Raw genomic sequence first — 72,089 nt, 5'->3', positions numbered from 1 at the left:
TCCAGTGAGCGGACAGACCAGTCCACCATCCAGCCTACGACCTAGTCCTCCACCTATACAGCTGATCGTTCTCTTCCCTTCTCCAAACTCCCCAACACCAACTGATTCAGTGTCTCCCCCTCTTACTAATGCTTAGGAGAGTTGCAGGCCAGAACCTACTTTCCTCCCCCTACACATCCAGACATGGTGCTCTGCATTGTTTGGTAAATTACATATGTTTTATTATTTCTATTTCTCTTTCTTTTCTTCTAATGTAGTGCCACTAATCTTTTTTTCTTCTCCATACTGCACGTTTGGATTAACATATGAAATAGCAAGGTGTTGCAGTTAAGATATTTACCAATCGCAACAGCGATACTGGTTGTGTTTTTACCTTGTGAGTCTGTGTGTGTGTGTGTGTGTGTGTGTGTGTGTGTGTGTGTGTGTGTGTGTGTGTGTGTGTGTGTGTGTGTGTGTGTGTGTGTGTGTGTGTGTGTGTGTGTGTGTGTGTGCATGTGTGTGTGCATGTGTGTGAGTGTCATCATGATATATCTGCTGGAGGAACTAGCGTCACAACCATGAAAGTTGTAGCTTTACAGATGAGTAATTGAGATCAAAATGAAGGTTGAGTTCAAAGATGGGTGTGGTCCGAAGTAGTGGGAGCCTGAAATAGTGTAGTGTCGAATTGGCGTTGCTGCTGGAGTGATCGCATCGCAAGATGGTCTCATTCGATAAAATATTGCAAACATAAACTGAAAAAAAGATGACTTGGAAAAATATCTATTTACATATGACTAGAATATTTGAAGCACTGATTTAGCTTGATGTGATCATTTTACTTGGAAATTACAAAATTGCTCATAAAATAATGATGTTGTCCAACTTCACAATTCAAAGGCTATCCCCTTCAGAGACAATATGTATTCCATGGCTGATATATGCATATTGTCAATTGTTAGTTGCATAATTCTTATTACTTCAAGCACCCTTATTCAATGGAAAAGCTAAAGTCACTCCCAGCTATCAGCATCAGTGTAACAGTAGACATGTTCATATTTTTGTACAATAAAATACACATGGTATTTGCATTATTTAAGCCACTTCCTCTAACTGCATATTGATTCAGAATCAAATAAAGAAAAAAGAGAAATTGTTTCTGTCTCTTTTCTGCTGTTTGAAAAAAAAAAATCAGTGTGCTAGTGAGGCCACTGAATTGGCATAATTACATGGGTTTAAATGCAAATTTACAATGTGCTTATTAATTCTATTCTGCGCATTTCAAATGACTGACTGCACTTAATTAAATCAGATTGATTAGACCTTTTCTAGACTTTCCCTTTACAACCACATAATTATGACAAATAGAGCCACTTGACACCAAATCTATAGCAGAGGACTGAGCTTTCTTTTTCTCTGCCATTCGGGGTCTTTCAAGTCCTGCATGGGGATCAGGCGGGTCACAATAGTGTCCAAATGGACCGCCACATTATCATAAAGGAATACTATTTATTTCTAGAGGGCTTTAAGCCCTGACCTGTTGTTCATATTTACCTAACCATACATGAAAACATTACATCAGCCATCTCCTCCACCCACACACACACACACACACACAGTATTTTCACTCAAAGAACCCCATTCCAGTCTGAATCCTCTGGACAGATTGTGCTTGTTCCATTTCATGATGTTCCTCATCTGCAAACCCACATGTTCTTGAGAAATGGCTGAGCACACAGGTTAATGGGTTTCAGTTACATGATGCTGAGCCTTGCTGAGCTCCTAAATTGCAGCCAAGATGTGTAAAATAAAATAGATGTTGGCTCATTTTAGGAAAGTAAGCAGTTTCTCTGAAGGTGCAAGATCAGATAGTTTGAGCATTTTCATTGACTCAACGGCTCTTAACGTGTCAACAGCGAGTCTGCGGCCTAAAGCTAGCGGTGTTAACGGTGCCAACAGCGTTAACAATGCAAACTACAGCTAAAGTGCTGACAGAGTTAACTATGTTAACCTGATGAGGAACTGCAGGTTGGGTGCTATGCTCTTGTTCGGGATGGTGTTATCAGCTGTAACCACCATATGAGAGCAGTGCAGAGCGGTGGCCATGAGCTAACCTACCTTAATCCAATAAACACATGCTCGGGCGGCCGGATATTCAAAGCAAGGAGAAGCTCGGATAACAACACGCACAGAGGGAGAATGACTTAATTCTCTGCTCAGGTCGACGTTACTCCACTATATCTTTCCATTGACAATAATCGTTTGCTGCTAAATAATGCTCAGAATGTTGAAAACAGCTCCTTTAATTGGATATGATTTCTTGCTGTTGAATGCCACACTGGTAGCTCCTTTAAAGTGTGTCTTTAATGCCACTGGTTGTCTATGCTGTTTATATTTGGTCCTATTAGTATTTCCTACAGACTTAAGAGCATACATCATTTGTTGCTGTCTACAGTGTGAGACAGTAACCAGATTTGCCTAATACAGAAGCGAGGTCATGTATGTATATCAGTACAAAGGGATTGAAGAAAAACAGAGTGATTAAACTTTTTAATATTCTTTTGTCAATGCGGTTACTTAGCTTGAATATTAATAAACCCCAAACAGTGCTAATGGTGAGTTGAAGACAAAGAGAAATAGGAAAAATAATTAGGAGGGAAAAAAAACAATATGCAGAAAACACATTCAAAGAAATGTAATGTTTAAAAAGCAGCACCCCAGGACCTGGCGAGTTAATGGCTGAAAGGGCTCCTGCTTTTCAAGTGTTTTTCTGAGCTTTGATTGCAATTTGGAGAAGGAATTATCTCATCGGGGTGCGTGGGTGGAGGGAGGTCGGCTCTGACTGTGAAGTGCTTGTCATTACCAAGATCTCTCTCCTTCTATTTCCCCTTGTTTCCTTTGTCTTACTCTTTCCCCCTCTCCCTTTGTCTGACTCCTCTAGTTGGGGTTGTTCTGTGACTACAGTTTGACAGTGTCAAAATATTAGTGAGTGCCACACACATTAAAGTATACTGCCTTTTGTGTTTTACATCAAGTGATATGTTCAATTTCTTATTTATTTCTAACTCAACTTCTGATGCATCTATGCAGTGTCTAATTATTGGATTATAAATTGTAGGGAAAATACAGTAAGAACACAAATACCCACATTCCTGCAGTCCATTTACTGTCATGTTCACACACATACACGTGTGTACACGTGTGTTAAATATGTCTCTTCCATCTCAATGCACCCCATCAAGACAGGTTCATTTTCTACATTCCTTCCCTCTCCCTGTCCTCCATTGAATTGACAACCACTGTGTAATCTCGGACTTAAATTACTTTTTTTTTTTTTTTTTTTTTTTAAAGCCGTGGGCACTAGGGTCATGATATTTCCCCTTAATTACTGTGCCACATTATCACCATAAAGCACTTTCCACCTCTCTCGCACTTCTAATTACATTGTTCCAGATTGCTGTGACACATCCTTTCATTCGCTGATGCACTTTGCAAGCAAATGTGTGTGTGAGCAGGAAACGAGAGAAGGACCATAAGAGAGAAAGAGTGGAGAAGGCAGCACCATAATGCAGGCAACATGTCTTCATTAAAGAAATGCTCTAAATCATGTCCACACTCAGTGAACGCTTGTGGTTTGTAAAGCCCTCACAGTCGCAACAAAGTAGAGGATATTTATTTGAATCATCTGAGCTGGACACAGCAGAGGACTGTGTGTGCTGTAGGGTGGTTCTGTTACAATACATTTTGGTGTCAGGTACCAAAAACTAGTTAATCATTCAGCCATTTATCCATTACTTTTAGCTATCCATTTTGACTTCACTTGCTAACTATTTTTCCCTCACTCTCAATCCCAGCATGTGGTGTTTAGGTGTTACAGCTGACTTGGTGGGAGGCAGGTCCTGTGCAACGAACTTATCATAGTTGGTAATAAAGTGATCATTGTGATGACAGATGTACTAAAAAGCATTTTCACACTAATTTGTAAGCCTATTTGTTTGTTTATTTATCTCCTAACCACAAATATGTGGATTTTTTAAAGAAAAGTATTGCTATTGTTTTTTCTTCAAATTAGCAGAGCTAATTCACAATCTTTCCTGGCACCCCTGCTAACTGTAGAGGTACAGCCCCCTCGGGTTGCATGTACCCCATGGTGAGTCACTGATTTAAACTGTATCCACCATGTGCAAGGCATTTCTCTTAATTTATGTCATAAGTTGCTGAACAATAAAAATCATGTTTTAGTTACTAGGATCAAATATTGTAGAAATAAGCTAATTAAAAGCTTTATCAAATTAAATTAATTGTATTTAAATAGCTACTATTCATTGTCTAGAAAGAAGCTTCCGGGTTTGCCTCTTGATAACATTACTACACTCTGCCTAGCTGAAGGTGAGATGTACAAATTCATGAAATGAAACAGAACTTTACATACAATAGAAATAACAACATGGATTCTATGTTGGGCTACAGGCTTTCCCATTTTAAACACCACCACCCCACATTACTTGTCACAGCGTTCACAAACCATTATGAGGTCTTTCAACTGGTTTCAGTGATGGATAGGGCTCAGGGTCTGCAGTTCAACCAGGTGGCCTCTAATGTTAAATGGCCATTTCTCACTTAATGTGGCCATTAATGGCAGTGAAGTGTTGAAAAACCTCTTCCAGTGTGAACACTGTATGCGTTTCCATTGGTGGTCTACATATCTTTTACGCTCTGTAGCCATGTTTCAATTTCATATTATTATGCACATTTTGAAGTACTGCATTAGAAAAGCTGGATGGAAATGGCAAAATTGCGACTTCTGAGAAAGCTGAGTTGATTTTATTTCCAATTTGCAACCTCAACTTCTTCGACTGTTTATTTGCCAACCTCTGACCAAACTATGTTAAAACCAAGTTTATTTCCTACAAACCAGTTGATGGAAACACGCCTTAATTCCTTTTTTGCAACATTTCAAAAATTCACTTAAAATTCTCTTGAAAATTGAATTGAATAACACCTTCAGACTGTCTGTCAGCCCCCCTCTTAAACCAAAGCGATTACACACTGGCAGTGAGAGTCATGTTATGTGGTACATAACTCTACAATTTTCCCCTGTGTGTCTGAAGTGCCATTACAGGGCAAAAGGTGTTTGGTTTATGTAGATGGGGGCAGAGGAGATGGAGACATTAAAGATCTAGATCATTTATCTTATAATGTAAAGTATACTACATACAGTTGTACATATATATCCGTTAATATCTGTATGTTTAAGAAAGAGGACCAGGGACATTTTTTTTGGAATGGGTGTTTGAGTGTTTTGTATTGACCTAGAAATCAGGAGTAGCAGAAAATCATTTGTGTCAGTGTATCAGTATTTTGTGTGCGCAAAGTCGAAGGCCAGTGGCTCACAACATTTAGAGTCCCCATTTAATATGTAAGCTTAATGCTTAATAATGCACCTCAACTTAAAGTAATACACGGTTGCATGAAACAAAACATGTCCCTCTATATGCCTTCATCTATTTAAATAACTTAATGATCAAAATAAAAGCCTGTTATGCTTAATGTCCCCTTAATGAGAGATGGTATAGGTAATCAACTTTGTTATATAAAGTATGTACAGATGACAGTTTAGGATTGTATTAAAAACATTAAATGTCTTTATATCTTACTAACATCTTTAAAAGAAATCATCCCCTTCACAGAAATAACCCTGTCAATTGTACATTGTATGCTCATCTTTAGGACTGGTATTGGCCTGTAACATCCGTCCATGACACATTCAAGTAAAATTAGACAGTCATCTGTTTTGGTTGATAATTAACTTAAATGTGAAGTCAGTCGTGCAGAATATGGTCAATCATTCTTGACCGCAAGATAAACAAATTAAAAACTTCAGAAGTAGTTAATTATCTCTACTTTTACAAGCATTAAACAGTTTAATTAGATTAATTAAAAATAAAGTATCAACATCTTGCAACATTTAAAAAAATCCAACTTCTCCCGTATTGGGTGTCAGGCGGTAAAGACATGCATTTAGATAAACAACAGATAACCTTTAGTCATAAATCTAAATGCAGTGTATCCCTCATCGTCAGCAGTTGGATCAGCATTCATGCATTCCCATTACTGACATGCTTTTGCCACATGCTTTTGTTCTACTTTGAAATACAAAATAAAGGTATATGGCTCTTCCACATGTTACTATAGCTACCATATTGGTGTATGCATAACATATATCAGTATGCCATAGGTGCTGTCCAAGGTCACGTATATGCACAATACGTTCCTAATATAATACAAGCCTTCACTTATCATGATGACTTTTGAATGCCTGCAACGGTGTGGAGGGAGATGGATTGCCTGAAAGAGATGAGATATGAATGAGTGTGGGGTGAGGTGTCAGGGTGTGTCCATTTGTCACTGTGTGATTGCATCAGTATGTGTGAATACGGCACATTGGAAGCAGCAAAAAAAAAAGGCGAAAATGAACAGAGGTGTGTGTGCGCGTTGTGTGTGTTTCTCCACCCACCTATGAATGTGACTTGGTTGTGCGTCGCTCTCAGCCTTTGATGACCTTTTGCGTGTTGCTGCTGTGAGCAGAGTGACCCGGCTGTACTCATTAAAACCAATGGAACGGATCATTCCCCGCTAATTGTTTTCCACTGACAAATGGTCCCTCTGACTCCCTCTGACTGCTGCAGGGGCCCTGCCTGCCTAGAGCACACCGACTTCACTAATGAGAACTGCTAGTCTGTGAGTCTGTGAGTCTGTGAGTCTGTGTGTCTGAGAGTGACACGCAGTGTAAATGCGTGTGTGTCTGTGAATGTGCAAGAGTGTGTATTTGTGTATTTGTGCTGCCAGCCTCCCTCGCTGTGCACCGGCATGTGTAAGTCGGAAACACTCCCACATTAGGCTCAACATAAGTCATTAAAGCATTTTCATCTTGTCAATCACACTAACACCGAGATATTGTTAACACTTAAAGTATTGTATCTAACTGCTTAAAGAAGACATTATTTACAGCCGAGCACATTTCATTCGATGTGGCGACGGCAATCATTTTAGTAGGCTGAATGTAATTTTTGCCCTCATTAAGGTAGGTATAATATGACTGCGCCAGCCGTAACGTGGTTGTCATCATTGAAAGGGAGATGTGAAAAATCTGTGACAGCATTTTCTCCTTAAGCACCCGTCTTCTCTGTCCTCCCATTGTGTCTGCTTTCACATCGTTTTGTTTCAGTCATGCAAACATATACAGGGTCATCTTCTGTCCAACACATCCTCCAGGGATTATATATATAAGCATCTCCCTGTCTGACGCCCCTATTGGCAGGACTACATCATTTTTAAGAGCCCTCCAAAAACAGTCACTGTTGCAAAAATAAAACCATTTTCTATCCTGACAGCATTGCAGTTGAAGTTTGGTAAAGTTAAGGCACAAAAACATCTTGGTTAAGGCTAAAGAACAATGGTTTTCATGGTTAGAAGAAAAACATGTCAAAGTGATGTTAAAACACTACGGTCAAGGTTTTGTTAGAATTTGGCACAAATGTCATTGTTCTTGAGAGGACGGTTTCCTTCTGTCTTGTTTGTTCCTTTCTTTCTACAGCTTTCGGTGTATTTCAATGTTTTTCCCACCATTTTCTCAGCTTCACATTGCTGCAGCCTCTCTGATTCACACTCTTTGTACTGCATCCTATCACACAAACCTCTCTTTATCCCTGATGTCCCTCTCTCTCCTTCCACCTGTTCCATGGTCCACTGGATGACTGTGAATCCTATTAGGGGGACACCCCTCAGTACCGCCACCCCCTCCCCAGCCACACTACCTGGCACCAATCCATCAGAGGGGCAGTCAGGCTGTGCACCACCCCGCCATCACCCAATCCCCAATACCCGCCAGTGCCCAGTGCTGCAGCAGAGGCCCCAGCTGGGGGACCGCCAACGCCTGGTCGTTATCAGATGACGGATAGCTTCATATCAGGTGTATAAAGCGGGCGAGCATTGGCGAGGGCCATCTGGCCGATGATTTGGGGGAAGTTGGGAAGTCAGGTCTGCAAGCGAGGTGTAGCAAGGTGGGTGATGATGATGGATGGGGCCAGGAGCAGTGCTGCCAATCACAGCAAACCTTCGGCAGCTATTATGCATACATGTGTGGAAGAACTGTTTCACATAAGTATGCAGGCATGGTTAGACACTAGCGGCTCACACAATCTCTGTAACTTCACCTTTCTCTCAATCTGTCATCTCTCTCTTTTCTCTTCAATGATCCTTGCTGTTTCTACACTATATCTTTCCGATTGCATCACCCTCCTTGTCCTGTCTGCACAGTTCCCAAATCTCTTTCTAACATGCAGTAATGTCAGTGTAAATTCAATACCTTTGGCGTGAGTATTCCCTCTGTACCTTTACCTGAAGAATTTGATTAGACAGTGCGATGAAAGCAACATTCAGGACACTGCCTTTTTATCTATTAGCTGATAGAGAAAACTCAAATTCCTCAACAAAGTCAGAGACTGTCATTTTAAGTTGACCATCAAATCAATACATTCAAACTTTTGGCCTGTGGTAGTTTCTCAATCTGCTATAATCTTTTGTAGAATAATTTAATGCCGTTATCATTGTATCACCAAACACAAATAGGTTAAATTAATCCAGCATAAAATAAAACATGTTGGCAACATTAGTACAACAAATTGTGAAATGATAATGAATGCAACGTTTTCCTTCATAATGCTCTTTCATCTAAATGTGTCCTTGTGTGACGAGAATAAACAGTGGAAGTGTGTTCTCGAGTCTGTGAAAACAGTGAGCACACACTTCTGTTTCCCAAGACAAAGGAGTAATGTAAGGTGGTTCATTTCTGACAAGTAGATTCATCAATTGAATTCCATTGAACATTTGTTTCACAATATCAAGAGGCTAAGAAGATGATTCATCCACGGAGTGACATTATAACAAAGGGGTTACCACAGCTATTGAACGGAAGCTTTGAGGGTAGGAATTACAAAGGGCAAAACCGTCACAGTAAAGGAAATGCCTATATTGCATTTTCATAATGCAATACTTCTTATTTCGTAAAAACTGGGTATTGTGGGAGCTCCTGTTAAGTTTTTGTCTATGAGCCGTTGATATAAGATGCCTGTGTGAGTTTGAGTTAAAGAGTGTTTAAAATCCCCAGGATACGTAAAGTATACCGGGCTTCCTAATTTTCCCGTGATTTGTTTTAAAGGTCTCCATGATTAAGTATACTTCCAGTTGTTTAAACATGGTCCTGTCTTGGCAAATGAATTCACTCCATCATCCCCCGTGTGAAACTTTCAGAGACTCTTCTCACTTTGAGTAAAAAAAAATATGAAAATCAACATTTCTTGCATTTTGTCGGGCAGGTTTTTTTCTTTTCACAACCAGAGGGAACATGGGAGTGACGATGGCAAACAGGCATGGAGCTTCTCACTTGTTTCCATCAAATGGAATTCTACAGCACCTCAAAGCATTGTGGGACACCCTCCAAGAACCCAGAGAAAGGCAAAGACAGACGCAGGCCTATATATCTGCCATTTTGGGATTTGATGAACGCAAAGACAATACAGTGGGGATATCCCTGTTTTGTCTTTATTCTCTCCGGAAACATCCCCTACATCACATTTAAATGTCATATATTCATTAAGATGACTACTTATCTGTTTGCTCATTAGACATGGATTTAGTCCTGTAATATACTATGAAATAAAAAGACATCGTTGTCAATGGTGTGATTAAAAAGTTATTGTCTTACATGTTTGCATGCTGTCAAGACATTTAGCCAGTCTTCTCTAAAAGTTGGAAAGATCATTTACATTCTCATGGAAGACAGCAAGGTTGTCAGTTTTTCGCCCACTTAGTTCTTCTCCTTTGCTACGAGCCAGACGGTGGGTTGAATTCCATAATACCCTAGTGTGTGAGTAAGATCCCTCTCCAGACACTTTACCTGCATAAGATGCTGCACTGCAGCTGCTATCCCATCATGCAGCTCTGTCTCTATTCCTCCCTCCCACAATCCCTTTCCATCTCTATCAAAGGAGGGTTACAGATTTTGTTTTAGTTGTTAAATTTATTTCATTGCTTTTCATACTTTCTCCATGAGTTGTAGAATATTCTCTGTCGCATGTTATATTTAAATATTTAGTAATTTTGTGACAGGAAAAAAATGTTTGATGTTTGATTCAGGTCAGTATTGCATGTGTGTGTTGAAATGGCATGTTTACAATGTTAGGATTAGGGGGCATGTGGCAGAAATACCTCCAGTTAAACCAAAATAACAATTGTGAGCCAGTTAACAAGGAATTCATGACTCCCTTCTAGTGTATGCACCTTCTATTCAATTAACCTTGGAAGGGAATTCAATAAAAGGACCTTGACAGGCTGTCTCTGTCAATGCTACTTTCCTTCTTTTTTTTTTCACAGAAGATTCATCAGTTATTCAACCTTTGCTGAATCACTTGAGGACAACTTCAAGTTACTGTTACCTTGGACAAGCTTCTTTAAAGGCCCCCGTGATTTTACAATTCTAGATTTTATCAAAGGATTATCATTACTTGTACATTAATTTGTAAGTAGCATTTTACTTATGTAATTGGTCAAAATTGGGTCTTATTTCAACTATTTTGTATACATTTGGTTTGTTCCCTTTGTTCTTACAGTAATAGTCAAATATATACTCTTACAAGAACATCACTGCCAATTTTGGAGACCAAAGCACTAGAGATACTTTAAAACAAAAGAGATCAATACACTGATGACCCAAAAGTAGAGCTATAACGACTAAGTATTAGGACACAAAAGCACAACTCCAAGAAACAGGCAGGTAGACATGATCATATATGATATATACTGCAACATAGAAATACAATAGCAGTAGATGGGACATTTCCAGTCAAATCGATGTAGCAGGAGGGTCAGAGGGGCAGCCATTTATAAATATGTACTTTTACCGTTATGAACGTTGTGACGCGCTAACTTCCATATCATCCAAACTAACTTATAGCAAGTCACAAATTCCCTGAGCTTTTGCAGTTACAATTAAATTGAACAGTGGAGTAGGAACGTTACAAAGGGAATGAGCCAGAGTAGATCAGTAAAGTTTAACAAATGCGTCAAAGTAACAGCTTAGGAAAGCACATTGCTATAGCCAGATAGCTTATTCCGCCATACTTTAATGGTTTTAAAGTGCCCCACTTTACAGCCTCACTGACCTGTTGTCACCATAAAAACTAACAACAGTCGCCATTTTCTTTAGTACTAGTCGAATGACCACCGAGACCTTTTAAAGTCCGTCCCTATTCTATATCCTGTGTGCAAAGCGTGTAGAAGAACTACGGTGGTCGACAAGAAAACGTGAAAACGCGAATGGCCTCATGTAGAGCTAGTGTTTGGTTTGTCAGTTCAGGGCCACTCTAGAAATATGGCGGATGTCTTGGTAAAGAAGACCCTCTCAGTATGTAGATATAGAGGGCTCTTTCTGAGGTAACGAAAAGACAATGATTTCTATTTACAGCCAATAGAACCCCCTGAAATGCTACACACTGTTCCTGTAATGAAAATCCAGCCCTAAGTAAGCTTCTTTACATCAGTTGTCTCTCTGCTTATCCTGTTGCTGGTGATGCTGATGAAGTTGATGTTAGGCTGCTTGGCCTCAGGCTATGTTGACCCGATGCCGGATAATAACGGGGGTTCCAATGGCACTTGTTTACTGTCAACTCCTAACTTGTATTTTTCTGTTCTGGCTTTGTCTCCACGAATGCCGTGTGTGTGAGTGTGTGTGCGTGTGTCCGTTTGAGTGTTACAGGTGGCCGCCCAGTAGGTGGGAAAATGCAGGAAGTCTGCTTGTCTGTGTCCACATGTATCAGACACAGCATGTTTTTCCCCTTCAGAGGCGAGGTATCCTGTGTGTGCATAGGTGTGTGCGTCCTCACATGTGCGTGTGTGTGTGTGTGCATGTCGCCGATCACACTGGGCGGCTGACTTCCAGGAACCCCTGCAGCAAAAACAGGCTCTATGTGTTTCCTGCTCTCACGCACCGTTATCACAGGACACACACACACACACACAGATCATTGCCCTATTCTCTTTTCCCTTGCAGGTTTCCTCAACGCCTATCCTTGTGCCTCCGGCCGTCAAGATGTTTCGCTGTGATTGCCATGAGAGAACTTGCTCTCCGGGAACAAACCAGAAGACAGAAATAGGCGAGGAGTGACGGCATCCTCACAGCCCCGCTGTTTTTTTTCTGACCCCGTTAGGTTGCTCAGTTTGAGTGGGCACATTACCTCTGCACCTTGCTCATGCCTGATTCAGAGGCCACTTCTTTTCTCAGACATGTACTCACCACAAGCTTCCCTCTATCCTTTGTTTCATTATGAACCACGTCTCGCTTTCTTTTCCTCTCTTCTTATCGTTCAATATTCCCTCGCTCCCTTTCCATCCCTCATCTTCTCCCCCTACATCTATTCACACATCCTGCGTAGCCCACTGCCATTGTCAGAAATTGACAAAAGGACCCAGACAGGAAAATGGAAGCAGAGCACAGAGTCCTTGCTCTGTGCTTCTGAGAGTGCCAGAGACTGTATCTATCTATATTCCCTTTGAGAACACAATGAAACTCATCGCAGAAGCAGTGAGACAAGGGAGAGATGAGAGAGGGAGAAAGATGAAGTGAAAAAAAGAGAAATGCACAATGGCACTGTTGCAAACAATTGCCATTAATGGCATCATCTTTTCCCCACAGAGATTGCGTTGAGGGAACATAAACTCCAAGTCGATGGTTTGCTAGTAATCCACTGAATGTTTTACATACAGTATATTATAAAAGAGGAAGACGATACTTTTGTGATAATGATGCTCTATACACTGGACGAAATGCATGATAGTAAAAAAATATGTTGTTAGTAAATACACTAAGAATGAATGTTTTTTTAAGTGTATCCTTTGTATTTCCCAAGAACTAAAACCTTGTAACTAGAAAAAGTCATCTGACAACAAACCAGAGAGAAATTTATATTTATTTAAAACGTCTCACAATTAAGTCAACTTTAGTCATTGCTGCTAACCTTAATGTTTATTTGTTTCAGTCAAAATGCCTACAAGCAATAAGCATTGCAAAATAGAATACAGTAGAATCTTTTAATTTATGAGATGTTATGAACGGGCTTTGGTGCATGACTTGTTCAACCATGCAGTTCAAGTGGACCAGTTGTTATCACCGAGTTGTAAACGTAGCTTCTGCTCTGTGCTTTCACTGGCTCTACGGGCGAGATGACTTCCAGATGGTCTGGGGAAAGTGTTTGCCTTAGGTTACTACAGGCCAGCCTGCCTGTGTCTTTTTCAGCTGAGGGGAAGATACAGATACAACGTGTGTGTGAGTGCAGACATGCATCACGCAGACCTCATTTTCTTTGCACACACAACAACAACCAACCTTCTCTAGCATTAAGCTGGCTGGTTCTTGTCCATCACACCCCACTGCTGGCTATGCAAGTGGTCCTCAAAGCGGGGTCCAAGGATCGCTAGGGGTCCCCGAGGACACTCCGGGGGTGGTCCCGAACAAAACTAAATAAATAACCTAGTTCCTTCTATGTAGATAAACAGTTAGGCAATATGTGTTTTGATCTAATAACGAATTACTCCACACCTAAAACAAACAGATATTTAAAAGATAGGTTCCCTTTGATTTATGAGTGCATTGAAAGAGTTATTGGTCGCTGTATTTGTGGCTCATGTCCATAGAACTCCTAAAAAGTGATTTTAGTGTAATTGTTTAGGGACAGATATTACATTTCTGTGCTAAAAGGTCCCATATTGTGCTCAGGAATGAGGCGCTAATACAACTTCATAAAGAGAATCTAAAGTCTTATTCTGTGCAAAATTGCATTTGTTTATCTAAATCGAATATGAAGCTTAATTTGTCAGAGTTAGATTACTTCATGGATATCTTCCAAAGTTGCAGTCCTTTTTCTACAAAATACCCTAGACAGTAGCCAAGTACACAAGCCAAATTTTGTTATTTCAACTAGATTTCCAGGACATTTCCCAAAAACTCTCATCCATGCCGTTCCCATCCACTGCATGCACTGTCTGATCTGGCTAGGCTGAGATTTGTTTGGAGATGACATTCTGATGCTGCCATAAATAACTGTTTTTTTCTCTACATTCATTTCTTTCCTTAAAAAGGTCTCAATACTTTGGGGATGAACCAATGTCAGGCTAATGTTTCGCATTTTGGTTTTTCAGTCAAATGTGTATATTGCGTATATTAGTTTTTTGAACAGAAAGTTCAAAAGTTCGAAAGTTCATATTCCATATGAATTGTGTCCAACAACTATTCATATGGAATTGCATTAGGAAATCATTTTATTTCATCACTGCCAGTGTGGACGGCCAGTGGTGGCTGTGGCGTAGTGGAGAGCAAGGTAGTTCTCCAATCAGAGGGTCGGTGGTTCGATACCCGGCCTCGGCAGTCGATGTGTCCTTGGGCAAGACACTTAACCCCAAGTTGCTCCTGAAGGCTTGCCATCGGTGTGGACTGGATGTTGCATGAATGTTAGTTAGAGTCTGATGGTGGCACCTTGCATGGTAGCCTGTCATCAGTGTGTGAATGGGTGAATGATATGTAATATCAGGGGCGCCGAAAAGGGGGGGTAAAGGAGACGGATTCTAGGGGCCCATGATGGAGGGGGGCCCAGAGAGGCCCCTAATGATGATGAAATTATAATACAGAAAAAATAATGACACTAAGTTATTAACTAACATATAATCACACATGTTTTTTCACTGTCATGCTGTTCTTCTTTCACAAATATGGTAATGATAGTCAAAAATACCATTAAAATGCATAATTGTATGTAAAATAGCATCAAAAAATGTTGCCGCTGTGTTGGGGGCCCTGTAAAGATTCTTTTCATGGGGCCCAAAATCCCTAGCGGCGCCCCTGTGTAATATACTACTGATTGTAAGTCGCTTTGGATAAAAGCGTCTGCTAAATGACTGTAATGTAATGTAATGGACAGAGGAGAAAGTTGGCATGGTGTAGATAGATATGAAGATATGAAAAAAAATGTGAACCTATCCTTTAATTCTTGACTAACAACCTTGGGGGTGATCTCCCTGTGAGCTCCTTGACGTAGAGAAGCTTCAGTACAGTAGAAAACACTTCGACTTGACCTGACCCCTCTTTTTCCAACCTGTTTTAGGACACACAGATGCTGCTGCCCGGCCTCCTCCTCCTCCTCCTCCTCCCCCCCTCCCCCTCCCCCTCCTCCTCAGCCCCGCCCACCGCCACCTGGCTCTGCTGCGCACCGCCGACTGGAGGCAGAGCGCCGCTACTCCTCTTCCCCACGCCGACGGAGAAGCAGAAAACAAGAAGCCCTTTGACCGAGGGGTGTGTGCATGCATTTTTTCTCATATGTAAAAAAAAAAAAAAAAAAAAAAAAAAAAAAAAAATTCTACTATCTAGACCGACTCGACGTTTAGAGGATTTTTTTAGAGGAAAGTACGCAGGACGGATAGGAAAGCAGACGGGTGCCCTGCGCACTACCGCATCCTCCCTCTCCATCTCTGGTTCGTCTCTCCTCCTTCTCTGCATCTTTTTTTTTACAAGACTCCCGGCTTCTTCCATCCAGAGAGTATACCCCAGTGACTGATCACTTACTGCCCTTCTTCCTTTGTCGGAGTTTGAACTACATCCTGGGCTGCTGGAAGTCTACCGCCTGAGCCCCTTAAAGCTGGCCGGACTCTGTAGCTTTCGTCCTCCCGATACAAGCGGATCATCGAGGGGACTGGAAATTATTTAGCCCTCTAACATCAACGTACCGCATGGTGGGAATTTCTGCCTCTTTTCAGTGTAAGTGGCCTCTATCTTGCTATTGTGATTTTTTTTTTATTATTATATTATATTACGCCTTGGCTGAGAATTTAGACATCATAAAAAAAAAACATGAAATAGCTGCTGACCCACTGTAGAATTAGAAAATTGACATTTATGATTTATGATTTGTTTCATTTGTTTTAATGTTAAGTAGGCACATGCTGGTGTGCTCCAGAGTGATAAACGTGAACTGATTTGTATAAAAACACAAACACATGTAGGCCTATAAATCCAGCAATTACATTAAAGCCTATTGTATTTTTTTTTTTATTTTATGTTAATTGTCTGAGATGAACTGCTTTGACAAATATATTGCAGCAGCGAACAAAGCATGTCTGTGTTGTGGGAGAAATAGGCTGAGCAGTGAAGTTGAAGATTGCTTTATTCTAACATTACACAATGACCGTTTATTTAAATATTCACTTTAGTAAACCAGTTTATTTTTCTGTGATCAGAAAAACAATTAGCTTTCCCTTTACCTGAATTACTGGTTCAGTTTGTTCAAATAGTGACTCCAACTCACAGCGGTGCCTGCATGTCTCCATGAAAATCAGACATCAATTCATGAGCTTGGACCTGTGGGGAGTTGTTCTCGGGCAACAGGCAACTTTCCATTTACGGATCACGTTTGGTGACTCCCTTTCTAGAAGTGAACATCAGCTGACAATCCCCAGAAAGCATGGGCACTAAGGCGTATGTGTTATAGACAATGTGCCACTGAGTGCTGGGAGCATGCAGGTTTTTAAATGAAAAAAATAAATAAAAATATAGAATATTATATTATTATATAAAATAGAATATTTCCAAATTGGATGACATAAGACGAATAGTCATTAATGTCATGTTTCTGTTTAAAAAAAAAAGATTGTGGTTGTTTGCAGTTTTGAATGCATCTGCTCTCATGGAGAGACTTTGCATTTGAAAACATCCTCCGGAGCTTCGTCACGACTGTCAAACGCATCTTTTTTTCAAATCCATGTGAAGTTTCCATCTCCACCCGTTGCGACTTTGTCATCACCACCATAACCCGAAAAATAAAGGTTCTCTTCGTTTTGATGGTGGTGGCGTAGGGTTGAAATGAAAGGGTTTTTTTTGGGGACTATATTTTGACTCCGGTGGGAATGTGTTCCCCGGGAGAGAGCAGACATGCGGGTTGAGGAAGGAGACGGCTGGTTCTCACGGCTCGGATTATAGAGGAGAGGGAGGAAAATATCTCCTGGAAAGCCACGGGGCTTTGGACATTTTTTACGCATGCCGAACAGTCCCATGCAAAGCTTTGGAGGATTGTTAACTCCTCCTAAAAGCCTGACCCACTGCAGATGTAGCCTTTGCCCAGTTACATGTGGAGCAAAAAGGAGAAGTGTTTATGAGCAGTTGCATTGAGGTCTTCTGTGAATCCAACACACCAGTATTTCATTGGGCTGTCATGATGATGTAGCCTCAGTGTTGCTATTCTGTACACATGACATCTATTGCATTCTGTCCATCCTGGGAGAAGGATCCCTCCTCTGTCGTTCTCCCAGAGGTTTCTTCCTTTTTTCTCCCTGTTAAAGGGGTTTTTTTAGGGGAGTTTTTCCTGTGCCGATGTGAGGGAAGGACAGAGGATGTCGCATGTGCACAGATTGTAAAGCCCTCTGAGGCAAATTTGTAATTTGTGATTCTGGGCTATACAAAATAAACTGAATTGAATTGAATTGAATTCTATTTAAGTGATCCATATGGAGATTCAATGTTCAGATTGTTTTTATAATCAGTATTAGTTATCATTAGTATTCACTGCAGTGGTTATTCTTTTTAAATTTGCTCACCCTGGCCGTCATCCATTGTGTCATCTGTTGTTGTTTTCTATTCGGTGACCACTGGGACTTACCATTAAAGTGGTGACTTGACTGAAAAGACCATTACCTGGAGTGTGTGAGAGAGACAGAGGGACAGGAGGAGTAAATGAAAGGTAAACAGAGCTGGTGATGAGGGGAGAGTAAATGATAAGTGCTGTTTGCAGGTTATCACTGTTTGTGTGTGCATTTGGTTGCACGTGTGTGTGTTTGTGCATCGTCCGTGCTAGCTGTATAAACAGGCTTGTATTAACGTTAGCTACTGACTCGCAGTGGTCCAGGCTCTGCAGCATCAGCTAGCACTTCCAGGGGCCATCTGTCCAGCCACCAGCCTGCCTCACACCTGTTCCCCCTCCCTCCCTCCCTCCTCCTCCCAGCTCTCAGGCTGTAGGGTCAAATGCATCAGACCGCCACTCACAGACACCGACGTGGCCTTGCAAAAAACGATGGCAGCCATTTTATTCTCACCTTCATACACACACACACACACACACACTCACACACACAAGTACAGAAACACTTATAAACCCCCTGGTCGGCATGTTGAAAAAGAAAGTCGTCTTGTTTCCTTCAGTGCGTTTTGATGATAAGAGCCAGCTTGTGGTTTCAGATGCATTCAAACGCAGCTTTTAGATCACCGCCTCAAACAATAAATGACTGTTATTTTAGAGGGAAAACACTGTTTTCACTTTTAGCGCAGTCATATTGAGGCTCCAGCACTGTGGTATGATTACAAAGCACTTCTTTTAAGTGTGACACACAGACGTTTGGATGCCGTCAAGGTTTGCTATGTGGTGAATAAGTGATAATGACTCAACATAGTTAATATGCCGGCTACATCATGAAGCCCCCTCGTGTTTTTTCTGTATCGGCAGTAGGGCTCTACTCTCAAAGCTACATGTTGATGCAAATATTCCCCCACCAAAAGGCATAGGCTTGTTATTGGATGATGCCCAGAAAAAATTGCATCACTTGTATAATTCAAGGTGGTTGATCTGCAAAATAACCAGCTAGACACATCTCTTGTTTAGCAAACTGGTTTTGTCTGGCATGCAGAAGCAAACACAAGCTACATCATTTATTGGCTGGCTACTTGTTGGTTGCGTACTAGGAATAAGTGAGCTTTTTCTGGTTCTTCAGTTGGCTAATAGGAATCTCATGTAACTGCAAGGTCCTTGAGTTCAATCTGGAAGGTTTGTGTGCCATGTCACTCAAAGAAAAACATTCATCTTTCCTTTCTTCTGTTAATCTATGGTGTATAAAGGTTAAGACAGTTGAGCTGTTTGAAATAGGCACAGGTTGCATTTGAAGCAGCCATGCAGTCAGGGGGCAAATGTCAGCAGTAGAATTGGATACTAAAACCACTGTTCCATGCACTCCTTCAAGATGTATGGATCTGCTCTGATTATTCAGAGCCATCTCTTACCAAGTCCCAGAGTGAATTATGGATGGAGTCGGTGTGTGTATGTGTGTGTGCATGCACCTACACACATGCCCTTGTAGATCAATAGGACCATTGATGGTTATCAGCGAGAGGGCAGTTCTCTCCACTGCTTATTGAATTTCATCACCCATGAAAGAGCAGCAGCAGTATAAAAGGACTCAAATGTGTGCGTGATTCTGTGCATGGATTTGTGTGCAGGTGTGTTACATTTTTGGTGTGTGTGTGTGTGTGTGTGTTTGTGCTTGCTCTCCGGCCCTCACATAAGCAAGAGGTCTTTGTTTTATTGTAGTTGTGAGTTGGCCTTTACAGGGGCTTATTTAATGTCAAAGGCTACAGTGAGCACTACAAACTGATTTTATTGGCCTTGTTGGTGTTTTTACTCCAGATAACGCGAGACTTATAGAGCAAGTGGAGAAGATGCCAATAGGGCAGAGTCTGACGATTCATCAAGTTTCATGGGCGCAGTTAATTCTTCATAGGTTTTTACACTTCAAGCCATTAGGGAAACGAATAGGAAATCATATTTATTATAGATCAGTTCCTGAATGTGACCAAATCAAACTTCTACTTTTCCTTTCCTTAACTGTTGTAAAAACAGTAACATACAGTAGAGACAGCTTTACTAGCAGTATTGTTAAATACAGACGGCCGGCTGGATCTACTTTATAGTTCAGGGTTCTTTGACTAAAACTCACTGATAGACATGTGCAGGACATAAACATCAACACACACATACGGCTCTCTCAGTCCTCTCTATATAGACTGGGATTGAGTTGCTAATTAACTTCACTTTCTCAAACTGTATCGCACACAGGCAGATTGCCCCCCCCACACACACACACACACACACACACACACACAAACACTCACACAGAATCTCTCTCTTAGGCTCCTTCTCATGATGTCTTTCCCCTCCCGCTCTCTCTCTGTCTCTCCCACTGTTTATTTTCCTGCCTCCATCTGGAGTCGGCTGATATTGTAATCGCCCTAATGCACATTGCCTTCCCCTCACACACACACACACACACACACACACACACACACACACACACACATACATACAATGTGCCATCCTGACAAGCCCCTTTTCTTATTCGAAAAGATAAGCCACTGGATGTGATTCTGTGACTGTGTGTGTGAGCGTAAGTACACATGCAGGTGTCTATACAGTGTGTCTAATGAATACAAAGGGACACACACAAAAGTGGGTTTCTCCCTGCACTCCACTGGCTAAGGTAACGATTTTGAATGGGCACTTCTCTCGTGATGCGGAGCGGCGATAATGTGGCTGAGTGAAGATGTTACCCATTATCGTTCACCTCTTCAATATTCACCTGTCACACAATTTACATTTACAATTTAGACAGTGGAAGGGAATTCAGAGGTGGTAGTGGAAGTGTGTGTGTGTGTGTGTGTGTGTGGGGGGGTTGTCTATGTTTATGTGTTTTTGCATGTCTTTTGTCAGTGTTGTATGAAAAGGAAAAGTGTGTACGTGTGTGGGCACATGTGGAAAGAGATTACCGCGCTTCCATCTCTAATAGCTTTTGTTTTGTCATTCAGGAGAGGTTTGGGATGTTGGGTGGTGGGAGCGTGTGCACACACATGCGCTCACACAAATGCTATGGACACACAGACAGGTTTGATTGATGGCAAGTATGAGCTGTGAAACTGTGCGATTAGGAGCCTTTTTTTCTCCCTAGTTCACGAGAGGACAATTGTTGAAGAATGGACCGGCTTGCTTTGCTGTCAGTCCATAAAACCTGACCATAAAAGTCGTTTCTGTCCTTGTGTGTGTGTGTGTGTGTGTGTGTGTGTGTGTGTGTGTGTGTGTGTGTGTGTGTGTGTGTGTGTGTGTGTGTGTGTGTGTGTGTGTGTGTGCATGTGTGTGCGTCGGAGGGAGAGAGGTGGAGGCGTGAACGCCGACAGACAGCTCTTAAAACAAACAAAAAACAGGCAGGCAGAAAATCTGACAAATTGACAAAGAAAGAGACAAAGAAAGAGGGAAAGGATGAGAAAGAGGGAGAGTGAGGGTGGGGAGTAACCTCACCTCGGCCCTGTCACGCTTTAGCGCTTTTAATCACCTAAACCGAGGTTGCTTCCTCCATAAAAATACTACATTGTTAACGTTGACCTGCACGAGCATGTGAAAATAATTCACTTTCTACCCTTCTGTTACTGTTTTAAAAAGGACATAATTTATGACCGCCGTCCCTCCCTATCAGCTCGGATGCCCCTCATATTTGATTTACAGCTCAGGTTCTCTCTCATTAATTTTGATGTATGGATTTGGACGATACAATTTATGAAAAGGGCAGCCGCCGGAGTGGAGGCCCGACTAGCCTGGTAAAAAGAAGTGTAATTAAGATCAGCAGACAGGGAGAGAGAGAAAGAGAGAAGCTCCGATCAATAGATGCAGACAGTGGACCCTCTGTTTTTTCCCTCCGAGTATTGACGTGTTCAGTCAATTACAGCCAGAGAGAGAAGAAGAGAAGACGGAGGGATGGGGATGTAGTGTGTGTAGTTTGACTTTGTGTGTATGTTTGTGTCAGGAGATGGGCGCATGCGTCACACATATTGTGAATGTCTCAACCCATATGTGTGGCAGTACATGGGTATATGTGTGAATAGGAGCAAACAGCCAATACACATCTGCTTTTAAGATGTGTTTCTTTAATAACCATAATAAAATACAGTCGACAACTGCACAGCAGAGAGAACCATGTGGTTTTAGGACTTCCAGTTGCTCCAAGCCTTTTATCCACCATCAGCAGACAGACACAACTAAGTCATTGTTTCCTCTACTTGCTGGTTGAAAATCAAACCACTGCAGCCAAATAATGAGGCTCTTTTCTTTTTGTGTTTAAATTTGACTTGCATGATGCGTATTGTAGGAAGAGCGGGCTTCCAGCTGTTGTCAGTTAGTGTCACAGACAAACAGGGAGATGGGACAATGGGACAAAGGCCACTCGCTCTGTCTGATTGTCTTGTTGTCAAACCGACAGCAGGTGCCTCAAATGATAAACGCAGAGTGTCAATTATTTCGAGGAAGGGCCATTTTGGAAATTGGTTCGAAGAGAGAGAGAGGCTCAGGAGACAGTGGGGGTTACATAAAGAAATGAAAGGAGCTGGTCCATTTTCCCAAAATGGGGCCAAGTAAAAGCCCCATTTTGTTTAACTTCTAGTGCATCCTGTCCCCAGTATTTCCCGCCCAACATGCCCCCCACATCCACATCCAACCTTCAATAGCCTGAATTGTTGCTCGCCACCCGCTAAGTGTTTGTATGCTCACAGTCGATAAAATCTTCACCAGGAACAAAAATTACAGTCCATTTTATCTGAACAAAAATGATATTTGATGGCATTTCTCCCCTTAAAAGAAGATTATGCTCAGTATAATCACACTCACTGTTTTTTATTCTCCAAGGGGATTAAGAAAAGTCTTGTTTTTTCTGGCGGAAAATGGTGGTTAAGTAAAGAAAGGGGGAGTTGTGAGGATCAGGTGTGAGGCTGTGGCTGTGTATCAATGAATTGATAGAGATCGCAAAAGTCGCCTCTCCGCAGATGTTTATCTATCCATCTATCATCTATCCATCTATTCATCCATCCATCCATCTATCCATCTATCTATCTATCTATCTATCTATCTATCTATCTATCTATCTATCTATCTATCTATCTATCTATCTATCTATCTATCTATCTATCTATCTATCTATCTATCTATCTATCTGACACATCTATATGTCTTTATCTGTTTCTGTAGTGTCATCTGATATACATTCATGACCCCAGCTGCTCTTATGGATTTGCGATTGACAGCCCTTTCATCAAAGCATCTGTTCCCTCCCCTCTGTCGTACTCTCACCATATGGACATGTCATCCTCAGCTGCGTGTTTCGTAGTAGTATAGATGATGTGTCTCCATGGAAACCAAACTCCACTCTTTAGAAATATGATATGAATTATGTTTTTGGGCCCCACATGTGCAGGATGTCTGCACACACACATACCGGTGTCTGTATTGCAACGTACCTTGACATTTATAGTGTTTCATATCAAGTTAGTCGGCGTGATAGTGGACTCGTGCAGATTTGGGCCGATACCGTGGCGCTCTCTGAAGTTTTATGGCTCCTGCGGTGTACGGACATGTTTGTCTTCTCTATGTGATAAAGCCATTTGTGGAATCTGAGCTTTTTTTCCAGGGATATAACCAACTCCAGATTGTGGCAAAAACTCTTGAGTCCTGGTAACACTGAGAGAACGCGCAGAGCAGAGGAGGGAGAAGGGCTCTCACGGAGCAATAAAAATCCAGGAGAGAGCATAAATCCATCTCCCCTTGTAAGGTCTGAATTTTTTTTGCAGATGTTTCAAGATGTTTGGCCCAAGTGACGGTAATTTCTTGCCCATCTGTCTTCTCTCCTCCCCCTATGTCTTTTTTATCAACATCTGGTTTTTGGTGAGGCAGAGAAACAAGTATCCTTTATAAGCCAAGGGTTCCCAGTTCCCCCTCTGCTTGTGCTATTAACTTAGCCTCAACTACTGCTCTCTCTCTGTGCACACATACTCACATATGCTAACTATTAGAAAGTCATACCATTCAGAAAATGTAATAACTTTCAGTGAGAGGGGGGAGATAAAGTATTTTGGCTTTATTTTTTTGTTCCTTCTTCACTTTTTCCATGACTGCAAATGATTTGGGGTTCTGTTTTTTTATGCTTCCCCTGTGAAAGGACAAATTATTGCTTAGTTGTTAGTTTGGGGATGCTTTAGTGAGAGGAAAGCCCCATGACCTTAAGCATTTCAGTGGGACCCTTGGGTCTCTGTCTGCACCTCTACTGCCCATTTAGGAGTTCAGAGAATAGAATATGAAACGCATCCAATAACTTAACAAGAAGACGTGTTTATTGAGAAATGAATTGAAACAAACATTTTGCTGCACACTTGACTAGTACAGCACGATTAAGATCTCAATTTGCTATTTCCTCTTTGGCATTATTAACTTGTCCACATAATAATTCACAGCTGCCCGTATTGTTTCGCAGCTGCAACTTTATGTTTCAGAATTAAACTAAAATAAATGCATGCAGAGCGTTCTTTGAGTGTACCAAGTAAGGTGTACAGTGTTCCTTGTGTTTGTTATAAGGTGAACAGTGTCATGTTAACAGACCTGTATACACACACACAAGTTCAAAAAATACACATTTTTAATACTGTTTCTTGAATCCACAAACATGCACACACTCATTCCACCACATACCGGTATCCTATGTTTGTCATTTAGCCGCTCAACAAAGGCATGCTGAGCTCATTGTTCCAGCCAATTATGTTCTTATTAAATCAGCAATCAACACTGATACTAAAATGCAGCATCAAATAGATTTTAAGGCCACAGCACGTACCATTTTTTACCAGTTCATCAAAGTGACAGGTTTCCCCTTTACGTATAGCTTTGGTTAAGGTTAGCTGTATGCAACAACATTCAGTGACCTATCTAAAAGTTGGAATTTTATTGTTGCTAAGTAGAGAAAAGCTACAAAATCTTTGGAAACAAACCTCTAAAGTTTTGTCACACGAGCAGACTCTGTATTTAGATATAACATGTCTTTGGTTTTTGCCTCTCTGCCCCGAGGCTACGAGACAAGAAAAACATGCAGCCACACGCGACAGATGCCCCCAACCAGAGACGCTAATGCATTAGTCGTGCACCGCCCCGGGCTTTTGCCTGATAGGACAATAACAAGACCAAGTCACCAGCTGATAACGGGTGGATGGCACACACACACACACCAGTTCGAGCATATGTGTGTGTTTATCCTGATCCCATGTTTGTTTACCACTACCATATAAAAGGGATTACACTAAATGTATGCTGTTGGTTTCAATAATTAATATTAATTTAAAATCAAGAAATTAGTTTAGTATTAAATAGCCGGTGTCTGCTATTGATTTGATGTAATTCTTATTGATTTACACTACTATCCTATGTATGGTCCAGGCTGTCAGACTTTAGGTATCAGTGTACTCAGTTAGACCAGTGTGGGAACAATCCAAAACGGGACTCTTGTGTTTTGGAATGAAAGCCAGCTTATTAAGCAGGGTGAGTGAGGTCTATGTGTTTGTGGCTCTGATATAAGCCTGCTTGCCTCTGCCAGTTGGAGAACAAGACCCTGGAAATAGGGAAAGTGGGAAACGGAGAAAATCAAGTGGGGCACATTTGTGAGCGACTCTAAACCGCTGGATACTGCTGCCAGAGGCCACAGAGCCAAGCGGAGGGAGAGATGGAGGCCGTGACAGATAGAGAGAGAAATACCCCGAACAAGATGTTCAACAACGTTCATGAGTTTCCAAATTGCCGAGTTCGGATACAAGCTTCAGCTTTCAGACCTCTAATGTGTTTTTGAGATTCTCTGTCTCTCTTTGAGACAGCCACTAATGCCTAACTGCCTCTACGCTGGAAGCATTTCAGCATTAGAGGAAAAATAACATACGAAATCAGTCAACCTATATTTAACTAGTTCATGTGAAGGAGTTCACACAGCCAGCCTTAACCACAGCTACATGCCAGCCACAGCATACACTTTATATAGCTGCTCTACTGTAATAGAAAATTATAGGACAACTGGGGATTAAGAGGGGGAAAAAATGCTGTATTTATGGTATGTGGAGGAAAGCTTGTAAAATGTGACACAGCCTGCAGCTAAAAGAGCGTCTTGCTTTTCAGATGATGTGAGGCTGCCTCATTTTATGAGAATGATAGAGACATAGAGTTGTTCTTTTTTTTTGATAAGTAAGGAAAGACAAAACAGCTTCTGCATGAACATTTTAAATATATTGCTTCTTCTCAATTCAAACGTGCCAGTGTTTTCATTCACTCCCTGCAAATTGAATCAGGATGTGGATTTAAATGTCTAGGAAAAATACATCGTCATGAATACAAATTTACAGATCCTAATAAAATTGTTCATTTACAGAAAGAACATTTGTTATTTTATGAATTTCCCTCAGAAATGGCAGCAACAGAAGTGACAATATTCAAAATCTCTACAAAATACACAAGTACTGCCTCCACCGCATACACATTTGCAAAAACAGATGGATGTAGAGCCACAAACACACACACACAGTCACCTACACACACTGTCATCCCTCCATCCCCCGAAAACCATCAATTTTGATACTGCTGAGTTGCACAGTCTCTCTCTCTCTCTCTCTCTCTCTCTCTCTCTCTCTAACGTCTAAGAGCAGCAGTAATGGCGCACTTGTGCTTGAGGAAGAAGCAAGGACACGGTGTTTTATTTTACCAGCCAGACACATGGCCAGTCTGGTTCAGGGCGAGACAGGAGAAGAGAACAGGTTACTGAGAAAAGAGATGTCGTACTTACTGCAGATTTGTTCAAGTTGAATGTAATACAGGAGTCACAGTACGATGAAAGAGTTAATGGTCACTTTATTCGATACTGGCAGTAAAGCAGTCCCTTCCTGGAACAACTGCATTGAAAGAAAATCTTTGTTGCAAAAATATAGTTCACCTTCCTGCATTGTCGACCTATTTCTTTCCTTTCTTCTGTCTTCCATTGTCTCGTTTTCTGACAGCAGTAAGAATTGCTGAAAGTGCTTAAAAAAATATTGCTTTTGCTCTCACCTGTCTATTGTATATTTGCATGTGCATGAGTGCACATATGTGTGCGTGTGAGTAAGTAAGTAAAGCTTCATTTAGCACTTTTTAAAACACACAGTTACAAAGTCCTTTGATAGTTGGGAAAGCATGTGCTCCTCTTGTTGTCATGGAAACAGTGGGGAACGTGTGTGTGTGTTTTTCACCCCCAAGACCCCCGAACTAGAGCAGGGAGCAGATCTGGTCAGGAGGATCAGGACCACATTCAGACTTCCTTCTCATTCTTGCTGAGTTTCACGCCTTCCACTTTTTAATGTTTGTCTCGATGACTAACTACCATCAGGAAGTTCATAGTCCACGGCTGCTCTGGTTTGACTCACTGTTTGATGCCCCAGCCCGTGTCTGAAGAAGTCAGATAGGACAATCTGCTTACCCAGGGAAGCAGCCAGGACAGTGGGGTCAGGCCCAAGGCCATCGCTCCCACCACCACCCTCCTCCCCCATCAACTATCCTCCATCCGCCTTCAATCCCACAACTACTGTTCAAACTTTTATTACCTGAAAACATGTGAAAAACATCCTGGCTCAACCTGGCTGAGTATAATGTGTGTGCGTGCGTGCAAGTTTGTTTTTGCATGGGAACAAGACATTTATCTGAACACTGCAATACTGGCTGTCACACGGACACACACACACACACAAACGCTGTCCCCCTCACACACATCCTGACCCCGACCAGCCAACCGTCCCCACCCCTCTCCACTCCTTTGCTCTCTGGGCTCCCATCCTCTGGGCTCCCATCCTCTTAGCCCCCCCGCCCCTTCCAGATTCCCCTTCTGGTTCCCTTTCTGGTTCCTGACCAGCGGGGCTATCTCTGGATGGCCAGCGGTTCCTCTCATTCTGCCGGCCCATTGTGTGGTGAGTTGGGCTGGGCCCTGGGCCCCGGGGGCCGGGAGGGGAGCCAGGAATGACCTGGTTCCTGTTGCTGTAGTTAAAGGAACTGTAGCAGCATTTCCAGTATGTCCATCATAACTGCTGTGAAACTGATTTTTAGGGCTATTTTTTGTGGAACAGTTACATCTATGTAAGTTTCTCCCTCTCTTGTAGAGAAGTGTGGCTTTGATAATGAGAATCGGATGGTTTATTTGGATGCCTTGGGTATTAAAATAACTCAATAACACAATTTGTTCCAAGGCTGGACAGGACAAGTCTGTATTTCAAATATAAGAGATGCAGCCCAAAAATTAATGGGTTTCCTCTCTGACTCAGAAGCAAACATTTACATACGTATCTAGAAAAAAACAGACATTTTTAATGATATTGACCATATAATGAAACTTTTAGAGTACTTTTTTTTTTTTAACTTTTTCCAAAATGAAGGCACTGGTGTGCAGGGAGTCATCCATAATGCTGTTTTAACAACTTTTCAAAATGAAGCTTTTCATTTAACACTAACAAATATGGACAGCTTTAATTTTACACAACACTGACTTCATCAGCAGTCAGGCAGCAATATATATTACAGTATTTTGATACTCCAATGAATAGGCTCTTAAAGTCCTTTTCTTCTCCCCAACCCTAAGAATAATGAAAGTTAAGTAAACTTACCCTTCATTATCTAATACCTATGATGAACACACATAATTTAACACATGCATGTGTGCTTTAAACGTCTGTATCCACACATAGAATCGATCACCCACTCATTGCCACGACCATCGCACCTTGTTGCAGTTCTTACTACGAGTTCCATCCCCTCTGTGTCTTATGAGTTTGTCCCCTTTGAGACTACTTGCTCTCCGTGGTGTGTTGCTACACTAGCTAGTGCACTCAGTTAATTATAACCGCCAAGCCAGGCTGTCTCAGTGATTCACTATGGAAAGAGGGAGGAAGAGAGAGAGGGAGAGGAGGAGGGGAAGGAGAGAGAGTTGGCAGGTGTACAGATGTATCGTTAGCGCCACCCAGTGATGCAGGGAGAAGAGAATAGCAGCGCATACGCAAGGAAGACTTGAAGGGGTGTTGATTTTGACAAATTCTTTTCCCTCTCTATCTATTCTTCTCAAATGTCAACCTTCTGCCTTTTTCTCATCTCTCCATCTCCTATCTTGCATCTCAATCATTTCTCACCCTGGCACTCTGTTTTCTTTTTCTGTTTTTTTTTTCTCTATCTCCCTTTCGCCACTCCTCTTGCCAATGTCAGTTGTGCTGTCTCGTCGTGTACTGTTGCGACAAATCAAGCGCTCCATTCATCTGATGTCAGCTGCGTTACAGTGAACTTGAAATGTGCGCTCTCTTCTCTCCTCTGTCTCCACTGACAGCCACCTCTCCACTTTATCATCCCTGAGCAGAGCAGATCAGATCAGAACTGAGCCAAGTAACTCAGTGCTAGATAAATGGAAGGATGCCGGGTGTGAGGATTTATAGGAATGGTTGAGGCTACCAGAGCTGAAATGAAATGGGGTAGTTCCCCATTGTGATCATATGGTTTATTTTCTATAGATCCTTGAGGCCCAGCGGGAAGCACATTCAAATTACAGTTCCTTAGACTCATGTAAAAAAGGGTTATGGATATATATTGGAGTGATTACTGTTTTCAGCGCTCTAAAAATCAAACATCTGTGCGTGACGACATCACATCATGTGTCAGTAATCTGCAGCTATTTTGTGCCTCCAGGTGAGGAAGCCAAAATGGTTTCTGCATAACCATTAACATCTCTTATGGCAGTTGAGCGAGCGGTTTGCTTTACGAGCGGCTGAGATAGGAAGAATTCAGCGACCCATCCACCCACTCTCACACACACACACACACACAGGCCCGCACACATGCATGCACCCACAGCAAAAAAAGTCATTTGTTCTACCTCATTAGCATGTATTGTGGCGAGCGGGCGTAACACGCTGAAAGGTGAAATGGGTCCGCCATGAATAGCACACCAGTCGGCAGAGGAGAGGCGAGGAAAAGGAGGGGGGAGGAGAGTGAGGGAGGAGGAGGGAGGAGAGTGAGGGAGGAGGAGGAGGGAGGAGAGTGTCCAGATGGCTGGGGACCTGCCGCACACACAGGGAGTCTCTCGCTCGCTTTTTACTCCGCTGATTGCACCGTTTCGACTACACTCGCTTTCACTTGCTCTCTTTCTGCAGCTCCCCCTGTTTTCTCACTTCCATCACAACACACACACACACACACACACACACACACACACACACACACACACACACACACACACACACACACACACACACACACACACACACACACACAAAGGCCAACCCTGTATGAAACCTCCCTTCCTCCAGAGTTGCTGTTCACATGCAGCCGTCATGCTCATGCACACACACACACACACACGTACACATAACCTCTCATTAGTGACCAGGAGGCAGAGTGCAGTTGAGTGCAGCCCGGTGGAGCGCCTATTGTGATCCATTACAAACCAGTCTCCTTCTCTCCTCCTCTCCTCGTTGATGACTCTTTCATCCACCTTCACCACCTTTCTCTTTATCCGTCATCCTACCTTTTACCTTTTGTCATTTGACCTTTCTTTTTCTGTAGGTGTCACCTTTAAGTCCTTCTCTCCTCTCCTCTCCTCTCTTCAGCTCTCCTCTCCTCTTTTCTCTTTTCTCTTTTCCTCTCTTCTCTAAATGATTCATTTACTGAAGTGGTTGTTAATATACTCTTAATTAAGGACTTACATGGACCGGAGTTTGTCCACCTTACAGTCTGACACATTTTGGACATATTTCACATAGTCTCCCTCTTCGGTTTGATGACTGGGGTATGACTAGGTTTGATATGCAGTACTGAGACTCTGTTTCTGGCAAGTTACATCAGATTGCACTAAAGCTGAGGCCATCTTTGGTCGATCCTTTGACTAGGAAAGAGGAGCGAGGGAGAGAAAGTCACAGGGAGGAAGAGTACTGACGTTTGCCCTGATGTTCCCTTTCCTTTCCTCTCAGTATAGCATTGCGCTGCCAGAATACATGTTCATTTATCTTCCCATCTGTGTGTGTCTGTACATCAGTCTGCCAGTCTGTCACTGACTCCTTCTTTTTCTCATCCTTCTTCTCTTGATTCTGTCTCCCCCACCCTCTCCCCCCTTCTACACTTTCGCCTCTTTTCCCGTGTCTCTCTCAGAGCGTCTTCCCTGTGTGTCTGGTCGAGAATCACTAATGGTCTCCACTGGGGTGTAAACTGTGTGGGGTTCTGTGTAGTCTGTGGGCTGCAAACACACACTCACACAGGCACACACACATGCACGTAAAGATACCCACACCTCACTTTTAGACAGAAGCAGGGGTTAGTGGGCAAAGAAGAGAGGGAAGGGAATAGAAGGATGTGGTGTACGGTCTCTCCAAACACAAGCCTGTATTTACATTATTTTGCATCCCCGCTCTTTTTGCATACATTTACCTCTCCTGCTTCCCTTCCTCTTCTCACTCACTAGCATCTGTCTTTGACATTTAACCTACACATGCTGAGCGGCGAGAGGCTGTCTGAACGGACCTCAGCGTGTGTGTGTGTGTGTGTGTGTGTGTGTGTGTGTGTGTGTGTGTGTGTGTGTGTGTGTGTGTGTGTGTGTGTGTGTGTGTGTGTGTGTGTGTGTGTGTGAGAGAGAGAGAGAAAGAGAGCATTTTGTGCGTCTCACTTCATCACCCCCCTATTCAAGTCCACCTCATTGACTCATCATTGAGTGGGCCCTCCAAAGCTCTATTGAGTTTATCAAGTCTTCCACAAAAAAGTCACTCCCATTCTTTCTCATTGATGCCATTAACCCCCCCCCACACACACACACACACACACACACACACACACACACACACACACACACACACACACACACACGCATTGGCTGATGCACACAGGATGGCTCCGTCCCACACAAAACAGCTTCGGCGCTCCATTGAAATCCCCTTAGCAAAACGTTTTCTCCTCATCAGCATTGTGTGACTATTCAGTTTGTTAATGCGCCTGTATGCAGAAAGCCTTTTAGTTGCCTGTTTTGAATTTAAGCACATATATTAACCCATATGTTGAGAATGACTTTTTGATAGCCTGAATAGGAGGTGACGGAAGGGGGGGGTGTTAGGGGGCAGGAAAGGAGACGAGAGAAGGGAGATCTTTATTTTGGATGCAGCGAGCTTTCTTAAAGCCACAGCTTCTTCACAGGTTGACTTTAATTAGCTTAATTCTTGAATAAAGCAAGCCCCTTGAGCCTTATTTGCAGACACACACACACACACACACACACACAAACACACACACAGAGTAATTTAACACAGCACGACTCATATTCCATACAATTGCAAAAGTGGTATTTGCAATGCAAGTGCCTCGAATATATTTGTCCCTTTTTAACAAAATTGTTTAAATGGCAGCGAATGCCGTTATAACAAAAAGGTGAAATAATAGACATTACCAAACATAGTCCAATGCAAACAATCATCACTGTTTGGCCGCCGAGTTTTGCTAAGCTTTTGTTGGATTATGTAGTTTGGCAAGCCTCTCACTAAAGTATTTGTTTGGTTGCCTACGTCTGTTGCTGTTATTACATGTTTTTGTTGCGGATGAGATGGTGAAAGTGGGACTGATTCCAGGCAATCTGAGACAGAGGAGCGAGAACGAATGACTTGAAAAGAGGCTTCGGCAACCTGCAACACTCTACTTCCACACATATGGAATGATTGCTTCATTGCTGTGAGCCAATAAATCCTCATCAGGTTATATTCCCCCGTACTGACTGATCACAAAGATTGACTGGCATCGTCTGGTGCTGGCTAGCATGGCATGCCTTCCTGGCACCAGTGTTGAAAATAATCAATAGCAGATCTCTAATTACAATAACTGGAAGGTGGGATATGAAGTTAATCTCCCAACTGCTGTTTATTGAATAAACTACATCCATTGTATCAATGTCTGCTTATGAAGGGAAACATGAGCTTAAAGAGAGAGACTACGTGAATGTGAGTAATTTTCAGCAAGTCTCGAGGGAGCTGGTGGAGCTATTGCTGTTTTCTACTGGCGCACACACCCATGCACACACACATTTTCATTCTCATCTGTCTCTACCTCTTCTCTCTGCGTGTCTTATTATGTTTCTTTATCCCTTTCTCTCTCTCCTCCATTACTGGCATTTTAAGCAGCTCACTAGGGAGCATGAGGCTTGTTGGCTTGCAATAATGTTAAGATGCTTTGTCTCTTATCCTCACTGTTGTGGGCACCCACATTCACAAACACACAGACACACAAACACACGCATACACACTAACAAATGGAGGTAAATGCAGTTAAAAGGAGGATCAGTGGAATTTCTGTGCCTTTTTTTGTATCTTCTACTTCCCTGAACCTGCGACATGATGCATGAGATTGTGTGAATGTGTGTGCTCGCATGTGTGCAGATGCCTGCAAGCTGACAGGGAGTGAAAGCCCAGGCATATGTTAATCAGATGTTGTGATGATGGCAGAACAGAAGGGGAGAACGACAGAGGGAGAGTCAGCACTGGAGGGCAGAATGAAGGGTGAAAAGAAACGGGAGCTTTTAAAAGATGAGAGAGGAAAAGGAGGCTTGGTGGAAGAAAATGACAGGAAGTGGTGGAGTGATTCCTTTTCTAACTGCAAAAAAACACTACTGAGAATCGATCCAACCCATTAGTTTAACTGAATGGACCTACACTATAAGTTTGAGGTCACTGAACAAAAATGATAAATGTTTCCTGTAGGTACTGAATACAGTATTCATACTCTGATTTAAGTACGACATTGCTTGCTACCCTTTTATAGCCTGATAGGAACATCTGATATCTGTATCATATAAATTAAACTAGTGTAGGTCCGGGCGGTAACCTAATATTTAAGCTGCTATGATCATTATTTTTTTTACTTTTATAAAATGTATGAAATAACTACATGTAATGTGAGAGGGCTCACTGAGAATTATGAAACCACAGACAATTATCACCAACCATCCGTTTTCCTTCAGCCGTACAGTTTCCCGTCAGCTTTAACTGTAGCATTTTTCAGCGAGTTGTTTTGGTTTTATGGTCCACATCTTTACTGTTTTGGTTCACTCCCATCAATGCTGTTTCCAGCTGCAGGAGGCAGCTGTTTTTAGTGGCTACACTATACTATACCAACAGCCCAGCCCCACAAAGTAAGTGAATCACTGGTGAACATGTTGGATAATTTAGCTGTAAATAGTCAGATATTTCCCTCAGAGATTAGTGGAGAACATGAGCTAAATACAAAGTAAATACTGGACCTACATTTATGAGGTGGACACAAATACGACTCTTAACACTGTTTTTGCCTTTTATTTGCTGGATGTGTAGATAAGCAAGTTTGTTATACCACCTTTATAAGATGATAATGTCTGAAAAAGGTGTCGTCAAATGTAATGCAAAACAGTGAACCACATGTTATTTAATTCAAAGTGAAGTAGTATTATTCTCTATAAAAACATTGCATTATTCTGCATATGTTTTTGCCATATCAAAATACCAATTGACAAATCAATCCTGTGCTCTAACCTTATGTGTATCAGTACAGGGAGTGAAACTGGAGGTAGTACGGAGGTATGGAAAGGTATTGGCTCATGAAACAGATAAAACAGAGAAATACAGAGAAATAATTACAGTATAAAGAAGGGAAATCCAAGAGGGAGAGAACAGAAGAAGACGGCTGGAAAGAGGAGAGATGTGGGGCATTTCTTCTCAGGAGAGTTCAGAGGGGGCCAGAGAAGCAGCAGGCTGCTCCAAATGGATTTTCCTTGTTTGTAATGAGGCTACTACTTCTGCCGCTGCCAGAGCATGTGGTGCTTTTGGGGAGGGGGGTTTGGATGGAGAGGCGTACAGACATAGCAGAGGATGAGTGGTGAAAATGTGAAGAAGTGGTAAAGAGAAAGCAGGGGGAGGTGGGCGACCGAATGAGAATGGAGGGAGGGAGAGAGTAAGAATAATAGGAGTGGGAAAGTGTTCAATCGTAGATCTTTCTGATGGTGTTATGCAGTTGCCGGAGGGATGGGGGGGGGGGGGGGGGGAGAATGAGGAGGAGGAGAGGATAGATGGTAGGAGAAACAATCAGTTATTACAGGTAGTGGTGGCCAGTGAGAGGGAAAGAAATAAATGGAGCGAGGAATAGGAAGAGAGAGGGGGAGATTTGTGATTGAAAATATTACAGCTGTTGTGTTGTAGAGGAGAAAAGTGATAGCTTGGCGCACTTCCAAAAGCCAAGCTGTTAAACTGTGATGTAGGGATAAAGATATAAAGATAAATGGAACAGCATCTGGACAAAGTAAAACGTTTTTTTTTTCAGTTCAGCAAATGAGCTAAATCATACGTGAACATACTCCAGAAAAACAAAAGGGCTATAAGCGTGTAGTACTTGTGTCTCTCCTTGGCCTTCATTTTCAAACAGTGGTTCATAGGGTTTAAATGAGAAACACATGACGGAGAGCTTCACCCAATGCATAACTCTGGTAAAGACACTGACCTGTTTTAGCTTTTCCTTTGATGTGAATTCCACGGTTCTGAACTCATATTACCTTCCACTTCTCTTCTCCTCCTCCTTTTTATTCGCCCTCTCCTCTCCACTTTCTTCTCTGAAAAGGAACACTGTGAGTGTGACCGAGTTAAAGGGATATTCCACAGTACGTCCACTCCTTTTGTTCAATGTTTATACATCTTCCCCTCTGGTTTTCATTGGTCTTGAGTGATTTATTCCAGGTTTTATATGCCTGCATGCACACATGTGTTTCAGGATAACAAAACCACTTAAGGACACCCTTTGTGGTCTCTCATCTCATCTGTACATCTGATAGGGAGGAAAGGAGGTTTAGAGGAGAGCCTCTGTGGACGCTTCCTGTCTTGTTCAATTCTAGTTAACCTGAGAAAGACCTGTCTAATAATGACACATCCTAATCTCGTATGCCCGTGCTATAAAAAAATACATGTAAAGTGTCAATACACAGGTGGTCATGATGACATAACGCAGGAATCTGTGGCTTGGAAATAAGATGAGACATGATGGGAGAATGCGAGGAAAGGGAGCGAGGGTTTATGAAAGCGAAAACAAGGGCAGGGAACGAAGCAGAGGGAGAAGTCTGAGGCAGCGCACAGATGGTGAGCTGTCAGCGGCCGGCTGTGCGTGTGTGTGTGTGTGTGTGCGCGTTCCTTTCCCTGTGTGTTCATGCCATGCATATGTGTGTGCATTCTGCATGTATGCGGAGCACATTTCTGCCCTTGTGTGCATCCATGCATGTGTGTGTGTCTGTGCCCTCTGAGCTGAGCTGCGGTGCTGTATGTGCGCAGAGCTGCTCTTCCCAGATGGCACTGGCAAACAGATACTGCAAGGCTGGCAGAGTTGGCACAGCTACCCAGTGCACAGTTGGCACTGCCAGCCACCATGCTCTCCCCGATGTACCGAGGCGAGGGTACCTGCTGCCAGCCGCCTGAGCTCATTGACTGACTGGCAGGATGTCTACCGAGTGACTTATTCAGTTGTTGAAGTTGCTCTGCCTTTGTTTGAATCTTAGAGAGCATCCTTTCACCCCAAATTAATGTGAAGAACTTGTGTTTCAGGAGCAGCATTTTATGAATCGATTACTGCACAGCTGCATCTAATGGAAAAAAACACAGTCAGAGCATGAAGCAACATCAGATTGCCTGTCACAAGGACTCACATCACACCTTGGGCATTGCAACGGCTTTAACTGTACACAGCTGCATCGTAATTACATTCTGTTGATTCTATTGTTCCAGCAAGAGCTTTCATGTCTTAATTTCATTGTCAAATCATTAAACAGTGAAGTGTCTTAACACACTCCTATGATCATGCTGATCTGTAGGCCTCCGCTGGCAGGTTGCCAGCACTGGAGGCTTTCCAACTGAACGCCTTGATGTTTTCACTCTGTGTGTAGAGCAAAACAAGCAGAAAGATACAAGGTTGAATAGCTACTGAGGATAAAGCACCGTATTATTGTGTGTGCGTGCGTGTGTGTGTGTGTGTGTGTGTGGCAGATGCAAAGGAATGCATATGTTTGCCAGTGTGAGGGCCTCTAGTGGTGGTGTTAGTGTGTGTGTGTGTGTGTGTGTGTGTGTGTGTGTGTGTGTGTGTGTGTGTGTGTGTGCGTGTGCGTGTGTGTGTAAATGTGTGTGTGTGGGTTGGGAGTGTGGACTTTATACTTCCCATGACTTAAACAGGATGTGTAAACTAAGCACAGATGTACGTGTGTGTAACTGCAATCCTCCGCTGTGTGTGCGCTGTGTGTGCGCTGTGTGTGAGTGAGTCTATAAGTGTGTGTGTGCCTCTGAGGAAGCAGCTGTGCAAGCGGCAGTGTGTGCCAGGCCGGGAACACTTAAGCAGAACCAAGACACTGTATGTCTGTCTGCATGTGTGTTGTCTCTATTCTGGAGCATATGTGTGTGTGCATGTGCGTTTGTTTGTGTGTGTCTATTTATTTTTTTGCGTGTGGTAATGTGTGTGTGTTTGTATGTGGGGGGGTGGGGACTGATATTTTGGCCACCCATCTGTGCTGGGCTATTTCGCTACTGTTTCTGCAGGCGCACACATGCAGTCACACACACAGACACACGCCGAGCACTGTGCCAGGCAAGCTGTTCACTAGCTGGCGCTGGCAGCGCTCCAGAGAGAGTGGTGGCATCCATCTGTAGCACTGGAGAGCGGTTAGGCTGTGTGTCTGAGTGTCTGAGTGTGTGTGTGTGTGTGTGTGTGTGTGTGTGTATTTGTGATTATACCGCAGAAAAACAAAACAATGGGATTGTCGTGATGATGCTATTAGTAGTGTCGGTGGTGGGTGTTGGGACAGAGTTCAGAGTTGTTCTGGTTAAAAAGCTGCTGCTGTTTGGTGGACAGTGGGAGGTGGATGTGGGAAGGACAGTGATCCGGAGTGCCTCCTGCAGAACAAAGACTGCAACACGTGTCCCAGAGTGCTGAGTTAACTTTCATGAAGTCTGAGCAAAGTTTTACTGTTTTGTAAGATTCTGTAAACGTAGGACTGCCAGCAGAGAAGAAAGATAACTGAAACTACCCACGCAATTCAGATAAATGATGGCATTGTCCCTGATGCAGTAGCTACGTTCATGATCAAAATGAAGGCGGAAATTATTTAAGACTTGATCATGTGTGTTCTTGAAATATTACACTTACATACGACATATGCGGTATGTATCATACTGTAAATTTAAGGCTAATCAATTTTCGTTTACACCAAATTCCATTAAAAAAATAACTGTATTAAAAAGGAGCCGATCAGGTTGAGGTTTATATTGTTGCTTTTATTTTTCAATACTTTGCTTTTTTTTGTCGAAAAGAGAAGATACTGTTCATTGCATTTTACAGTTGCAGTGAGGATGGCTCTCAAAGTGCTTCCTCGAAGAGAAAAATGAAGAGAAATCTCGATTAAGCTGCTGATCGTGAGTGCCTCAAAGCAGTAGAAAGACACAATAAGTGCTTAAATTACTGCATTTGAGCCGCAAATCCTGATTTCATTTTTTTTATATTTAAATTTTGTTTAAAAAATTAAAATTCCAAAATAATGAGTTCCATGTTCAGTACATATCGCACACATTTATTTTATAAAGCACGCAGAACACTTTGAATCCAGGCAGCAACTCTATGGTCGACTGTCACTGATGTTCCAGAGGTCAGTGTGTGTCAAAGCTTCGTTGTGAACTGGTATTCTTGCCCGTTTTGGGATCCTCTCTTCTTGTTTGTCAGAGGCCTCAGGTGGCTGAGGCTTGACAGGGAGGTGACACAGTGACAGGTGAAACGATGAGGAGGAACGAGCCGAGGAGAAAGTGTGTAATGGTTAGATCAAGGGGACAAAGACACATCGCTGACCTGGAATGGTCATGGTGGAGCGTGTGTGTGTGTGTGTGTGTGTGTGTGTGTGTGTGTGTGTGTTTGATTTGTGTGTGTGTGTGTGTGTACGTAGAAGCCATCCCTCTGCTGCCTCCCCCTCCAGACATACTCTACTCTCAGCCACTCAGAGCCATTAGCAAACCATGGTCACCATATCACACACAAACACACGCTATGTGAGCCTGGAAATGCCCTGATGCGAGGTCACACCAACCACCACTCTGGCTCCCTGCTCACCAGATGTGACTCAAACCCCCTTTTTAAACATCTTCTGCTGCAGGGTGAAAGGAGGGAGGGCTGGAGGAGAGGGAGAGGGAGAGGGAGTGTAAAAAGAAAAGTGAGTAGCGGCTCTCAGAGAAGGAGCGTTGAGGGGTAATGTTTTTTTTTTTTTTTTTTTTATCTTTTTGGAAATCTGGTTCTACTTAGCAGAGCCCTGGAACACATTTCATAAATTGCAGACATATTTTTTCGGAGCGGTTTTGGGGAAGATAGTTAACCGGCAGTAATTTCCAACACATGGCAGCCGTCATGTGATATTCTGAAAACACCAGGCAGACAGGCTGCTCCCCACACACACACTCCCCTCTCTCCCCCAGGAACCCTCCCCCCTTTTACTGTTAGCCTCTGCCCTCTTTTTTTCTGTGCTCGTCCGCTGCCTCTCGCGTTTGATTTCCCCATCTGTCTCTCATAGGCGCGTCATGTTATCTCTCGTTTTCAGTCCCTGTCTTCACCATCCTCGCCTCCCTTTTCCTAAATCTCTTCCTTCTCTCTGAATCTCTGTTTTCCACATCGGTTTTACCCCTCCATCCCTGTCTGTTTTCCTCACACAGTAACTGCCCTCTCACTTAGCCTGCATTGTATATCACTCCATCCGTCCACGCCTTCATCCATCCTCCCTCTACCTCTGTGCCGCTGTGTCTCTCCACATAGTAAAAGATAACTGTCATGTAAAACAGGAGGGCCTTTACTGTCTGTTGAAAATTGATTTTGCTCCCGAAGGCACGGACATGATTCCTTTTAGCATCAACACACACGCGCACAGATTCAAATTGGCTGCAGGGCTCCATGTAGCGTGAGGAGATATAACAGCGGAAAAGAGACAAATTGCTACTTGGTCATGTGTGTTTGTATCAGTGCCTATCAATGTGTTTGTGTTTAGAGATGGAGTGGATGCATCAGTGATTTTAAATTGTGCCTCTGTCATAGAGGGTTGGTGCATGTGTGTTCTTGTACGTTTTCCTCAGCACTGACAGCAGAAAAGGCTTTGAGTTTTGCACAAATTCAAAAGTACACGGCCTACAATGAGATTCCCAAAGTGTGGTTTTGGTTTTGTACTATAAATAGTGTTATCTTATATATGCTGCAACAATATTAATCCTAAAGCTACAAAACAGATGAATTCACTACATCACAAAAGAGAGAACGGTAACCCACTGTCTGTACGTGAAGCTTAGGAAAATAAAGCCATGTGTCGTCAGCATTAGGATGTGTGCTGAGTGTTTTGTGAGAGCCCTTCTCTGTTGGCGTAGAGGCTTGCCTGGGAAAACACCCAGATCCATTTGGGTTCACTTGGCCGTATGTCAGCATGGCATCAGAAATGAACCAAACTCTACACAGAAAGCAGTTTCCAAAAGACTGGCTTCCATCAAATTGCCAAAGTAAGCTCCCTAAGGCTTACATCTGATTTATATCGCTCTATTTTTCCCCCTAAAAAGCATCATTTTGACATCATGTTGTTAATGGCAATGACAGCCAAGCTTTATATAAATAAACAATGCTTTTGATAGAGTCTTCTAAATATGTTAAGCCCCGCTTGGCCCCGCTGTGGAAAAATGTCTGATGTTTCTAGTTTAGTCATTTCTAAAATAATGGTAAGCTCTCGGTCTCTGTCCAACTGTTTCTTTACCTTTACATCTCCTGGACCTGCTTCTTCCACTCCTCCACCCTCTCTCTGTGTTTTTTTTGCCACCACCCATTCTCACTGCCTGTCTTTATTTTAAATGACCTGGTAGTTCAATTTTGCCTGGCAACAAGATGTGGCAGGAATCGGTTCGATATGTGAGGACGCGTAACAGGCACTGTGAATCATTTTTATTGTTCCTTAACACTTGCTTCCCCTCTCTCTCTCTCTGTCTCTGCAAGAGAGATTTTATTTCAACAGATGGGTAAAACAGACATTACTTTAAATCAATTTTTTGAAAAGGAGCGAAGGACTTCTAGTGCTATGCGCCACATATGTTTTATTGTCCAGTTTATGGTGTATATGCGTGTGTGTGTGTGTGTGCAGTTGGAAGTGTTTTGCAGGATTTGTGTATTTAGTTTATGTATTTTAGTGCATATGTGCATGCGTGTGCGTGTTGATGTTTGTGTGATGAAACAGATGGTGCTCAGACCTTTGTGTGCGATTGAGAAATCTCCTTATGTCTTTTCTGGCTTGACAAAGTGTAAACACACGATGTTACGCTGAGAGAAAAATACAGATATGGTGGGAGATGCTAAGGACTGTCATCACTGATCTGAGCAGATCTGTTTGCAGAGCTTTAGTGCTCTATTGTAGCATCACGTTTCACTCTATGCTATACATACAGTCTCCTATTTGTTATATGACCTGAAATTAATACGAGTACATTTTAAACTAAAAACATTAAGCTTAATGATAAAAGGAACAAAAAACTCATTCTGGATATTGCAATTTCTTTGAATATATTCTTGCATTGCTGTGAGTTGTATTCTTATACTGTTGATTGTTATACCCCGTTGTTTGAAATGTAACAATTGTTACAAACTTAAGGACCTTTTCTTCTCATCAAAATTCCATTACAACCACATAGAGTAACCTTCATTCCTCCTTTATTTGTTGGTCTCAAGGTGAACCTTTTACCCTGTTAGCAAGCCATTTTTCAGATAACTTAAGTCCCAGAAGTAACATATTTGTACAATATGACTGGGGGTTGAGAGGAGACGATCCATTTAAACTATTCCATCAGTCAGGACGAAAACACTTCATTTTTTTCTATTAATAAGAAAATTACTTTGTCAATACCAGCACCATCATGGCTGAAGCCTCCTCAGTTAGTTTGAAAAATGGCAAACAAGAGGGTTTTTTTCTTGTTGGAGGTTTTTACCAGCCATAAGAGCTAAATTAGTTTAAGAGGAAAGAGAAGGCCCAGCAACATTGTTTGAGGTGTAATAGAGATGAACATTACCTGACAACTAGTTGCACATAGTGTTGATTCCATGGAGGCATGTGTAAAACAAGGATTTTATCATTAGAGGGCGACTGAAAGTGGATTCTTAAGGGCCGATATAACAACAGCTGTTCGGAGCAGGAAAAGGCCAATAGCTGATTGATCGGTCGTATCAGGACTTAATCACATGGACACTTTTTTTCAGCGATGGTGGCCCTCAAATGATCAGATAAGGCCCATAAATGTGCTATGCTTGCATTTTGCAGCGAGCAAAATTATAACAACCATACTTGCTAGCTAAACAAAGACTGCATGACAGAGCAGCATCTTCACTCAAATACATTAATAATGCCACAATATAACCAACAATATTTTCATTTATATATATCGCAGGTACACATCAAGTTCATGTTTGGAGCCTCCATCTAAAACAGGGATGTTGATATCTAGTTACTGGTGTAGGCTGTGCAGCCATCAGTCCATATTGGTGGACAGTTCTGTCTACAAAAATTTGGTTTGTAAAATGTCCCATCGGCGCCGATGTTGACCTCTAATTAGCATTGAATGCATGGTGAGTAACAGCGTTTATGGGGGTTTCTTGAGTAATAACTGCTAGTACCGCCAAGAGGAAACTATATCATACGGTGCCCAAAGTCCATGCATCATTTAATGTTGATGGGAGATGAGGTGAAGCCATCAGTCAATGGTAGCCCTCAGGAGGAATGTGTTTTCACCAGTGAGTGTTCGCAGTGGGGACGAGTGAAGTCGGGGCCGTGATGGTGAAAATGAGGGAGAGAGATGGAGGGAAAAGAGCGAAAAGAGAGAGCAATCCAAAGGGACACACCGATGGTGGTACTGCTCTCCCCTGCATCCCTCATCTGCTGGGGTTGTGAAATAAATGTAATCCCATATGTGTGTATGTGTGTGTGTGAGAGAGAGAGAGAGAGAGAGAGAGAGTTGTGTTGTTTTGCTTGAAATTTGTGCATGCGTCCTTGCAGCTGTGTGTCAGTGTATGTATTTGTGTGTTTGTGGGCTTGTGGTAGAGCGTTGCAACCATACATCTTCTTGACAAGCGGGTGGAGTTTGATGGGACATGCTCTGCATACTGCTCCATCTGGCTCCCAATGACTCTGTTTGCGTGTGTGTGTGTGTGTGTGTGTGTGTGTGTGTGTGTGTGTGTGTGTGTGTGTGTGTGTGTGTGTGTGTGTGTGTGTGTGTGTGTGTGTGTGTGTGTGTGTGTGTGCACGGTCTAGAGGAGAGGGATGATGGAAAGAGAAGAGAGGTTACTACACTTGCATACCGATAGATTTCTCTTGTTCCTCTGCATACTCCGTCTGAATCTCAATCGCCCCCACCTGTCCCTCAGCGGTGCTCTTTTAACACATCCGTCGTCTCATTCTCTCCTCCTTTATTTCTCTCTTGTGTTTGCCCCTGCTCCCTCTCTTTCCACATCTGTACCCAGCACACAGAGCAATCACCAACAAGCCACTATCACACCATCTCTGTATCGCTTCATCTATCCCATTACCTATCTGTCCCACTCCCTCTCTTCACACATTATTGTGTACTGCGTATATGTATCCGTGTGTGTGTGTGTGGGTATAACACACCCGGAGGCACCCTTTTGCACAGACATTGGCACGTTGTGGACATTAGCGATCAATTCACAGGCTTCCTGCGGCTTCATTGCCTCGCGGTTTTCACTTCTACACCCACGTATCAACGTGTGCGCTGAAGGTATTTTGCATTATTCTTGTCTAGATTATGTTTGCCTGTGTTTGTGCAGGGCATAAGTGGGTCAGTCTACTTTCATTTTTTTTCGATTTAAGTCCATAATGATGATATCTTATGTCTGACTAATACAATCTTGAGCTCACACAGGCTCCAGTGCACCGTAAATTGTTTATGTCACAGCCGCCAACTCTCGAAAATTCACCCAGCGTGATTGAAATCCATTGTCGTTTCGAAGAATGGGATTTGCCTGTGTGAAGTGCTCTTGAGTGGCATATTACTGCAACTGTTGTCACATCATTTTCTGGGTCTCCAACAGTACGATCACAGCGCTCACATACAGTCACGCGAAAACACTCACACGCGGCAGTAGCTCATGAAGTGTATAATGGAGATTGTTTGTCTCCTGATGATGGACTTTGAAGTCATTGTAGCCTCAGTGTAATCTAAAATATCAAGGTTAGGAGATGTTGTTCCCACTTTGAAAGGTGATTTGAATACGAAATGACCTCACAGCTTGTTGTGCGATGATGAAATGTATACGGTCTGGATCTAATATGGTATTTTTTTTGCCTTGAGTTGTGGGTTAGCAAAGTCCTCTCTGTAGTATATTGAACTGTTACTCAGGGACCGCGTTCCTTCTAGATATCCTTCATTGCAACAACCTTGTTTTAGGCGAGTGATGTAACTTGTGTGTAACCTTAGAAAAGACGTGCATCATAAGTCAGCGGGGCGATAAAATCTCCTTTCTTTGAGCTTGGCTGAAAAGATGGTACGAGTGAGATGGAGAACAGCGAAGAAAGAAAGAGAGATTTTTTTGCAAACATTGAGGATCACGTAATCACGGACGATGCAAACGGGTGATGTAAGTGTGAAGACATTCTTGTGAGTGGCAGCTGGTTGTCCAGGGCTCTGCCTCATTTCTAGGATCAGTCTGTGAATCAGAGGGATGGTTGTAAAGAGATTAAAGAAGTTACAAGAGTTATTCAACTTTGCTTCGTTATTTCAACAGGGAGACTTTGAGATCGTGTTCAGAGGGATGTGAGGGCGGTGAGCGTGTTCAAGTTTTTACCTTTCATACTTAAATTATAATTAAGAGTATAGTAAAGCTTACAAAAAGTGGTTACCAACCTGCGACTGAGGGATCACAAGATGATTAATACAAAAAAACATGCATTTCAGTTAAAACATTTTGTTTTATATTTTGTGACTTTTCTCAAATCTTTTTTTTGTGAAATACAGAGAACTTTTACCCCTTCAGTCATCTAAATACTGTTAAGATGAAATAATCTTAGAAAGGAAGATCACTCTTTGATTGAACTGCTCACAGCTCAAAGACATCTTCAAGTAGGCAACAGGGGTTTATACCAAAATATTGCCTACTACACAGCATTGGCACAGCACTACTGCCATCGGTGTAACACCGGCTTTATGTAGATAAAGCAAATACAACCTCATACCTCCTGGGAGCTCATATTTCAGTCAGATATCAGTGTAATTACCTCTGACACATACAAGATGATAGCTGGGTAGCGATATACCAAATACATTTAATGAGGCATCACTACTGCCTCGATATTCTCATGGGTTTGAGCCTCATTCAGCCCACCCATGCTGCAAATATTTGCGCTAAGAGCTCTTTTATGATGCTCCTGATAAAACCACGCAGCAAGTGGCTGTTGCGAGACATTAATCACTGTCATCCATAAGCATGATCATCAATAGGTTTGGCACCTCAGCCTTCAAAGAGTGCACGAGTGAATCAACAGACATTTGAGAGGCTCTTGTGTTCTTTTATAGCTAATTGCTCCCTCTTCCACAACCGTCCTCATCCTCTTCAACCCATTAATTCCTGGACAACAGCACTTCTGAGAAGTCGTAAAGTGAGTTAGGCAAAGTCAAAGCACTCATCGCCGCCTTCCATTAAAGCTCATCACATCAATACCTGTCCAGTCTTGGAATACCATCCAATCGGCCGGCCACAGATCTGCTGCTTCTCCTGCAATATGCAACTGGCTAATAAAATATGAACAATAGATGTGCATTAAGTTCAGCCATTAACTTTTAACACATGTATGAGGCTGAAGGAGACTTTGTTTTCAAGGTTGTTTAAGGTTGCTTGTTCAGGGGGTGCTTTTTGAATTGAATTATGTATGAGTTGGCGAGCACTTGCTATTGTTCAGCCTCGCTCTATTGCTTGTCTATGGCTTGTCCGACTGTTGTATGCACAGGTATTTCTTATTCTAAAGTATACATGCCATGTTTGCTCATGAAAATGGAAAGCACACACTTGTATAGGGTGAGTTGTTTTCAATAACGGGCTTCAGCTGTAAGATTTATTTTTATTTTTCCTAAAGACTGGGTAAATAACCTTGTGGAGGGAGTATTGCTATTGATTCAAGTGCATAGTAAGTGCAGTGTGAATGGCTGGGTGCAGCCCTTGTTGGTTAGTATGAAGACATTGATTTTTATTCTGCTTATATGCTTTGCAGTGCTCTCAATCAAATCAGAAACAGAGAAGACGCTGTTTGTAAATGACTAAAGGTTGTGTGTGTGTGTGTGTGTGTGTTGGGGGGAGATGGACTGTATGCGCGTGAGAGAGAGAGAGAGAGAGAGAGAGAGAGAGAGTTAATGCCTGGATGCATGCATGTATATTCTGTGTGCACGAATTTCACACTAATTCAATCTTTATCTTTCATCTTCTTCCCTGAGGGACTGCAGAGTTTCAAATGCTTTCACGGTTTATGTTTCTCTCATCTCCACCCGACTACTGCCATCCAATCAAAACACTGACCTAGGTGCTAATCCCCAATTACAAGCCTGTAACTAAACTCATCTTTTCATACTGCCGCAAGGCCCGCCAGGCCATGCAGGAGTTCAGGTGGATCTTGAGTCCAGACTTTTGTGCTTTTTTCCCTCTTGATGTATTTTCACTCTGTGCCTCTTATTAAAGTTTCTGCTGCTAACAAATTTTGAATGTTAAGAAAAGTGCTTTTTTATTACTTCTAAATTAGTATTACACCACAGAATAATGCTCCAGTCCCCTCTTAAAAAAATGAGCATTAATGGAAAATAACAAAAAAGTTTTAATGGCCTGCTTTGCACTGGAGGTCAATATCTGCTTTCCAAATTGCATTGTGACGATATGAGTCATTCTCATTATCCATCCCCCTATCTAGTCACAAAGATTACGGTGATTATACGATGATGGACCCTAATTGGACGTCTTACTATCTAACAATAGATCAATGTGAACTGGGCCAAATAATTACCACGCAATTAGAAAAGCCAATATACCGAACTATGGAAAAGCATGAGCTCAAAGATTCAGTAAAACAGGATAAGTACAACCATGTGTGATATGGTAACTTATTTCTATTTCACTCAGTCTCATTGTGCATGGTAGGTATTTGTGTTTGACTGGAAAATGATGAATTGCCTTGGGTCCTGTCAACCGGCCGTCTTTTTTTAATGACCTTGTATTTTCATAGATCATATTTTAGGCAGGCATACAGGATATGATAGCTGGCAGCAAGAGGTAAAACTATATGTTTCCACTAGCTACACTACTATATCCTTAGTTTATAAAATAAATAGTCAGGTCCAGACTTTTTTTACTGTGGTGAAATTAAAGCAGTAAACCTTTCTCAGTCTGGCCAGGTCGGTAGAATGGGGAGAAAGGTTGTGTGTGTGTGTGTGTGTGTGTGTGTGTGTGTGTGTGTGTGTGTGTGTGTGTGTGTGTGTGTGTGGTGTGTGTGTGTGTGTGTGTGTGTGTGTGTGTGAGTTCCAGAGAGAGAGCGAGAGAGAAAGAAAAGAGAGAGAGGAAGAGAGAGAGACTCTTCATTCACCTCCAGTCCTCTGCTTTCCTAATCACTCAGCTTTTTTCCATATCTCTATTCTGCATTTATTCATTCTGCTCTCTGCAATGTATCCTTTTGTATCTGCATTTTTATTCCAACCCTTTTTTGTCCAAGGTTCGAGGTTCAATTTATTGCCGTTGTCGGACACACATTTTGCTTCATAAGACAAAACAAAAAGGGAAACTTCGCCCTTCCTTACATTAATAACTTCATTTTTGCATTATAATTTAATAACATTTTGAGTCTAAATTAAAAAATGTGTAAGATTAAGCCCATTCTGAATCTATCCCAATAAGTAACCCTAAAAGGTTTTAGTCTTGATGTCTGTTGTGTTCTGGTTCTCTGTCTTGATCTGCCAGTGTCTCTGTGCCAGTGTGAATGGTTACTGAGGGAAAGTCATCTGTAGTAAGTAGGTAGATGTGAGAGCTGTCTGGGTATGTGATGATGCTTTACTGTTCCTCTCCTGTCTTCTGACAGTGTCTGACTATATGGGTTGGGATCAGTTTGCCTTGAGGATCTTTGGAAGCTCCTATAAAATGTTTAAAAACAAGGGATATTATTGATAACCGCATATTGCTGGTTCAAATGTCAGTGTACCAGCTAGACGCTCCACAGCATCAGTCACTAAGTTAGTTTAAATAATTTCAGTGCAATGGGAAATAAGGAGCAGTATAACTTCTGGGAGCTACAGTGGATTTAAGACTTTTGTTTGATTCTTTTATGTCGCAGTTCTTCTCAGTAAACCTTAAGAAGCTACTCATTACTGCTCCTGAACCTGTCACTGGTCATGAAGCTTTCACTATGTATTTATATCTTGTATTTTCTTGTGATTGTTTCATTCATGTACATCAGGTCCCCTCTACTTATTTGAAATGGAGCTAAGGAGCCCTCTCTATTTACAATTTCAGTGACATCTCCATCTCTCACTGGCCTGCCTGCTAAAGCCGAGCTAGCGTGACTAAAAGACTTAGTCACAGTGCACCTCGGCAGCAGTGAGGCAGAGTGTAACTGAGGCTTGGCACTAGCTAACAGGCTTAGGCTATCCTGTCTCTCTCACATCAGTATTTCTCTTTCATTTCACCTAAACTTAAAACTATGGATCCAAACAGTCGGTGCAGAGGAACACTAACATTTCTATAGTCTGTATTACATTTACACACAAACACTAAGGGAATAATATGCAAAGTTACATGTAAAATATAAGATTAACCTCCTAACCCCTAGCCCTATTCCTCTGAAAATACAACATAACCAAAATAAATTAGAAATAGCTCCTCAACCATAGGGCTTATATGCATATATCGGGTCTCCTTTGAAAGGTAGGAAGCTAAATAATATGAATCCATTATAAGTAAACTGAACTATATTTCAATACAAGAGGAAATGGAGAACCAATGAAGGAAAATTATAGGATTTTTACCTTGTCTGGTATACAATCTTAATTTCAGAGGCAATATCAACAGTAATATTAAGATCCAATAGACAATAATGCGACTGAATGTCTTCTCCTACTCTTTGACTATAATTGTAACTTGATGACAATACACTAAAATACAACATTTATGATACAATTTATAAAGATATACCCAGGCAGTCCCAGTGTTTTGGCCATAGCCATGGTTTACCTACTTACTCACTTGGACTACTAGGAGTTTTACTTCAAAACACTATTTATTTCAATACAGCCATGTTACCAATGATGTACATATCCCCAACAAATTGAAACAGTTATAAACACAATGAATCTGATCAATAATAATATTTCTTGTAATATAGTTTGGACAACAAACACTGATTTACGGATTCTGAAAGCTAAAAGTCCTCATGTTTTCAAAACAGTATAACAATAATGTTTTCAAAAAAATAGACAATCCTGAAATAGTTTTACTTCTTAACTCCATGGGTTGCCTTCGGTACTGGGGGAACTCATTCATCATGCAAAAACACCCTAACACACTTAAGGTCTTGAGACAGCCGTGTGACAGGGACCACCCTGTTTCTGGAGCATTCACCCTTACCACCCTGATTACAGACTGTGTGTGTGTGTGTGTGTGTGTGTGTGTGTGTGTGTGTGTGTGTGTGTGTGTGTGTGTGTGTGTGTGTGTGTGTGTGTGTGTGTGTGCCTTTACCGTGTGTGTGTGTGTGTATGCCTTTACCGTGCCTCTGTGTGTGTGTGTGTGTGTGTGTGTGTGTGTGTGTGTGTGTGTGTGTGTGTGTGTGTGTGTGTGTGTGTGTGTGTGTGTGTGTGTGTGTGTGTGTGTGTGTGTGTGTGTGTGTGTGTGTGTATGCCTTTACCGTGCCTCTGTGTTTGTGTGTGTGTGTGTGTGTGTGTGTGTGTGTGTGTGTGTGTGTGTGTGTGTGTGTGTGTGTGTGTGTGTGTGTGTGTGTGTGTGTGTGTGTTTCTTTGAGTCAAAGCACATGCATCCACTTCATGATTACAGCTATATATTCCCAATGTCACAGATAGCACTTTTGTTTCTCTAGCAGCCCCTCCCTTCCCTCAACCCTCCCCCTTCCATCTCTCTCTCCTTTCTCTTCTCTCCCTCAACCCTCCTTCCTCTCTTTTTTTCCCCACAATCTCCCCTTCACAATGTGCCACAGAAACAGTTGATAACAGTCTGTTGACTCTGTGTTAATGCTAATGCTGAGGGAAGGTGTGTATCTTATCTTGCACAATATGGGCTTAGACCTCACAGCTAGTGCAAGACGTTGATAATGTCTTGTTGTTGCTGTCATACATTAGATATGCTCAGTTATTTGCTGAGCACAAAGCAACATGCATTAGGGGAAAATAGGCATGTCATTAAAGAAAATGTTTTGTTTTTGATTTATGTTTTATCTTTGAAATTACTTTTAAGTAGTGTGAGTATGATCTGGCTGTTTTTAACGTATCTGTTGTGCTTTAATTTTAAGGTTTCTGATTATTTTTGTCACAGAATATCAAATGTTAAAAACAAGTTAAGAACTGTTAGTATGTGGTGTGTATTTGTCATCTTAAATTAGGTCATTGTTCCAGTCCTGAACAGATGTGAATATAGTATCCAGAGGTACAAGCATTAGGGCTGTGTGTGTGTGTGTGTGTGTGTGTGTGTGTGTGTGTGTGTGTGTGTGTGTGTGTGTGTGTGTGTGTGTGTGTGTGTGGTGTGTGTGTGTGTGTGTGTTGTGTGGCTGTGTGTTTGTTTGTAATGAGCACTGCAGTCGTTAGTAGGGGAGGAGGGTACTGTGTCACCGTTCTGTACAGCGGGCATGCACGATGGCACAGATGGTGCTGGAATGAGACCTGAACCCGCGGCAGATTTACGCTCCTCTCTCGGGTGTCTGTCTGTGGGTCTGTGAGTCTCTCCTTTCTCCCCCCTCTCATTTCTCATCTGAGCATCTGCATCATGTCATCATGGCCGAACACATGATGCGGTGAGCCATCTAATACCAGAACTAGTATTCTCTCCCGCATCTCACACACGCTTTCTTATCAAATGAAATCCTGCTGCTGCTCATGTGCAGATTTTGATAAATAGGTCTTTGTGGAATGTGGTGCCTCAAGCTTAGTTTATTTCCTGTGTCAAGCCATCAGGATGTTATTTCTGGTATTTAATTACAACCTTTCACTTTGTCCTCCCTCAGATCGCACTGGGAAGCGCTCCACCATGCCCGACTCACCTGCGGACGTCAAGACACAGTCCAGGTTGACCCCCCCTACCATGCCTCCCCCACCCAGCACGCAAGGAGCACCCCGTAATAGCTCCTACACTCCCACCACATGTGAGTAAAGCAAGGGTTTATAGTTGTGGGTTAAGGGTTTATGGTGTCGCAATCATCTATTGCAATTGACTCTTCAAAGATCTAATAACAGTTATGTTGTTATGTTGTTACATATTTAACATTTTTAGGTTGTTTCCACCTTGTTTTCAGTATCAGTTGCGATACTGACTTTATTAAGCGGCTCGGTTATTTGTCGTGATGTAACTGATCCTCATTAAATACAGTTTTTTTGTAAATGCCATCGTAAAGTTCAAAATGCTACAGCATCCCTGGCCTCCTGTTCAAAGTTCCATGCAGTGTAGTATACACATTTTTACATTTGGGAAAAGAGAGCACTGTCATGGTATTAGATCAATACTTGGTATCAGCAAATACACTGAGTTGTGGTATAGTGGCATCGGTATAGGGAGAACTGGAAGAGTTGGGTTTGTGCATCCGTACATACATTGGTCGTTGTAGTGATGCTGAACATCAGACGCATAAGTAAAATTACACCTTAAAGGTTTACAGTGTGTTGCATTTTGGGGGATGTTTAAGCAGATATGGAATATGATATTCACAATTATTCTTTATTTGTGTGTAATCACATAAAAATAATAATTGTTGTGTTTTCTTCAGCTTAGAATAATACGTTCATATCTATATCGGGAGTGTGTCCTCTTCACAGTGTCAGCCATGTTGCGCCTCCATGTTTCTACAGCAGTACGTTACCTGAAGGCTGTCATATCACTCCGACACGCTTGTGAAACTGCCCTAACTTGAACTGCCGAGTGCAAAACTGTGGTGCTGCCAGGTGAACTGAATAAACATGGTTTTGCACTCTGCGGCTCAAGTTACTGGAGTCTTGCAGTGAGTAGATGCCTCCAAATCCTTCACACTGTGTCTTTAAGTCACCCATGCGGAATATACACAACAACACGCTGAAACAGAGCAGATATGCATGCACATACACATTGGAAAGAGTCGCAATATGCATAGCTGAAACCCCACAATCAAAACTTTAAAAGCCATCAGCATCTTAAGACCTCCGTAACAAGTTGCATTGAGCCTTCCCAAATTGCAGTCATTCCAAACAACTCCCCCCAACAAGTTCATTAACACCCAAGCTTACGAACCCTTGGAGCTTTGCCAAGCCGTTCACATAGCCTGTGACGAGCAAATTACACCCCAGTATTCACTTAGAAGTACATACTTAACCACTTGCATGAAGAGCACTAGAATCAAAGAATCAAAGGCCTTGCGGCTCGAAATGCTCGGAGTGCTCAAGTCGGCGTTGGTAGTAGTGCTGTTTCTCTGCTCCAGAGGCATTATTTTGCTCTCTTTCAATCACTTATCCTCCCTTTCTTCATCTATAGCATTTACTTTCTCTTTCTGTCTTTCTATCCGTCTGTCTGTCTGTCCCTCTCTCTGCTGCAAACGCTCACACTCCGCAATTAACATCGGGGCTTCCGTGCAATGAGGGAGGAAAGGCCCAGCTCTCTCATTACGCATGCCGAAGGTTTTAACAAAGCAGTATGCTTTGATTTCCACCCGACGTAATTGTTACCAGATGCAGTTTGAGTATCTCGTCTCTCTCCTCTCTTTACAGTGGCGGCTTTGGACGGCAGCCAGAGGGGGAGTGAGTGGATCGCTAGTCAAAACCTAATCTCATTAGTGAGAAAGCTTTATGCCGCCTTGTATCTCTTTGTACACCAACTCCCCCAACACATACACGCACACACAAACACACACTGCTCCCGTGCTCTGGCACGACGGGGGGGTCACAGCGTCCCTGCTTGTTTAGACTGCGGGGAGGAAGGGAAAGGGAGAAGGAGGTGCGGAGAGGCAACATGTCTCCAAATGCAGAAATATGTTTTTTATGAGATGCCGCAAAGGATCAAACGAGCCGCTATGATTGAAAACAAATGTTGCGGATTGTGAATGTTTTCAGGGGAATGTTAATCATTCCAAATCACTGGTTTGGTTTAGTGAAGCTGACGTATGCTGTTTGTTCACCATAAAGGCAGGGATTTTAGGTTATTTTTGATGATTTGCAGATAGCAAGAGTGAATGCAGTGCTACTTTTGCCCAATGGAATGCATCTTTCGTTTAACGCTATTTATTTGTCTCTCACAGTAACCAATGGCAGCAGCCACTCTCCTACGGCGCTCAACGGCGCTCCATCTCCTCCGAACGGCTACAGCAATGGTCCCAGCTCCTCCTCCTCATCCTCACTGGCAAACCAGCAGCTGCCGCCAGCCTGCGGTGCCCGGCAGCTCAGCAAGCTCAAGCGCTTCCTCACAACTCTACAGCAGTTTGGCAACGACATCTCACCTGAAATCGGCGAGCGGGTCCGCACATTAGTGCTGGGACTAGTGGTGAGTGGCTTCTGTGTATATGAGCTCTAGTTCAAAGGGCCCCTGAAGTGAAAATTGATATGGGGCCTTAAGTTAGCAGGAAGAAGTGAATCCATCAGTAGGATATTTGAAAATAATTCTTAGCATTTGTTCAGCATGCCTAAAGAAGCAGATGGAATGAGTTTACCAAAACCAAACAGTTTAAATAGTGTCAGGTTGGGTGTCGCTCACAGAGATGAATACTTACAATACTTTGAAATACTTATCACTGATTATTGTAAAAAATAAAAACAAGCCTTTCTTCAAGGCTTGTTTTTATTTTCTTATGTCAGAAGCCTCACCCATCTGGTCCTTCTGGCGTAAGTGTAAAATAAACACAGATTTGTGAACCTCTGCCTCCAGGCTTGACACAATGCCTCGCAAAACAATGGCAGCAGGTTGTCCTCTGGGAAAAAGAATAACATCAGACCAGGAGACTTCTGTCTTTATGTACCTAATCCAATTTGGATTTTATTGCATTTCACTTATTTAAATTAAAATATATACGACACGCAAAAACAGGCAAAACCAGTTGCAATAAAGGTTAGAGTTATCACTCAAATGTTGCAGGTATGTTGCATTTTTTACATTTATTTATTTAGCGAATAAAAAGGCTAAATATACAAAATTAAAGCTTTGCTCATATTAAGATCCACCTATAAACCTAAATTAGAATTTGTCTGAATTTGCGACCTACATTTATCCAAACTACAGAGATTTAATAAAACAGATGTGTTTCTCCAGCTTAGCTGACATCATTGTATGAAGGCAATATGAAACATGTGCAAATCTAAAGCTATACCGCGTGTCTATGTGATCTGAGAAGATTTGACTTAACGAGCAGGGGGATACAGAAATAGTGATTGCATGTTGTGCAGAAAGGAGGGGGCGGAGGGGATGGAGGGAGGATTTTTTTTAATTAGCCTCACAGAGCATAGCCTCCTTTTGGCTTCACAATGTTTATTATTCTCACCGTCTGCATATGCACATGCCTCTCCTGTGTCGTTTTGGCTCACATTCCTCCCCCCCCCCCCCCCCCTCTACATCTCTCTCTCTCTCCCTCTCTTCCTCTCTCGCTCACCGTCTCTCTGTCCCTCCCCTTGCCTTATTGAGAAGAGTGACACCGTTAATTAGCTAGTTGTGTGCTGGGGAGAGGGGGAGAGGGAGACTCAGGAGGTTTCACTAGCTGTCAAGAACAGCCCCTACGCAATCTGGGTGAACAGATGTAAGGCTGAATGTAACAAAATTCAGGTCTGGGAAATAACACAGAGAGTGTTGGGAGGAAAAATAATATCTGCTGGCTTTTTTTTAATGTTTGTTCTTCGTCTCGCTTGATTCTTTTGCTTTTTTTTTCTCCTTTGTTTGTATTTATGCTTGTTATAGAGCAGATACTTCTCCCATGTGCATGCTCTCCTTTTTATCCTCTCTTTTTCACTCTTTCTCTCTGCTTTGCATCGTGGGAATAGGCCATGTTGGAAATCTAAAATAGTGTCACGGCTGTCTTGTCTGTCTTTAATGTGAGTTACAGTCGAGACTTTGTTTTGGTGTTGACAAACTGAAACGTATAACCCACCGGACCCCCAACTGCTCCAGACAGACACTCCTCCTGTTTCCAACCATACAGAAAAGACTCAAATACCCTCTCCCACTAAATATACTACACCTTCTCTTTCCTCATTTTCTTGGTCTATAATGTATTTTGGTCACTTTGGTCTTATTTGGTCTGTGAAAAGAGCCAGGCAGTTTTTCGGTTGGCACAGATGGAGAGAGGTAGCACAGGCATGGAGCATTATGGCACGAGTGTGTCAGGCACATGTACTGTGTTGATAAGAATGAGGATGTCACCCATGTACACTTATACAACAGAAAGTATGTGTGAAAACATCCAAAATAATGTCCAAGTGATGGAAACAAAGTAAAAGCAATAAAGAAGGAAAAAAGATCACCTCCCCTGTGACGCTGCAAGTAAGCTCAAATAAAAGCTTCTATCATCAAAAAAGTTTTAAATTCCTAATATCCTGTGCAAAACTGCAATAAAGGTAATATTTTATTGGACATATATTACGGAATGCGCTCTAAAAAATAAGCACATTTTCACACATGTCACAGCTGTCTTTGGAATATTCAATTTTGTCATTTCTATTCATAATAACAAACAAGCAGACTTGAGCTAATTTGAAAAAATAATGAAATATAATTCAACTGCTTTTAAAAGTTTGCATAAATAAGGAGATTGCTTTTAAATGAGCCAATAACTCTAAAAAAACTAGAATTTTTCTTTTTTTAGATGAATCACAATTCTTACTCATGCAGCATATTCTTTTGATGAAGTGACTGCTGCATGTGTATTTGTTTTGTTAATTGAAGGAGATGTGTGTCTTTGTTTTCTGTGGCTCTTTTCACTGCGGCCTGCCCATATGCTTCCTATTACAAAACCCGAAACATTAACTCCAGGCCAGGATATAGCTTAGCTTCCAATAAGTAATATTTTCACTTAATGCCTTCCACATGGATTTATGTGTTTTCTCTCTCTCTCTCTCCTCCAGAATTCCACGCTAACCATCGAAGAATTTCACTCCAAGCTCCAAGAAGCCACCAACTTCCCTCTGCGACCTTTTGTCATACCCTTTCTGAAGGTAGATATTTAAATATGCATTTACCACAGAAGGTTTGCCTGCCTCCCTGACTGATCGACCTAATCTGGAAAACATTTACTCAGCCAAGATCCAGATGTGCATACTTCATGATATTTATGTCCATTTTCTCCCTCTCTTTATCTCTCTCTTGTATCTATCCCAAACTTTCTTTCTTTTTCCCCACAGTTTCTCTGCAATTTCACTAAATACCGTCGCTCTCATTCTGTATCTCACATCATCTTTTTTTTTCTCTTGCTCAATCTGTCAATATCTTGTTAATACTGAGGCTGATCTCACTCTTTTAGGTTCACTCTGTTTAACCAATTTTCAACTTTTATTTTAGGCTGTAGTTTTCCTGTGCAATATTTGAACTGGAACAAGTTTTTTTTGTTGTTGTTTTTTTAAGAAACTTGCTTAACATGTGCATGTACAGAGCACAACGACTGTGGTTGTGACCTGAAGACAACCCCCCCTTTCATGTGCTCTTATCCAGCCTCCACCACTTTCTCTGAGGCTCGCTTTGTCATCGATTCCTCATCCCACTAAGCCGCATTTTCAGCAAGTATTTCTAATTTCCAGCCATTAGCATGGTTTATTACCAGAGGCAGGAGCACTCTTTTAAGCATCCAGTCGGGCCTTTTATTTCAGCCCTTTTGTCACTGGTTACCTATTTTCAGTCACGTCTCATCTCTTTATTCCAGTCTGGGAGATAGAAATAAAGAGGGATATTTGGATTTCTGTTTGTATCTGCAGGTGAAACAGTGTGCATTTCTGTGCTTTTGGGCTGTTCGTGTCAGATAGGTCCATATTGTGAGTATCTGCAGGATTTGAGGAACTACAGCAGTCTGGAAGTGATACTGGTGGTGTCGGCGGTATGAATTGTTTTGGTAGTCAAAGATGACGAATGGGACTGGGGGTTTATATTGAGGGATGTACTGTGCAGCAGCAGTTTAGATCATGTAATGGGGTCTAGGTGAAGCTGAGATCAATATCAGTGTGCAACTGAGAGACGGAGAGCAGAGACAGGCGTGACATTTAACACAAAGCTCATTTGTTTCTATTATAGGCTCTGTTTTTTTTCTCACTTAATTTTTTCTCATTCCTTTCTCTTTCTCTTCAATCTAATTCTGGATTCCTCTGCATACCTCTTCCCCTTTATCCATTCCCCATCTCTTATTTATCCTTCCCCATCCTGCTCTACCTGTTTGTGTCTGAGTGACAGGCATGAGGTAAATGTTATTTGTGAAAACATACTTTATTCTATGCTGTGTGTACGCGCGTACATGGGTGTATTTGCAGATGGTTGCATGTTTGAAATGACATTCACAAGCCTTTATTATCCACTATGGTCCTGAGTGGATTTGGTATTGGTCCCATTACAATCGCTGTTACTGGCTGTTAACAACACTAACAGGGACTTTGTGTCCTCCCTGTGTCCTTCTTCACATCACTCCCTTATTCTAGTAGTATTCATATTTTTCTGCTTTGCCTCATCTTCTCATTTGTTCTCCCTCCATATCTTTCCGTCTTTATCCCTTTCCTGTCTCTGTTTACCGTCCCCCATCTATCCATCCTCCAGTCCCTCCTTCCCTTCCCTTCTCCTCGCCAGATGGTTAGTGTATCACTGGGATGGCTGCAGAATCAAAGATGCAACTCTTTTTTTTTTCCCTCCGTCGCTCCTTCTCTGCCTCTCTCTATCCCCAGTCTAATTTTAGTGTCTTGCCACTGCGGAGCCTTTAATGCCAGCTACCATATGGTGGCAGAGAGCAGTTGGAGGTGTAGGGGAGCTTTTATAGGTGCGTCGAAGCACAGCTGCAACAATGAGCGTCAGGGCTCAGCTTTTTCATTACGTTAATGTTAGACCAAGCCGACCCCTCCAATCCCCCCACCAAACACACAAACCCACTCAACTCCTTTCCCCCTTCTCTTAATACTAAACCGCAAATTGGTTGGGACGCTTTACTGGAAGGAGGCAATCATAAACCACACAGCGCCAGTGACGTGATGAGTTGGCGGGTCGCCCGCAACACAAGACAACAGGCTTACAGAGTAACAATGTTTCTCTAGTTTTGCTTTTCTTCTGTTGTGATGAAGTGAGAGGAGTGCTGTGAGACAGATGAGTAAACACATGTACCTAAAGGGAAAGAATAATTGAAATAGGACAATAAAGACATCTCCTAGATTCTCCTTCAAGTGCAAATTACACAGAAACAGAAAGTTGATGAAGTGCAGCATATCCTGAATGTGGCATATTCTGAATAGTTTTTTGGCATCGTTTGACAAAAATGACAAATCCAGTATTTTCACAATAAATCATCCTGGGCGGATTTTTAGCTGCGGCTGCTGAACACTACTTGAAATTTTCCTTTCATGCAAGTGCAGATGCTGGTTACCATAACGGCACAGAAGCAAATCGCTATACTTTGTCATATGAAAAATGATCCAGTCTCTTCAGTGGTCTGCATGTCTTGACTCAGACTTTTTGTTAATGCATCCCACATCTCTGGCAATTAGGATGACCTCTAATTAATGAAAGATGAGTTCACCAGGGTCAAAGCAATCTATTTTATGCTCTTTTTTTTCAGAGGGTAATTACGATCATAAACTATTAACGGCCCATTAACTCGGGCAGGTAAAGCGAAGGCCAGTGCTTGGCATTTTCTTTTACTGCAGCCAATTACCGGAGAGGATTTTGTATGATTATGAAATATAAATCCCACTAAACAAATCATGGTTGTGTTTTGCAAGTATTATTTTTGTATGCAGTTGGCAAGGACAAGATTGAATGGTCAAAGAAACAGAAGCAAAATTTGTGAGCTAATGTAGGACTGGAAGAATGAAAGAGCGAATAAAAGCCTTTGGATTATCAAACTGGAAAAAATAAAAGGAAAGGAAACAACAAAGCATGAGACTTGGAGAGAGATTATGTTATTGAGGACAAAACAAAGATTAACAGACCTAAAACTTAAAAAGATGGCCTCTCCAAAGGCTCTTGTGATGTACCTCGCCAAAATAGTCCCCACTCTAATTCTGAACCAGCCTGACGAAACACTTTCATCTTCTTGCTTCAAAACGCTCCCCCATCAGATGTCTTTGAAGTCTGCTCGCACATACCTGCATGACCCTGTAACTCCACACAAGAAAGCTTACCCCCTTGTTATGTCAAAGAGATTGAAAATAGCTGCTGTTTCTTTTATATATAAAAAAAAATGTATATGCCAAAGAGAAACTTTTTGGGTGTTAATGCACTCTGGGTCACAGGAAGTGGCGGTGGTTCAGTGGTAATGAGCAAACAGGGGTCAGATGACATGGAAGAAATGGATCTCTTGTTATCTCAAAATTGGTGCTTTTGGAACGAAAAGAGTAGGAAAAAGCTTTTATTATAACATCATATTTTTATGTGCTTAATGAGCTTTACATTTTGTTTCAGATCAAAGAGATGCATCCATCTGGTTGAATTTATCTTTGTTGTAATTTAATCATCAACAATTTATGTTATTATATTTAGCACATGAGTATAACTTGAATATTCCAACTGCATATTTTCTCTTTTAGGAGCCTAAATTGACTTGATTTGATTACCCATAAAGCGATGCAGACACAATTGAATATGCATTTTATTGTTTAATGCCGATATGAATCTTCATTATTATGTTTTTCCTACAAAATGTAAGACAGTGTAATAAAAACAGCTCAGCCCAAATTAGCCACACAAAAAAACATCTTAAAAAGACGGGTGAATTTTTTTAAACGCAAAAAGGCAGATGTGATATTTATATTCTTGCATCTCTGCAAGAAATGGTTGTCAGCGATGTCTAAAACATCCAGCACAACTGTTACATTTCCTCTGGTAATACAGTGATGTTTCCCTCTCTAGGCCAACCTGCCACTCCTTCAGAGGGAGCTGCTGCACTGTGCCAGGCTGGCCAAGCAGAACCCAGCTCAGTACCTGGCCCAGCATGAGCAGCTGCTCCTGGACACCAGCACCACCTCCCCAGTGGACTCCTCCGAACTCCTGCTGGACGTCAACGAGAACGGCAAGAGAAGGACGCCAGACAGGTGGGTGAATCAGAAAGTCAGAACACTATTCTGACGGTATGGGACGGATTAACATTAAAGCAGCTGAGTTTTTTTTTCCTTTATTATTTGATCTCATGCATGAATCCCTTTGAGTCTGCCTGCGTCTCCATGAACCCATACAACGCTCCACAGGCACAAGCTGAGCCAACGCAGGGCAATAGTGTGATGTGTTAATGTATGTATGGGAAGTGTCTGTCAGTGTGCCACCGGGCCTCATGACGTGCTCCGTTGGACATCTCAGCTCCCGGCTCCTGCTCTTAATGGGCCAGAACTGAGGAGAGGAAGAGATGTGAAAAGTAGACCTAGCTAAGCCAGACACACACACACACAGACACACATTCTGAGGATAGAAAAAAAGGAAGGAAGGCAGTTGTGCCATAGTGGAAAGTGTGAATGTGTCAATTAATGTGTATAAATATGTATTCTGTGTAAATTATCATTTTTCTTCCATGCTTGAATGGTGTGTGAGTACACAGAGTGTGCCTGTGTGTGTCTCTCTCTCTCTCTCTGCATCAGTTGAACCTCCCACCCGAGCCAAATGATTACATCCGTTTGTTGTCACGGACTTTGGTAATGACTCAATGTTCTCTGCTCTAATGGACAAGCACTGAGACGTGCTGTCCAGGAACATACAGCACTGTAAAAACCTATAGTCATCTCTCCAACAGTCTTCCCCCGGAGCAGCAGAAACAGAAACAAACATAGAATCCGTCGGGCCAACGGCAAGCATGCCTGCATGTTCAACACTGTGACCCATTCCAGCCCAATTACGCAACTTTATTTGGTAGAGCTGCAATACGACTAAATAATACCATCAGAATCTGCACAGTAGAATCGCATTTTTTCTACCAAAATGGCTTTAAAAAGGGATTTCAGTAATCAGACTCAGCTATGCATAGACCTATACACATATTCTTCCATTAAACATTAATACGCATTTTTAACTTCATGAACATTTATGTATGTGCATTGTGGTGAGTTTGTGCCTCTGCTTCTAGGACAATGTGTGCATGGTCTTTTGAAATAAAGAGTAATTCTCCTGGGGTCTAAAAAAATTCAATACAGGCAGGGGATAGGAAAATGTACTTTTTATATTTGCTGAGGGACAAAAATGCCGAAAGCGATATTAATAATTTTCACCTCTCTCTTCCCCCAACAGTCGGATAGGCAGACTTTTTCTGTAATACCTGCATATTTGCAAGCCGTCGTGCGCTTAGGGGAGTGAGCTTAGGGGAAAAGGTGTGCGTGTAAATGTGTGTGTGAGAGAGAGAGAGAGAGAGAGAGAGAGAGAGAGAGAGAGAGAGAGAGAGAATATATGGAGAGAGAGAAAAAAGTAAGTAGGCATCTGTATTCAGTGAAAAAAATTGTGGTCTGATTGTGCGAATGTGTGTGTGCATTATTCTCTATTCAGTGTGAAGGGGGTGAGTATGGTTCATGTATCTGCACCTCTGTGCGTCTTTGGGTGTGTGTGTGTGTGTGTTTGTGTGTTGTGTGTGTGTGTGTGTGTGTGTGTGTGTGTGTGTGTGTGTGTGTGTGTGTGTGTGTGTGTGTGTGTGTGTGTGTGTGTGTGTGTGTGTGTGTGCCTTGGGAGATGGGCTGATAACACTTACAGATGAGGCTCCAGCACCAATACGGCTGGCTAAGCACCCCTGGTTTCTGCTTACCTCTGCTCTGCGTTCCCGCTTATTGGAGCCCTGCGTCAGAATATTGGAATTTGAATGGGAATCCTTAATTAGAGACAACAATGCACCATCGGTGCATTCTGATTAATACCATGGTCTGCAGGAAACTGACAAAGAATATCGCAGTACAATATGAATATGACGAAAAACATAACTACTGTAATTATCTAACAAAGCCGATATTTAAATAATAGCTGGGAGGCCAAAATTACTGGTACTGTAATGGCTTCCATGGTAAATTATAATTCTATATATATTTACAACATTAATTTCATCAGCGATATACAACATAATTAAATCCAACACTGTATTGCTCTGAATTTCTCATTTTAAGAGAAATGGTGTTGATCAAGTCTAATCCATTCGGCTTTTGTCAATGGACTTTCATAGCAGATGTTTCACAATAAAAAAGTCGTCCATGTGATTGATGGAATTACACCCCTTGAAATAATTTTAATGTGAATTAGGGGAACTTCATGTAAATCAAGCTCACGTATGTATATTTATTAGGAAGGTTATGGATACACACATCAGTGCATTGTATCGGTAACTGTAAAAGTGTTTGCATGTGTGTGCTGCAATGTCTGTAGATATAAACATTGTTGCAGCAGGAAGGCTGGGGAGATACGAGTGTGGTTGGGGGGGAGAGAAGAATGGATGGATGAGTCGAGGGAGGCAGCGAGAGACGGACGGATGGAGGGAAAGAGCATATGGAGAGCTGTGGATGAGCATTAGGAGCCCATAAAAACAGCTCATTAAGAAGTTCAATCTGTTCATCGGAGAGAGAGATGGGGAGGAAGAGGGGGGAGAGAGAGAGAGAGAGAGAGATAGAAAAATGAAGGAGTGCAGATAGTGGGGGAGGATGGCAAGATTTAACTGTGAGCTGACAAAGCTGAGAACACACACACAGACACACATGTGTAAGAATGCGCACACACAAACACACCTGGTCACATTAATCTTCGGAAGCAGCCTTACAAAATTTCACCTGATCCCTTGGAAGGTACTTTAGTGAGTATGCATGCATGTGTGTGAGTGCACACTGTAGTTGTGTATGTGTACGTATGTATGAATGGATGTGAATGAATCTTCTCCATGAAAGAATTCCACTATGATTCCTGCAGTACATTTCTCTTTTAACATATCAACTCCAGCATTAAGTGCAGCACAAATGGGCTGAAGAGTTGTACGAAATAACTGTAACAAACAAATTATGAATGAGACAATAGGTGTGATATTACCATACCTATGATTTTTCCTGGCTCTTCTCCTCTTTTGCTCTATCATTTCACTTTACTTTTTCTACTCATCCATTTTATCTAGAGTCCAATGTTCAGGATTCTTCCAAAAGAGTCAACTAAAGACACCCACTGGAAGACAAACCTATTTACATAAAGCACTATAAGCAGTGACAATGTAATACTCTTTCTTCACCCAGAACCAAAGAGAACGGCTTCGAGCGAGATGGCGCCCTCCACCCGGATGTTCACCCTAGCAAGCGGCCCTGCACCATAAGCCCCGGCCAGCGCTTCAGCCCGTCCAATGGGCTCTCCTACCAACCCAACGGCCTGCCCCACCCGGGCCCGCTCCCTCCGCAGCACTACAGGCTGGATGACATGGCCATCGCCCATCACTACCGCGACACCTACAGACACCCTGCCTCCAATCATCGGGAGATCAGGGACAGAGCCAGACCTATTGGTGAGGACATGGGGGAGGACGGGGGATGCAGGACTGTGGGTCCATACATTTGGACTCCACTACATGGTACACTGTCGGAGCTTTTCCTTTGTAGCACTACAAAGATAAAAATAAAGAGGATTTTACATACACAAGTAAACAGTTGCAACAGTTACATCATTTTTACATCATTTCATCACTGAGATCTGTATCCATTTTAGTAACACTGATTATCACTAAGTGTTCACTTTAGCCTGGTGGATGCTTGTTGGTACACTAGACTGATAAACAGTCCCTCCGACCACAAGGCCGTCCTGCTGCCTCAGAGACGCTGAGGCCACTCTGACCTGATGGCTGACTGAAATTATGCGCTGTGAGATGTATGAGCGCCATACAGAAGCACATTTAGGCGCGCCGTTGTTGAATTACAGACATTTTTTTCTGTGTAGACCGAGCCTTGATGAAGCTGTAATGACGATGTTGGCTCAGCTCTAAAAATAGGAGAGACATTTACCATGTCTTGCCTTGTGATGGATGTTTATTGGACTGGAAGCTCAGTCATTTGAGTCCTGCCCTCAGGGTGGGAGAGAGATATGGAGACAGCAAAGAAAAAGAGGGAGTGAGGGAGGAGGAGAAAGAAATGGATGGAGAGAGAGTTTCAACCAGGGACCAAATGAAGGATGTGAGCGATGGAGTAGCGTTGCATTGTTCCTCTGTGTCATACCAACTTGCCCTTTGTTTATCTGTCTATCTGTCTGTCTCATTGCTTACAGGTATGCATACAGGGACCAGGCAGGAGGAAGTGATCGACCACAGGCTGACAGACAGAGAGTGGGCTGAAGAGTGGAAGCACCTTGACCATGTAAGAAAAGTAATAACATTTTTTATTACTATACCTTGACTAACAGAGATTATCTAAATCCTGATTTCAGTCATATTCAATTGTTGTATATCCCATTGTATTTTAAGACACAGTGAAGAGAAAAAGTGTGTTTGTTAACTGCTGTGCACAAAATAAGAGTGACCTTAAAGGGTTTTGTGGGCTGTTAAAAAATAGTTGTTTGAGATCATCTAAATAAAGGTTTGACATTACATGCATATCAAGAATAATAGAAAGATTTTTATTTATTTTTTCATAAAAAAATCAAACAATCATACAATGTAAACATTGCTAAATTATTGCTTGTGTGTTCACCTCCGGAGTTGTAAATCCAGACACATGCTCACTACGTGAAGTGTATCTAGGGTCACATTTGTGATGCTGTTTCACCTCACAGTTGTTGGTATTCAGCAAAAATTGAGTCACTGAGGGACATAATGTGAACACTGAAGTGATAAAGTCAAGTGGAGAGGTGTGACCTTTCAAAAGTGAGAGTGTGTCTAGTGTTTCACTACAGAACTCCATGAAACATATGAATACAATAATGACACACTAACTAAAATAACATCACAGATGTCGGGTTTAATTAAGAACCCCACCTGCTGCCTTGCTGAATTTAAATCAATCCCTCCATGTCTATTTGTAAACTCAGCGCCTTGTCCGCTCCCTGTCACCCCCAGCTGCTGAACTGTATCATGGACATGGTGGAGAAGACACGGCGCTCACTGACAGTACTGCGCCGCTGCCAGGAGGCCGATCGTGAGGAGCTCAACTACTGGATACGACGATACAGCGACGCCGAAGAGCTGAAGAAGGGCGCCACTAGTGGGCAGTCAAGGCAGCAGAGCCCGGCAGCACAGGAAAACGCAACACCAGGTAGGGGATCACACAAACTGCACATGTATTAGAGAGCTATTCAAGGACATAGTGGAGAAAGCAATTAGTATATTTACAGGTCTGCTTAAAGCCATGTTCCAGTGAGTTTAATGAGTTATGGTTTATGTTTCCATTACATTTTAGGAACACGTCTCCACTGGTTGTTCCACTTTTTTTAGTCTTTCTTTATGCGTTTATATATTCCACTTCCTCTATTGATCCTCTCCCCATCACACCTTTGAGGTGGAACTAATGTACACAAATACTTTCTTGCAATCTGTCCTTTTTTATTTAGCTCTCTTAAAGGGATAGGTCGGATGTTTTGAAGTGGGGTTGCATGAAGTACTTCTAGTACAAGTTCGTACATACTACCACTAGGCCATATCATCTACGTTTTAATGACTATACCGATGACCGTCAGTTGGAAATATTCATGTCCCCTGAAAACAAGAGCCATTTTACATCTCACTAGTTTATAGCATCAGTGACAAATAAACTGAATGACTTGTTTTGTTCCTCAAACCGTGACTGAAACATCAGGGTAACCAACAGGTTCTACAACATACTGATTTGTACAATCTTCTGTTCTGTGTCATGCACAACGTTGGTTGATTTCAAATTACCATGGCTGTGTGTTTGTGTCTCCCCAGAAATTCACAGGGAGCTGCTGCACCGGCCTGTTTCTGGATACGTCCCTGAAGAGATCTGGAAGAAAGCTGGTGAGCAACATTTCCATGCCTGCTGTTATCACACAAACAACACACACACACACACACACACACACACACACACACACACACACACATACACTTTTCTCTTTCTCTTTACCTCTCTGCAGTTTTGAAGACATTTTGTTTTGTAGAAATCAAGTCTATCTTTTTCACCCAGATGAGTAAGGGCTGGAGGAGGATGAGAGGCGCTCCTTAGCCCCCACCCTCCCCGTCTCATGCCTGTGTAGTCTGCTGGCTGAAATCTCCACCCCTGGTACACGTTTATTAATGTGTCAGGCTGCTCTTAGCAAATGATTAATATTTGATACAGTAGAGAAGTTAAAAAAATAAGAGTTTCCCCACCACATTGCACACTCCAAATATGATGTCAGGTTGTAAAACGATTTTATTGCACCAGTCAAACGAGGGACATAAGTAGCTTTAACAGCTGGTCCATTGGTTCTGCTGGTAAAAAGAACTACGTAACAAGACTTGGTATCTTCTTGCTTTTGGCACCTTTGTAATCTCCTTAGCAATAGAAATTGCAGCTATTCTATTTAACCAAAGTGTTGTAAAATTGTAGAGGGAAATTTGTAGAGCCAGTTAAGATCAAGTATTGAAAGTAATTTGTTGCTTTAACAGCTTTGATTAGTAGCCATTACACTTTTAGTGTACACAAACAGCATTCTTTAAACTCACGAGCGCAGCTGCAATCACCATTATGTGAAATGCTGTCCTGAAAAACTGAAATTTTTTCACTCAGGGCTCACTGCTCGAGGAATCCACTTTGTATTCACCGTCACTGATACAGTATATCTGCTTTTTAAACCCCTTGGAGAAAAGAAATTGTCCCCTTGCTTGACCGAGCATGATGTGTGAGATACTCAGAACAAGTAATATGCATTTAAATTGAATTGAGTATCACCATTGGGACTCTGCCTGCTCTCCAGTCCTCTCATCCCCTCACCAGCTTTGATCGATCTTCCATCTAAGGCATTTGGTGTGTAATCACAATTCCATGCACAAGGCGTATATCACACGGCACCGGGGCAATTTCCATGACTTCAGGCAGCACAGTAGGTTAAAGACAAAACCACCCTGGTTTGAAAATTTAGCTCAATCACGGTGGAAAGAAAATGTCTGTCTTTAGAAAAGCACACATTCTGTCTGATATTGAAAACAGATTTTACATATGTAATACAAGTGTAATGTCTACAAAGGAAATGAAGTAAAGTAAACCGTATTTGTCAGACATAAAGCTGTATTTATCTTTTGTCTCTAGGATAAACGGTGTCTGCTATTTCTCATTCTCTCTGCATTCTTCTCCGTATTTCTTTTTCACTTCAGTCGCATATATTCTGGCTGAGGAGAGACTGATTTAAATGTGACCTAGGGAGGATTGCAAAATAGGATTTTTAACACAATGGAGTGTGGCGTTGAATACATCTGTTTGAAATGGGCAAAATGTTTACAGTTGGTGATAAATATTCAAGCACCTTGCACGGTGTCCTACCGGCTTCCCACTTCCCTCACCACATGGGCCTCTGGGATCACAATGGAAATGCATAATTTAAATATAAATTGCCTGATTTGCATACACAATTAGTCAAGTTACAGGCTTGATGGGAGCAAACAAAAAAGCCCTCCTTTTGCTTTGACGTTAGATTGGAATTCCACTGCTTAACACCCACATGGCAAGGTTATTCATTACACAAAACAGGTATAAAATAACACATTGCTCCATCTCAAAAGTATGTTTTCTGACTGATTACCTGGAATTAATTAGCCAAGGCTTTTGTCTCAAGGATAGTATAGGAAAAAATATAGATTTTGTTTGCTCATTGTCAAATATGATCCTTTAAATGTTTTGTCTTAGAACATCATCATTGACACATTAGGTTACCTATTGTAACTGATAAAACATGCCACAGTCACCGTTACCTCCTAAATGCCTTAATGATTAAACGAATGAAATTGATGTGTCATGTTTTAATAAACCCACTATCGTATATTTACCACATTTAAAAATATATGTCTGGTTAAATTTGGAGTATCCCAGGGGGTACCTGCAGACAAAAGCGAAATAAGCTTTCCACGTGAATTAATTCTCATCATCTAAATACAAGGCATGTCTTTTTCACAGATTTTGTCTTATCACAAAAGTGAGAGAAGCCATTAGTTTTATGGTTATGGTTTCTATCCTCCAGATGTGTTACAGATTTAGCACATGAAACTGCTTTTACCATTATTCTCTCACAAGGCAGAATACAACTTCTGTCGAATTAAACTGTCTCAGAAAACTGTTGATAAATGTTTGTATCTAGAAATAGTAATTGTTGTTGTGTATCCTAGACAGTGTGCTCATTGAAAATTGACTCCCAACGACAGGATGACACAATGCACACTACATTGCAGGTACGGGAGGCTTGACTTCCTCTGTGTCCACACTCTTTCCAGAAGAGGCTGTGAATGAGGTGAAGCGACAGGCCGTGTCAGAGCTCCAGAAGGCCGTCACAGAGGCCGAGCGTAAGGCTCACGAGATGATCAGCACCGAGCGGGCCAAGATGGAGCGTACGGTAGCAGAGGCCAAGCGACAGGCGGCCGAGGACGCGCTCTCCATAATCAACCAACAAGAAGACTCCAGCGAGGTAAGAATATACACAAGCGCTTCAAGACATCAAAAGGTGTACCCTCAATCTTTCAAAGACATCATGAAAGCTGTCATCACCTTCCTTTTGTTTGGTAGTTATGGTATGTATTTGTTGTCACTTTGTCTACACTTAAGACACCAGCTGTTCTAGTAACTCCCAAATGACACCGATGATAGGATCTCTTTTGTATTTTATTGTTGTATTCATGAAAGCCAATTATAGTCTACTATGTTTCAAATATCAAAGAGGTTTCTGAATATTGGCAGCTTTAAAAGTGTTCCTGCAAATAGAAGTTATTTTATAGTCAGAAGGGAGAGAAGAGTAACGCAAAACAGGGTCAATCTAGCATCTATTTCCCCTCGCTTTCCTCATTCCTCTATTTGTTTCCGGCAGAGTAGCTAGCATGTTTAGAGAGGTGTTGCCAATTCAGCTGAGAGGAAATAAGGGAAGGAGCTTTCATTTGCCGTTCACCATTACAGACCTTGACGTTTAATCAGTTAAGTGTGAGGGAAATATGGCTCACATCTGTCATTAATTGCAGGAGTGATGTTTATGAGAGAAAAGCACCCCAGAGGTAAACTTTCAGATGCAGTTTGTAACCTTGTTCTCCTGTTTCCCTGTGGATAGGCAGCCGCTTTGACATGCTCTCCCTGCAATTTCTAAGACCTATAAGAGGCCATAAGTGTTATCAGAGATGGGTTTTTCATCTGTCTGTGGTTTGCTTTAAGCTGAAGGGTTGTAAAAGGAGAGACTACTTCTGTTAATGTGCAGACTGTTGCACTGATATCTGTTGCTAGTTCTCTGTTTGTGGCATTTCGATATAACTAACACATGATAAAGTTGAGAATAAAACAAACAAGGTGTCCTAATTACAGTTTAATAAAAAATCTGAATTGCATTAGCTCAACTTGCCAATTGTCTGGATTGTAAATTATTCTGCTGTATTATTTGTGTGTTAGGTAACTGTGTGTCAATCTGTCTGTCAGAGCTGCTGGAACTGTGGCCGCAAAGCCAGTGAGACGTGCAGCGGTTGCAACACGGCGCGCTACTGCGGCTCCTTCTGCCAGCATAAGGATTGGGAGAAGCACCACCATGTCTGTGGTCAGACCCTCCAGGCCCAGCAGCAGCAGCAGCAGCAGGCCAACCAACAGCAGGGAGGCGTGCCGGGTTCAGAGACCCCTGCTCCCATCAGCTCCTCCGCCTGCACCCCGAGCAGCGGGACCGGAAGTCCGGCTGCTACCCCGCCCGCTGCTACCCCTCGCTCCTCCACCCCCAGCACCCCGTCCTCCTCTGCCCTGGATGGCACACCCCGCTAAGAGACTCACACGGAGGATGGAGGCCAAGGCCCCCTGGGGCTAAACAGCTAGCCCTCAACCCCACAAACAGCATGACTGTCTACATTGCCTTGCAAGGATATTAAGCTAATGTGGCTAACAGGAAGAGAAGGCAATGCTTCTGTCTATCTTGCAGCGTAGTCATAGAAGGAGGAGGAGGAGGAGGGGGTCCATAATCAGGTCATATTGACTTGCCATGACTTTAAAGAAACACAAAGATATTCTTTGTTTTGAATGAATGAATTTAAATATTGACATCCTTTTATCGTTACACTTGCTATTCTTGTTGTCTGTTTGTCGTCGTGCCTGTTGTTGTTAATGTTGTTGTCATTGTAGCTTATATTATTTTTTCCTGTAAATATTAAGAGACTGAGCAGAGATACCCGTGAACTCAAGACATGTATATCTGACTCCCCCTTTTTTTTTTTATATATATATTTTTTTCCATCCTTGAATTATTGCTTAATTCCTTCCTGTACCTGGGACATGAGACTAGTCAACTTAATTTTACCAAGCAGCACCAAGGGAGCATAACTAGCGAAGTCATCAATACTCTTTGTTAAGAACGATAAAAGATAACCTGAAAGACAAAACCAATGGAAGGATGGATAAACAAGTTTGCTGCCTTTAGAGAGGAGAGGAACGGACTGAATCTCTGGCCCACAGACAGCCATGAAACGGGCAGATGTGCAGCAGATTGCAAGCAGAGCCAGCTGTTCAGCCAATGTTATTTCCCTCTCACTTGTAATAATATCCAGGTCAGTGGTCTGGGAAATACAAATCCGTCTCCCTGAAGGACATTAAAGGAAGAATTCTTGGATAAGATACAAAACTTTGCCCACTGCACATGTGGAGGATGTACTGACTACAATTCGCACATGCATGCTTGGTGGGTCACAGAAGCTCTCAAACAGGAAGTGAAGTCATCGACCCACCGGCGAGACTGTCAAATCACCACAACAGCAGCCGCTGGGCCACTCAGAGCTGGAAACCTACAGTGTGGAGAACTCAGTAGGAAGCTCATTCTGCACTCCGGACGCTCCCCTTCTGTCTCAACTCTGAAAAACATTTTCATCTTTATCATGATTTCTTATTCTTTTTCTGTAGATGTCATGGTGTTTAAGACTTCTGTCCTGTGGTGTCACTAAATGGTTATTTATTGTATATGTGTTGGACAATTGTGACAATGCATAGTACTTCAACCACACTCTAAGTCCTTCATAACTCTCGCTCTCTCTAGCAAAAAGAGATAAAAAAAAATAAGTGTTATCTTTTTTTTTCCAAGCTGCTTTTCTATTCTGTGTGTAAGTGGTAGATCCCTTGTAGTTCTATAAGTTTCACTTCCCCTTCGCCCTCAAGAAAAGACACAAGCTATATTTCAGAGCTGCTACTTGAGTCCGACCCAGATCTTTTCTGAGAGCTAGCATGTTGCGCTGAATGCTAACCTTAATGTTTTGTACAAGGGACATACATACGTAAATGTATTTGCACTGTCACAGAGGTTATTTCGGCATGCTTCTTTTTTAGCATACTTGTGTTGTCGGTATAGAGCCATAACTCATCAACCATTTTGTATGTAGTGATAGCATTATCTGTTTTCACCTATTTTGGGATGGGGCTTGTTGGAAAAATGTAAAAATCACCAAACCAACTTTTTTTTCTCCTTCTCAACATGTTAACAAAAGCGGCCATAACTTTGTTTTGGAATAGTTACAGACAGTGCATGCACATTACTGAACGTTTGTTAATATCTGTTATTTTTTAGAAAAAACTTAAAAACAACCAAAAAAAGTAAAAAAAAATTACAAAAAATATTCTAACAAACTAACTTTCCAAATGCAGAGGTGTAGACTCCGATTGACAGCTTTAACACTGCAAAGCACCAGGTAACACACAGTATTAACACAAGAGATAAACAAAACAAAAAACAGCCAAAGACTGACACCAAGGACCAAAATCCTGATTTAAACAATTTTCAAAAGAGGTTTGTTCACACATATATTTGGTTATTTATTTCTTC

General features: G+C 42.1%; 1 protein-coding gene across 1 annotated transcript; it reads left to right on the top strand.

The window, feature by feature from the left end:
- Positions 1-15,452: 15,452 nt before the first annotated feature.
- Positions 15,453-70,166, top strand: runx1t1 (RUNX1 partner transcriptional co-repressor 1). The gene is made up of 11 exons (XM_054605950.1): positions 15,453-15,838; positions 51,028-51,165; positions 53,281-53,522; positions 56,087-56,176; positions 60,054-60,235; positions 63,377-63,639; positions 64,404-64,480; positions 65,179-65,374; positions 66,025-66,093; positions 68,542-68,732; positions 69,722-70,166. Exons 1-11 carry the CDS (start codon positions 15,811-15,813, stop codon positions 70,049-70,051), a joined length of 1,806 nt encoding a protein of 601 aa, XP_054461925.1. The 5' UTR covers positions 15,453-15,810; the 3' UTR covers positions 70,052-70,166.
- Positions 70,167-72,089: the final 1,923 nt, after the last annotated feature.

Source organism: Anoplopoma fimbria, chromosome 10, assembly GCF_027596085.1.
Source record: "Anoplopoma fimbria isolate UVic2021 breed Golden Eagle Sablefish chromosome 10, Afim_UVic_2022, whole genome shotgun sequence".
Lineage (NCBI taxonomy): Eukaryota > Metazoa > Chordata > Actinopteri > Perciformes > Anoplopomatidae > Anoplopoma > Anoplopoma fimbria.
The sequence above is the reverse complement of the archived record's forward strand: the minus strand, read 5'-3'. Positions and strand labels throughout refer to the sequence as shown.

Bases quoted from the DNA above. Each gene is read 5' to 3' on its own strand.
- runx1t1 (XM_054605950.1), top strand. From the start codon at position 15,811: ATGGTGGGAATTTCTGCCTCTTTTCAGT. The intron at 51,166-53,280 runs GTGAGTAAAGCA...TGTCTCTCACAG, and splicing joins CTCCTACACTCCCACCACAT to TAACCAATGGCAGCAGCCAC. The intron at 56,177-60,053 runs GTAGATATTTAA...TTCCCTCTCTAG, and splicing joins TTGTCATACCCTTTCTGAAG to GCCAACCTGCCACTCCTTCA.